Source organism: Panthera uncia, assembly GCF_023721935.1.
Source record: "Panthera uncia isolate 11264 chromosome A1 unlocalized genomic scaffold, Puncia_PCG_1.0 HiC_scaffold_16, whole genome shotgun sequence".
NCBI lineage: Eukaryota > Metazoa > Chordata > Mammalia > Carnivora > Felidae > Panthera > Panthera uncia.
The window spans coordinates 77543684-77613475 of NW_026057576.1; the positions used below are offsets into that span (position 1 = coordinate 77543684).

At 47.9% G+C, this 69792-nt stretch overlaps 1 protein-coding gene and 1 long non-coding RNA gene across 2 annotated transcripts; one reads left to right on the forward strand and one right to left on the reverse strand.

Moving 5' to 3' along the window:
• Positions 1-25570: 25570 nt before the first annotated feature.
• On the reverse strand, positions 25571-58353 carry ANKRD10 (ankyrin repeat domain 10). The gene is made up of 6 exons (XM_049647228.1): positions 58144-58353; positions 55143-55295; positions 50878-50969; positions 39810-40045; positions 30454-30549; positions 25571-27145 (listed from the first exon to the last, which is right to left on the reverse strand). The coding sequence occupies exons 1-6, from the start codon at positions 58351-58353 to the stop codon at positions 26670-26672; spliced, it is 1263 nt and encodes a 420-aa protein (XP_049503185.1). The 3' UTR covers positions 25571-26669.
• Positions 45390-48261, forward strand: LOC125933966 (uncharacterized). Its single transcript, XR_007461172.1, has 2 exons — positions 45390-46341; positions 48175-48261. It is a non-coding gene; the product is annotated as an uncharacterized LOC125933966 (long non-coding RNA).
• Positions 58354-69792: the final 11439 nt, after the last annotated feature.

Here is a 69792-nt window from a genome sequence, read left to right on the forward strand (position 1 = left end):
GTTCAGGGGAGAGAAGACAGGGTCTGAACGGACAAGCGTCTGCCGAGATGGCCAAAGAGCTCCCCTCGGGCGTGCTCAGGAGAGTCCCTCCCAGCGGTGCGGTGGCTGAGAGGACCTGGGTCCTCCGGGAACCATGGCAGCACTGGGTTTAGGGGGTCACACGTGCCACCTGCAAAGGCTGAGTTGGTTACGGGTGAACTGTGTCCCCCAAAGGGTATGTCAAAGCCCTACCCCCGGGACCCCATGGGCGTGACCTTTTGCGGAGACAGGCTCTTTGCACGTGTGATGACGGAAACATGGGGTCTGCAGGATGGGCCTCGTGCGGTGCTGGTGTCCTTGGAAGAGGGGACACCATGTGAAGACAGACCACGGGGAGAACGCCCGGGGAAGACCGAGGAAGATGATGGGGTGATGCATCTACGAGCCAGGGAACAAGGCCCACTGGCCACCCCAGAAGGCGGAGGAAGGACTCTGCGAGTCTCAGGGAGCGAGCCCCAAGACCATGGGTCACCCCGAAACCAGGGGTGTGCACCAGATGCCCTGGGCAGACGCCAGGCCTCAAGGCTTCCGGGGGCCTGCAGCTCCTGCCGCCCCCTCCCCCACCCGTCCTTTAGCTGAGCCCTTGGGCCCGAGGGGGGCTGGGGCGGGTCCCCGCCCGGAGGACGCTCTCTGTCCCTCCAGGATTCTTCCAGTCACTCCCATCTAGTGTCTGTTTCAGGACGAGGCTCGAGGGCCAGGATTTTGCCACTTTTGTCTCCGGTTTAGGAGCGACCCCCCCCCCCCACCGCTGCTCACATGTGGGACAATGGCATGAGGGATGGACAGCGGAAGGCACCAGTCCATGCCGGGTGCCACCGTCCTCCAACCTCCACACCATCTGGTGTCACTCAGGCAACTCAGAGCACTAGGTGCAGCTGGTGGGGGAGCTGGGGTGCTCCGAAACCCCACTCACACTCCGGCACCTTCCACGGGAGTCCGGGGCCAGTTTCAGAGACGCCACCAACCCCTACTCCTCAGGTGTAAGCATAGCCCTGTGGCAGCCAAGCACCTGTCCTGCTGGGAGTCTAACCACACGGTGGGGGAGGGGCCCCAGCCCAGAACAGCCGGGTGGTGGGTCAGCTGAGGGCAGTGTGCCCGCAGCCTAGGGAAGGCACCCACACCCGCGGACGGGGGCTCACGCTGCTCAGGGTGTCCGTCACCAGGCCGGGGTTGGAGGGTGGGGTGACAGCATTCAACGTGGTGACATTCCCTCCCATGGTTGTCAGGCCCATCCCCACGGATGGCACCAGAGCCCCAGGGAGTGACGAAGACCTGGGCTCCCCCGCACAGGTCCCACCAGAGGGCATTTTATTAGCACAGATCCTACAAGCTGTCAATAGTATTCCCCCTGGTAGTGTGACATGTGACAGATACGAAATAATTGTACGATGGCGTCTGGAAGCAGTCTTGCACAAAGTGGGCCATTTGGCTAAAATGACATATAATAGGAACAGAGACACCATTATTTATCTACACGCTTTTGTCTACACCTACATAAGCTTCTTCAATTGTTTGATGAAGGATCTGAGAACCAAAATGATGGGGAAAAGGTAAAACATTTATTTAAGCACAGATTTTCATCTCTGATCCAAGTGCAAATAAAATCGCTCCAGGGGCGCCTGGGGGGCTCAGTCAGTTAAGCATCCGACTTCGCCTCAGGTCATGGCCTCGAGGTTCATGGGTTCGAGCCCCATGTAGGGCTCTGTGCTGACAGCTTGGAGCCTGGAGCCTGCTTCGGATTCTGTGTCTCCCTCTCTCTCTGCCCCTCCCCCTCTCACGCTCTGTGTGTGTGTGTGTGTGTGTGTGTGTGTCTCTCTCTCTCTCCAAAATAAATAAATGTTAAAAAATTAAAAGAAAATCACTCCAGCGACATCGTGTTTCAGGGCCAAGCACTGCACAGTTCACCTTCTCTGTCACACCGAGTGCGAAGCATTTTGCCAGAAACGTCTGTAACCTAAGATCCAACAATGACAGCTCAATTACATTATTAGCCTTGCAGTGAAAAACAGAAATAATGGTTCGGAGAAAGTGTTCCAAATTACAGACCCTCCGTGGTGGACCAAAGCTTATTAGGACATTTTCTTCTAAAGACAAGGTAGTTCGTGCGCCTGGGTGGCTCAGTCAGTTGAGCATCCGACTTCAGCTCAGGTCATGATCTCACGGTTGGTGGGTTTGAGCCCCACATCAGGCTGTGTGCTGACAGCTCTGAGCCTGGAACCTGCTTCAGATTCTGTGTCTCCCTCTCTCTCTGCCCCTTACCCGCTCATGCTCTGTCTCTGTCTCTCAAAAATGAATAAACGTTAAAAAAACTAAAAAAAAAAAAAAAAAAAGACAAGGTAGTTCAAGACCGGAGCTGTTTCAACCAATCAGGCTGGGGGTGCTCGGAAGCCTCCGGGCTGGCGGAGAGGAGGTGTCCAGCTGCTGGAAAACACTGCTTCTCTGGTGTGTGTGTGTGTTGTGCGGCTCTGTGTGTCTTATGTGTTGTGGGTCTTGTGTTCTACGTGTGTTGTGTATATGTGTGTTGTGCATATAGTATGTTGTATGTGTGTGTGCGTGTTTGGGTGGCTCCTGCGTGTCCGGGTGTGTGCTGTGTGTGTGTACATGTGTGTGCACGCATCTAAGCAAGGTGGGGACAGGCACACACGTGTCTTAGAAAGTTCGATCAAGAATCGTTTCCAGAACCCAGGTCAGCTCCCCGCCCACTCTTTCAGCTTATGGACGTGTTGCCTAATTTACTCATCGCTGGGCAGAAAGGCAGAAATTTGAGAGTTTTTAAAAATGTTTACTTATTTTAGAGAGAGAGCAAGAGAGTGGGGGAAGGGGCAGAGAGAGAGGGAGAGAGAGAATCCTAATCCATGCTATCAGCTTGGAGCCCGACATGGAGCTCGACCCCACAGACCCTGAGATCGTAACCTGAGCTGAAATCAAGTTTGACACTTAACCGACTGAGCCACCCGGGTGCCCCAGAAACCTGAGATTTTTTAAATCCTCATAAAAGCGGTGCAGTCGTGGCTAACGAGGCAGTCAGTGTGCCCCGAGGGCAGAACGCTGCAGATGTGCCCACACGACCCCAAACATGGCCACCTTGGAGCTGTGGCCCTCCACCCCCAGCCTCCTGAAGGGCCCCCTCCTGGTGGAGGAGGGGTGGGGCAAGGAGGCTGAGCAGAGTGTGCTGACACCTACTTCCCCGGCACCGAGATTCAACCTTTGAGGAAAAGTCGCACATGATAAGACAGTTCCAAGGACAAAGAGCGCTGGAGCCCCGAGACTCGTCTTTGAACTGCGACTTTGGATTCTACAACCACAAGAGGCCCGATGTTGGTCCCAATCCCCCGCCCTCCTGCCGTCCCTGCTTCATGGACCTCTAGAGCAAGATGGGGTTTTAGTTATGAAATATACAGCAAGTCCTATTTGGGGTCACATCTGTAAATGTGGCCTGCTGCAGTCACATGGAGCGAGCGTTTTCGAAGGATCAGTGAGGAGCTGGTGTCTGTTTCCCGGCCACTGGTCCCGGCACCAAGAATGTGTTCCCATCCTCTGCCCCGACACAAGACCTTTGGCTACCCCAGTGACCTGCTTCAAACTGATGACGACCAAAGTGACAGCTGAGCTGGGCTGTGGTCCGGCGTGGGGTGATGGGCGGGGCCGCTGGCCGGTGCGGGTCCCGAATCTGGTCGCTCTGTGTATATCAACTTAGCTCCCTCCCTGGAAACTGGCCACCACACTTCCATTTAGGTTTGATTTCCCTAGTCTCGAAGGCATTCGGTCTGCATGGTGTCTCTCGCGTCCCCTGTGGGTTGGAGTCCTTCCCCAGCTAATCTCTTTCCCCTCCAGATGTAAGCACGCCCTGCATCTCGAACCCCCCATGCACACACGCAGTACACATACGCAAGCATGCAGTGCACACAGACTCACAGGCACACACACACAGCACACCCACGTACACCCTCACATATGCACGCTGTGCACACACGGACACACGCACACACACGTACACACACACGTGCATACAGTGCACACACACATCCATGCAGTGTACACACTTACACACTCAGCAAAACATGCACACACCCACACATGCATGCAGTGAACACACGTACACACGCACACACGCAGTGCACACACACGCACATCTATGCAGTGCACACACTTACACACTCGGTGCAACACGCACACACCCACACATGCAGCACACACACATGCATGCAGTGCACACACACATGCACACACACAGTGCACACACATACACATTCGTGCACACACACACACATGCACACACACGCAGTGCACACACACGTGTACACTCTCACACTCACGCACACACGCAGTGCACACACGTACACACTCACGCATGCACATGCACACAGGCACCCCTCCCCATGTGATCTTTCTGGCCACCGTCCTACCCAGGTCGTGAGAGCTGACCGTGACACCAGCAGCCTGAACTCACCCTTTTCCCTTCAGCTTGTGTTGTCAGCCTCAGCCTGCTGCCCCCCCCCCCGCTCCGCTAACCCACTGCTGTGAGCGTCCCCTTCGCTCCCAGACACTTTTCCACTTCTTACCCTCTTTCCTGGAACCCCTCTCGCGGGTCCCATGTGCTCCCGCTCCCGGTTTCCATGGGACACGTCTGCTCGTGTGTCTTCCCACCAGACTCCCACCCGCTGCCCTTCCTCTGGCCGTCCTTCAGGGGACGCTTCTCTTCTCTTCTCTGTGTGCCCCACCCCGGGGGAGCGCGCCCACGCCTCTACACCTGGCGCCAACAACACCTAAACCTAGTGCCTTCTCAGGTCTTCTCGGGTCCCAGACTAACGTTCTCACTCATTCACTCATCACCTGGACGTTTCCACGTGGATGTCCTGCTGTGGGTTCAACTGTGTCCCCCAGAGCTCCGGTTCCCACCATAGAGAGGGAGCAGGCTGCCTCAGCTTGGAGGGGACCCCACCAGCAGCTGGGGCCCTGGGTGCCCTACTGTCTCCACCAGAAGGAGCTGGAGAGGTGCCATGGGAGGCACCGTGGACCGAGTGGGAGGCCCAGGGGAAGAGGCTTCTTGCGTGCGGGGTGATCAGCCTCGGGAGGCAGAACCAGGCAAGCTCCCCCCACACCCAGCCGGCTCCTGTGCCCTGGCGTTCATGCCCTGCTCCACGGGGGCCCCCACCGGCCTCCTGGCAACTCCATCCCTCCCTGGGGGGAAGTGCAGGGGCGGTGGCACCCTCCTCGGACCCTCCCTGTGACCTGGCATTTCCTGAGGCCACAGGCTTCCACTGGACAGGACCTGTGGTCCAGGAAGGGTTCCCTGAGCACCAAGCATGGGGCGGAGGGTGGGGAGGCCGGGGGGGGGGCTGGGCCACCGCAGGAGCCCAGAGGACACAGGCTACTCCAGTCTACACCCCGACAAACCGCGAGGGCCTACGGCTCCTCCAAGGAGTGACTCTGCACGTACTTGTCAAACACGGTCTGTACCTTTACGGCAGAAGGAACGGTCCTCCCGGGAGCCACGGCCGGTCCTCCGCTGAGTAAACACCGGGACCCTCTCGTAACACTGAGAAGGATCCAGCTCCGTGTGCCCGGCTTGGGGGAACTGTCACACCACAGAGGCACTGCGCCAGCTTTGTGCAGCCTTTACGTTTTCACGGGGTGGTGACCGGTCACCGGAAAATGCGCAAATCACCGGCGGTGGCTTGGGGAACGATCACAGAGTGAATACCTGTGAAACTACCGTCCTCGTCAGGAAACTGCATCACCCCAGAACACCCCGTCCTCCCTCTCAGTCACTTGGCTTAGATCAAAAAGGAAACAAAACGACAAAGAACTATTTTATGAGACAGTCCAAAATATATGAAAGAAATAAGATAAAAATAAAACCAAACCAAAACAAAAGAACAGGCAGGTGCAAACACCAGAGAAGCCGGCAAGGTGGAACTTAAGGCCCGAAGCAGAGGCAGCAGGGGATACACGCGCCCTCACAGCCCGAGGCTTGAGGGGGGCTCAGGAATAGGACTGCTCGCGAAGGTGGGGGGGTGTCTCAGCCGCGGGCATGACAGTCGGGGGCTGGCGACCACAGGGCTGTTCCTTCCCCGAGTTTGGAAGGTGTCAGGGAGGGAGTGGCTCCTGACGCAGGAGGGAATCAGCGGAAGGGCCGCCACAAGAGGCAAAGCCACGGAAATGAGCAAGGGCATGAAGGTGGGGCCTCCACCCTCCAATGTGCCCGGCCCACCGCTGGCCGAGACTGACCCGAGGCCGTCCAGGGGAGCCGGCAGGGGCGGGGTCTGGGGGGAACCAAGGTAGCATCCGGGCATCGGCCGCGCAAAGGGGCGTGTGGCAAAGTTAAAAAGAACAGTCCACTTAAAAGGGCAAAACAGTCGATGTGCCAGAACACACGGAAGGCAAATGCATCAAAAATACAAGGCGAAAAGGGGCGCCTGGGGGGCTCAGTCCATTGAGTGTCCAATTTCTGCTCAGGTCATGATCTCATGGCTCGTGAGTTCGAGCCCCGCGTTGGGCTCTGTGCTGACAGCTCAGAGCCTGGAGCCTGCTTTGGATTCCGTCTCCCTCTCTCGCTGCCCCTGCCCCGCTCGTGCTCTCTTTTTCTCTCAAAAATAAAAACATTTAAAAAAATTTAAAAATAAATAAAAAATACAAGAAGAATTTGTTAGAATCGTAATCCCAGCAGGAAGCTTTGATACCCCTCTCTCAGAATCAGACCCTTCAAGGAGGGAATGAATAAACAGACATTCAGGATTCAAATAAGAATTAACTGTTGTGTGTGTGTATGTGCGTGCGTGGATTACACATTCTTTTCTTAGGACAGTACAAATTTCCCCAAACTTCTTCCTGTTCTTGGTACTCCCGGGGGCCAGGAGTTTTTTCATAAATTATGAAAAGTAGAGTTCTTACAGATAGTCCTACCTGATCTGGAAATTAATAATATGAAACGAAGACACTCATCCCCTTGGAAATTTGAAAACATTTTTAAAGATGATTCTCAGATCAAAAGACATGTGACTGGTAAGTGATTAGTTACATAGAAATCAATAAAATAAGCACATTTCATCTAAAGATGAAGTTAAAGTCATAGCCAGAAGAAAATTTATAGTTTTACCCATAATTAGTCTTACTGTTGAACAAGAAAGTGTGAAATGAACAAGTTAAGCATTCAACAGAAGAAACCAGAACAGAAGAGAATAAGGATAAAATTAAAAGTGATAAAATTGAAATTAATGAAGTAGAATACAAAACAAATTAACTAATAAATAATACCAAAAGCTGGTTGTTTAAAAAATATATTTGGGGGGTCATCTGGGTGGCTTAGTTGGTTAAGCGTCCGATTTCGGCTCAGGTCCTGATCTCACAGATTATGGGTTCAAGCCCTGCATCGGGCTCTGTGCTGACAGCTCGGAGCCTGGAGCCCGCTTGGGATTCTGTGTCTCCCTCTCTCTCTGCCCTTCCCCTGCTCGTGCTCTCTGTCTCAAAAATAAATAAATATTATAAAACACACACACACACACACACACACACACACACACACACACACACAAGAAAGCCAGGCTCCTGGTGAGCCTTTAGGAAAAGTGATGGGCAACACAGACACCCGGATTTTGGAGGCAGGCAGCAGACAAAGGAGACGGAAATGACCGTAAAAATTGTTTGCACAACTTCTGTTAATCAACTCTAAAGTATGGATGAAATCTGTGACTTTGTAGAAACATTCACCCACAAGGTGCGAGTGGCCTGAATAGGCCAATGGCCTCTGAGTCCTACAGCGAGAACAGCCAAGACTCGCCCCTAAAAAAAGATGCAAAGTTGCCAGAGCCAGACAGCTTTTCAAGTGATTTTACCAAATATCCAGGGAACACGTAATCCCTATTTACACAAACTGTTCTAGAACAGAGACAAATAGAGACAAACGACCCGTTGTTTCATAAAACCTTCACGAAGGCCCTCATAATGATGCTCCCCCCCATCCCCCCATGCTCCCAGTTACAGACATTCCTTCTGGATGAGCGCAGATGTGAACACACCAAGCAAAAATACTGGCAACTGAGCTCGGCAGCATACTAGAAACATAAGCTGTGGTCAAGCTGGGCTTATCCCAAGAATATGGGGATGCTTCGTCATTAAGAGATCTGTGGACACGAGTCATTACACCCCGCATACCAAAGGAGAAAAATCACGTGATTTTATCATTATGGGACCAAAAGGCGCTTGATAAAATCCAGCCCATTTCCTAACCAGAAACTCGATGCAAACAGAAATTGAAGAGAGCTTTAAAAAATAGAACGATGGCTATTTTCCAGAAACCAACAACAGATATGATCTTAAGCGATGAAATACTGAAGGCATTAAGGACAGAAACAATTTAGAAATGCCATTGTGTAACACTGCCTCAGACATTTCAATCAAAGCAATAAAGCAAGCAAACCGAGTACGTAGATTCTGCCCAAGAAAAGCCAAACTAGCATTAGTTTTACTTTTTTTTTTAAGTGGCTAAAATTTAACTCTGTTTTTTCCAGCTTTGTTGAGGTATAACTAGTACATAAAAATGCACACAATTAACGTGTCTACAATCTGGTGAGTCTGGACATATGTATACACTCATGTTATCCTCACCACAAAGTGACAAACATATTCATTCTCTCAAAAAATTTCCTTGTGTATCTTTTTTGCTTCTTGTTTTGGTCATAACACTTAACCTGAAAGCTACCTTCATAACCAATTTCTAGGATCACAGTATCTTCTCCCTAGCTATAGGTACCGTAAAACAGCAGGTCTCTACTCTGTACTCTTGGAACCACTACCCCCCACCTTGCCCTTCCCCTGCCCCCTGCTAACCAGCCTTCTGGTGTCTACACCTGTACATCCGACTGTTCTAGATGCCTCACGTAAGAGGAACAAGCAGTATTTGTTCTAGATGCCTTCTGTGTCTGGGTTATTTCCCTTAGGTAGCACCTTCCAGGTCCAGCCACATTGTTGCCAGTGGTAGGACCCTCCCCCCCCGCCCCGCCCACCGCCTCTTTTGCCAGGCTGAATAATATTCCAGTGCACATACATTCCACATTTTCTTTATCCGCTCATTTGTCGATGGACACTGGGGCTGCTTCCATATCCTGGCTATTGCAAACAGCACTGGGTCGAGCATGAGAGTGAAGTATGTCTTTGAGAGATCCTTATCTCATTTCCTTTGCATATATACCCACAAGTGGGATAGCTGGATCGTGAGGCAGGTCCACTTTTAATTTTCTGAGGAGCCTCCATCCACGCTGTTTTCCGTGGTGGCTGCACCAGTTTACAAGGGTTTCAATTTCTCCACATCTTTGCCAATGCTTTTTTTTTTTTTTTTTTTTGGAAACATTAGTCATCCTAACAGTGTGAGGTGATATCTCATTGGAGTTTTGATCCGCATTTCTTGACGATTAATGGAAAACGTTAGGCATCTTTTCACCCACCTGTTGGAGACTTGTATGTCTTCTCTGGAGAAACGTCTATTCAGGTCCTTTGCCCATTTTTTAATTGGGTTATTTGGCTTTTTGTTATTAAGTTGTAGCAGTTCCTTATGTATTTTGGAAATTAACCTCTCATCAGATATATGGTTTGCAAATATTTTCCTCCCATTCTGTATGTTGCCTTCTCCCTTGGAGTCTCCTCTGTGGTGCAGCTTTTTATTTATTTATTTATTTATTTATTTATTTTTTAACATTTATTTATTTTTGAGACAGAGAGAGACAGAGCATGAACGGGGGAGGGTCAGAGAGAGGGAGACACAGAATCTGAAACAGGCTCCAGGCTCCGAGCCATCAGCACAGAGCCCGACGCGGGGCTTGAACTCACTGACCGCGAGATCATGACTTGCGCCGAAGTCGGCCGCCCAACCGACTGAGCCACCCAGGCGCCCCTGGTGCAGCTTTTTAGATGTGCCTTCACTTGTCCATTTTCGCTTTGGGTGTCAGATCTCAGAAACCATCGCTGAAACATCAGGGAGCTTTTCCCCTTTTTTTCTTCTAGGAGTTTTATAGTTTCGGATCTTACATTCAAGCCTTTAATCCATTTTGAGTGCAAATTTTTGTGCCCGGTGTAAGATAAGGTATGAGTAGAAAACTGAAAAGTCTCACCAAAAAAGTGTTAGGAGAACTCAGCAAGCTGACTGGATAGGAGTCAAATTTATACAATAAAAAATGCTTTTATATGGACATTGTTAGAAAATGAAATGGAGGGGAAGAAAATCACATCATAATGGTAGAACAAATTGAGAAACATCCAGGAATGAGTATCACACACATCTATGTCATGTGTGTATACAAAAAAACAGCATTACTTGGGGCGCCTGGGTGGCTTAGTCAGTTGTGTCCGACTTCGGCTTAGGGCATGATCTCACGGTCCGTGAGTTCGAGCCCCGCATCGGGCTCTGTGCTGACAGCTCGGAGCCTGGAGCCTACTTCATATTCCGTGTCTCCCTCTCTCTCTGCCCCCACCCCTCACACTTTTTCCCTCTCTCAAAAGTAAATATTTTAAAAAATAGCATTACCAAAGACCCAAATAAAACAGAACACAATACCATAAAAATGCCAGTCCTTTTTAAATTAACACAAAAATGCATTAATTCTAATGTTCAGCAGGAAGAATTAATGTACAGGGGTAGTAAGGACATCACAGAAAACAGTGGGGAACATAGTGGAACAAACAGAGAGAGGAACAGAACAGAGCCTAGAGGCTTCTCCAAGCACACGCGGGAATTCACTAGATGAGCAGGTGGCTTCAAAACTGAAAAGAAGCCATTCATACAAACTGGGGGGAGTAGTACCTACACATTCAGGTATATTTAGAAGAAAATACAAGTTGGGGTGCCCGGGTGGTTCAGCTGGTTGAGCGTCCAACTCTTGCTTTTGGCTCAGGTCATGATCTCAGGGTTCATGAGTTCAAGCCCCGTGTCGGGCTCTGTGCTGACAGTGTGGAGTCTGCTTGGGATTCTCTCTCTCTCTCTGCCCTTCATCTCTTCATGCTGTCTCTCTCTCTCTCTCTCTCTCTCTCAAACTAACTAAACTTAAAAAAAAAGAAAGGATCATAAAAGAATTAAAAGGCTAACAGAACATTTTTGAAATTTTGTGGTTGGGAAAGCAATTTTACAGAAGAGATTAAATTCAGAAACCATCAAGGAGGAGAACAGATTTGACAAAAATGTTCTGTGGGTTAACAACACTAGAACAAAATTGAAAAACAAGGGACAGAAAGGCAAAACGATGGGGCATGCATTGACAAGGTCTGACCGTATACAAAAGGTTGTATCAATCGATAAAAACAGCAATCCAGCAGAAAAATGGACAGAGCATACAAAGAAGTCACAGGAAAATAATTTAGATGACAAATAAGCATATAAAAGATCATAACTGAGGGCTACCTGGGTGGCCCAGTCGGTTAAGCGTCTGACTTCGGCTCAGGTCGTGATCTCACAGTTTGTGAGTTCGAGCCCCACGTCGGGCTCTGTGCTGACAGCTCGGAGCCTGGGGCTGCTTCTAATTCTGTGTCTCCCTCTCTCTCTGCCCCTCCCCTGCTCATGCTCTGTCTCTCTCTGTCTCTCAAAAATAAATAAATGTTAAAATTTTTTTTTAAAAAATAAAAGACTGTAACTGAAACGTCTCTGTATTGAGATTGGCTTAAAATTATCATCAAACCCTTGTTTAAATTATGTTGAGAATGTTTTGTCCCATAAAAAGATATTGAAACTTTAGGAAATTGATTCTGAAAACTCGGTTGGAGGCACTTCAGGCCGTGGGGCAGCCGCAGTCACTCACCCCTGATCCATGTTATCTCACTTTTCCTTTTTGGTCCAAGTCTGACAGGCACTAACCACCATTCTTATTTTTTAAAGTTTGCATATCTTTCTTCAATATGCAGATGGGTCAGCCGAGTTGTCCTATCTCTTTAAGGGTACACTTTTTTTTTATATGTTTATTTATTTATTTTGAGAGACAGAGGGATAGAGGCACGAACGGAGGAGGGGCAGAAAGAGAGAGAGTCCCAAGCAGGCTCCTTGCTGACGTGGCGCAGAGTCACAAACTGCGAGACCGTGACCTGAGCCGAAATCAAGAGTCGGACTGAGCCACCCAGGCCCCAGGGTACACTCTCGATTTGGGGGGAAACACATTCTGTCATCTTTCACAAATAAAATAAGTTTCAGAGAAAACGTTCTGTTCTTTACGCACAGAAATTAGAAGCAGGGTTGGAGGAGTGGGCTGGAGACTTCCTGGGTGTCCCTGCACCAGATTGAATGGTCTGACCTACACTGCATTTTAAATTCTTTTTAAGTGTGTTTCTAGCTGTGCGCCCCATGGGCTGCCTCTCTCAAGGTGAGATGAATTATTCCCTTTCCAGTTTCAAAAATAGCCACTAGTATTTTAAACATCATCGTTGTTGCTCTAAAGAGCCACACACAGTCAGGGGGCCACCTTAATTAAAACTGGTTTCCAGGACTGATATCTGCAGTAATTTGAACAGAATGATGAAATCAAAGGCAGGCCAGGCTGTGGTGGGCACGGGATGGGGGTTGTCAGAGAAGCCTCAGCTTCCCCGAGGCCTTCTGGGCAGAGCCGTGGCCAGAGGGACACTCCCCACTGGCGGGTCTTGTCCTTGACTCTACTCCTGGAAGCAAAGTCTCCTGGCTCCATCCGGCCCCAGACTTCCTATGAAATGCTAATTCTTCTGTCATCCTGTTCCGCTCTCTGTGTGCAGTTTTCAGTGTCTCTTTAAAAGAGATTGTTATAACTTGGCTGTGTACACGTTTTTCATTAGACAGATGAGCCAACTGTGTCTGGGGAGGAATGAGGAATTCACAGCCTCTTTTTCAGCCGTAAATATCTGCGTTATGCCCATCAGCCCGTGTCACTCGGTTTCAACAACAAACGCCAAGCAGGTGTGGGGCAGGACGTGCCACGTTCCCGGTATCTGAGAAAGGGAGAATCTGCTGTCACCCTCTCTGGGAACCCCACAAGCATAAACCTAAGCCTTCACTTAAAACCGCCTTCTGCAGTCTGCACCAAAATTACCTCCCCCACGCCTCTGTGCCCAACCCCTCCCCTGCACAAACACTTAAGTAAAAAATCCTGTCTCCTTTTGGAGACTGAGTTGGCCAGGCGTGTCCAGAGCCCTGCAGATATTCATAAACCATGACCCAATTACTTTACTTCCAGGATTCTATCTTAAGGAGGTGATACTGAATCTGGAGAAAGCCACACACTCGAAGATATAAATGCGTCATCGTTTAGGCAGCAAGATGGGATTATCCGCCCTCTCTCCCTACTGAGGCAGGGCACACACCCACCCGTCTACTACGGATATGGGTCACACCAAACAAGGAAGACGGTCGGTCCCCAACTAATGACGGTTCTACTGTGTGATGATGGACACCGATCCCCGTCCAGGACAGGCCGCGCCGGGTGTGGGATTTGGGTCTTGTGCTGGGCTGGTGAGCTGCGGTTCTGTCCTTCCTGCTGATGCTGGGCACAGAGTCTCGAGGACAAGCAGCCCCCGTCTCCCCGTACGAGCAGGCTGTGTGCCACTCCTGGTACAGACTTCAGTACCTTCCACCAGACGCCCCACCAGACATGTGACTTCCACCAGACTGTCACATAGGCTCTGGGCTGGATGATCTGCCCGACTGCCGGCTGACGGCAGCATGCTGAGCACGCACAGGCCGGGCCACACTCCGCTGTTCCGCAGGGCAGGCGTGTGGAATGCATTTGTGACTTCCCGTTTTTCCCCACCAGGACGTAATGTCCACGACAGACGGAACTGTCCCCAGTGCACTGACTCCATTTCACCACACGGGTCTTCCTCGGCTTAGGATGGGGTGACTTCCAGTGTTTTGTGACAACAAACAATATTGCCGTGGTCACTGCTGTTCGTACGTTTTGTGTGCGCCGGGGACTGTTTCTGCCCAAAACTCCTCCCGCGAGGGGCCTGCGGTTGAAGGTTCCGAACACTTTAATTGGTAATAGATGCTGACACACTGTTCTCAAAGCAACAGTCTGCAGCCCTCACCTGCCGGACAGCAGCCCCTTGTCACACCTTCAGTGCCGTGCTCCCAAACGTCTCAGCATGGATCTAACGGTTACACGCAACTCGTAACCAGGTAAAGAGCACAGAACCCTCCACACTTAGTTACGCTTTCCAGACACAATCATTCCTGCGTCTTACTTCCATAAACGATTTCTTTGTCTTTTATGATTTTTTTAAGCGTTTATTTTTGAGAGAGAGAGAGAGAGAGAGAGAGAGAGAGAGACAGAGCATGAGGAGAGGAGGGGCAGAGGGAGAGGGAGACACGGAATCCGAAGCAGGCTCCAGGCTCCGAGCTGTCGGCACAGAGCCCGACGTGGGGCTCAAACTCACAAACTGTGAGATCATGACCTGAGTCGAAGTCAGACACTCAACCGGCTGAGCCACCCAGGCGCCCCGAAACACACATCTATTTTAAGTCACTCTGATTTGGTGGTTTTGGGTTATACACACCCCAATCTAATCCCACGTGATATACTTCCATTATAACCTCAAACAGTGTGCTTGAGTTTCTGTTGTTCTCTGCTCCGCTCCTCCTTCCCAAGCGGATACTGTTGGCTTCCCGTCAAGCACCCGCACCCCTCCCCATCACGCCCACGTGCCATTCTCTTTACAGCTTCAGCTGGGCAGTCGATGCCTTGCCCACAAGCTGAGTCCAAAGACACATGGACACCAACGCATCACTATGAACTTTGTTTTTCGAGTAGTCTGGAGAGCAAGCATCCTTAGCCCCACACCAGGTAAGAAAGTCAGCGCTTCTTTCCACTGTACCCCACACCCATCACCCGTTACGAGATAACCTGAGACTCTGGTCCCACAGTCAGATACTGATGTGTTGATACAAACAACAGCTATACGGACCACGTTAAACATTCCTTGTTTCCTCACTCACACTGTTGCGACCATGGATTCTTTGGGGGGTAAGGGATCTGGCTGAAGTTAGGGTGACCGACTCACCCTGCTTTGGGATTGTCTTTGCTTTAGCATTAGAAGTCCTGTTAGCTTGGTTGGTAACAGGGTTCTAGGTTCAACACCACTTTCCTTTCAAACCTTTGGAGTAATTTTTCATTAGTGGGAACGTCCATTACCCTACTGACAGGCGTGCCTGGCTGCCCCCCATGTGACAGGGTCCCCAGGGCAGGTTCCTACATCTCACTCTCCTCGACCGGAGGGCCAGGTCCATGGCCACCTGGGGCACGTCCTGCAAATGTTAGCAGTTTTTACAGAACCCACCTGATTTTTTGGAATAGTCTTACATTACAGGAAACTTGCAAAGATACTACAGACCCCCTATGACACCTCTATTATTAACATCTTGTATTAGCGTGGTACGTCTGTTAGAATGAAGAAACCGACACTGACACAGAGTATAATGAAGTTCTCTACTTTATTCAAGATTTCCTTAGTTTTTTTTAAAGTTTATTTACTTGAGAGAGAGGGAGCGCACATGAGCAGGGGAGGGGCAGAGAGAGAGAGAGAGAGAGAGAGAGAGAGAGAGGATCCCAAGCAGGCTCTGTGCCACCAGCACAGAGTTCCAGCTGGGGCTCGAACTCACAGACCATGAGATCATAACCTGAGTCGTAATCCAGAGTGAGATGCTTAACCGACTGAGCCACTGAGGCGCCCCCAGATTTCCTTAACTTTTAGTGAATGCCCTTTTTCTGTTCCTGGGTCCCGCGTTACGTTACTTGTGTCCCCTTATGCTCCTGGCTGAGTTTCCCAGACTTTGCTCTGACCACGTCGACAACCCTATGCCCACTGTGCACCTGCTGGCATGCCTTCCCATTCGGCCAGTGAGGTCACGACTCTTGTGTCAACGAAACCGCAGAGGTGAGTGAACACCGGGAGGTCTCTGAGCAAGCAGGACTCACTGAGGTAAATTCTAGGTAAACAAACAAACAAACCTGTTTTGCCTGGTCAGGACAAAATACCCCCCCCCCCCCTCCGCTCCGTGCTTGTCTACATCTGGCCCCTCTGCCTGTCGCGTGGAGTACCGGCTGTCAGCCGCTGGGGCTGAACCCTTCGAACTTTAAAACCATCGTCTGGTGCCGCTCGTACGGTTCTGTCTTCTCCCTCTTCCCGCTGCTCTTGTCTGGAGCGTCAGGTGTGATGGCGTGACCTCCCCATCCCTGTGGGCCCCAGAGAGCAGCGCCCAGGAGACGTCAGGTTCAGGGTCCCGTCCGCAGCCACGGAAGTCGTCACGCATCAGAGAGGCGTCGGGGCTCTCATTGAATGCGACCGCGCGTGGCAGATGTCACCTCGACAAATCCGCGTCTTGCTTCAAAGCCGCGATTCCGTCTGGAACTAAGAGTGGCTTGTTGTAGCCTGACAGGCTGGGAGGCTGGAGGGATTTCACGTTTCTGGAAGGCGGGCCTCCAGCGCAGGTGGGAGCGACCCCGCAGGGTCTGTCGGAAGAAATCACTGGACAGGACGGTCGCCAGGTGGGAGCTGGCAGCTAGATTAGTAGTCAGCACCCGTCCCCAAGGCTCCGCTCAGGTGTCCCCCTGCCAGCCTGGCCCCGGGCCTGTCTCCCCTCCATGAGCCAGGAGCCACCTCGGCCCCCTTAGTCACAGGATCTCGCCACCGCTACTCCCCGGGAGGCCCACGGGTGGTGGAGAGGGCAGTGGGCCCCGTGAGTGGCCTGCACACGGTCTGCTCTCCCCGTGAAGCCCCTCGAGAGCACATCGAACGCTGCATTTTAATCCTGCTTCCCTGCCTGCTGGCACAGGCCCCTGCCGCCGGGACGGGACTGGTCTCTCCCACACTTCCCTCCTCCTTCCCTTCCGGAGACAATTTCAAATCTACTCAAACGAGGCAAGGGTCACTGCTGGGCACTGAAACTTAACGTGCTATTTGGTGTCACGGCCCGTGTTGTTTCGCCCACAAAACTGGCTTAGATTATTGTGAACGGTAGGAACTGTCGGAAGAGCCTCGGCGGCAAGCGGCGGAAACGAGGGATCTTGCAGCAGAGGGAGCAGGACTGGCTGCTGGTGCATCCCAGCTGCCCCTCTGGTGGCGTTGCTGTGGCGGTCAAAGGTGGTAGGGAGCGAGACCCGTCATTTTCCGAGTTGCGGGGACCCTGCCGCTCAGGGAGCGGGGAGAGGCCGAGCTGTTCCGACCCCACCTTCCTTACCTTGTCCTGAAAACGGGTTTCACCTGAATGTATTTGTTTCAGCTGTGCCCCCCAAACAGCAGGGGCAGGGGAGAAGTCCACGTCTCGGTGGCCCCCTCCCCTGTCCCTGACTCCCACGAAGGTGGTGTCCCACTCCTGTCCCCGCGGCTCCGTGCTCCTGCCACACCCACACTCGTGCCCACAGACAACACATGATCGTCGTGTTCTGAGGCTGGGATACCCGGACTCGTAGCGTGCACGCCACTCTGCGGCACGGGCCCCTCACAAGGCTTCACGTTAGACGCCCCCCCTGCCGCTCGGGGAAGACCCTCAGGGGCTCCCAGCTGCGCTCTGGCGCAGCCTTTCAGGCCCGCACACTCGTTCGTGCAGCCCGCCCCGACGGCTGGGAGTTCATCTCGTGTCTGCTGGTACGCAGCGTCCGAGATGCCCGGGACCCGAGTCCTTCCGTTCACACCCTTCCCCTTCGGGGTGGGCTCCACGTACCGACTTGCTTCCGAGTCTGGCGAACAGTCTCCCACACCCTCCTTTACCCACCTGGGGGGAAGGCGGCTGCTGTGACATGAGAGGCCCACGTGGCGGGGACACAGTTAGGCCACAGCGCACGGCCCCCGGGGGGGGGGGGGGCGGAGCACCCTGCCCGTGAGGGAGCCAGGAGGCGGAGCCCAGATGCTCCGTGTGGTTCCCACGTGGCCGCACCGCCCTGGTGCCTGTTGCTCCAAGGCTCGGAGCTTCGGGACCGCGTGTTACACAGCAGCAGGCAACTGACACCACGCACGGTGAGAACCCAGGGACGTCCCAGAGCACCGCCAGATCTGGGTTTCCATGTCGTCTTTACCGCAACTGTCAAGGAGCGGCGTGCGAACATCCTGCGTTAGAAACACGGCCGGCCAGGCATTAAGACCCCGCCGTGACTCTCATACCAGGAATTTTTCATCTGTGCACAGATAACCGTAACCCTCCCTGCATTCTCAGTGCCCCTCGCTGTTTCATTTCGTGAGCGCCTGCCAGTCCTGAGCGCTGCACTCTGGTTAGATGGTGACTCCTGCTCTCTGCAGTGGCTGGGCTCCAGAGCTGCAAACCCTGCGTCAGCACGTGCTGACCCGCTGCTCTAGGGGGGTTGGGGGGGGGGGGGGGCACGGGGGATGGAATCAGGCCCCTGCGAGCGTCTGGTCCCAACATCTTCCCCAACCATCAACTCGTAACTTGTTTCATGTGTGTCTCTGTTTAAAGACACCCCGCTTGCCACACGTTGTTGGCGCGTTACCGCTGACCCCGCAGACACCAGCAGGGCACCTCACGCCTGAAGGAAGCATTTTCTCTGCAAGGCGCAGCTCAGCCTCCCTGCACAAGGGGCGCTCGGCCCGACCCCTGTGGCCACTTCACAGTGAAGCCACCAGCCAAAAGCACAGACACGTGAAAACTGTGGCACAAAGCACACTGGGAAGAGGACCCCCCCCCCCCCCCCCCCCCCCGCAGAGCCTGAGCGCTGGGACACGGGGTGCAGAACACGGTCTCTGCTGGCGCCGTGGGCGCTACGATGGGACTGGACGAAAGATCTGCACGGAGCCCCGAGGGCTGATTTGGGGTCTGGACACATTTCAGCAAGTAGGTGATTTCCCAAGTTGGGAGTCTGCAAACATGAGGGCTGGCTGCGCAGACACCTGCCTGAGTCTGGGTCCCACGATAAGGCGGTGCCTCGATCGGCCGCTTCCCGGCTTGCCCCAACGGCACGTGTCCTCTTTCTGGCTCGTGGTCCAGACAGGGCACTGCACCTTCTACACCATGGGGATAACCAACCGGACCCCAAGCATCTCCCCTGCACAGCGGGCACGGCCTGAGCTTTGCCTGTGCAGGCACTGGGGGAACATGGTGGGGAGGGTGGGGAGGGGGTCTCTCCCTGGCTGGGTGTGCATTTTTGCACATTCCAGCACCTGCCACACACCCCCGGTAGCGTGTGTGCAGAGGCTGTGGGCGCGTGCAGGGGTGTCGTGCCCCACGTCAGTCCTCAGTGACACTGCTGCCTCGGCCAGGGCCTGGTGACCACCTCGCCACGACCCTCCTGGGGGCTGTGACCCCCTGGGGACCCCGCCAGCCTTGGCTGGCCCTCGTCGGGCCCGGACCCGTCGTCACCCGGGGGGCTGTGACCACAGCTCCCGCCCACGAGGCCCGAACTGCAAAGCACCCCTTTGCGAATGCCTGTGGCCTGGGTCTCCTCCCTCAGCCCCGCGGGGCCCTGTCACAGCTCCCTTCCCGTCCCTGTAATTACCCTCCTGTCCTAGTTCAGGGGTTTTCAGAGCAAGCGTTGTTCTGAGTCTCTGTCCCTCCTGATCACCTGGGCGGCCTCTTTACCCCTTTCGACTCGGGGTGCTTCCCGATTTCCCATCTCAGTCTCCCTTCTGAATCATCCCCAGAATCTTGAATCCCTAACTTCAGAATTACCTGACAGAGAGGTTATACAAAGTCTGTTTCAGGACGGTTTCTAAGACCTAACCAAATCTTAGTTTCCCACCCTACGAAACCTCTGAACAAGGCCGCAGAGGCCTGCGTCACCGGTGACAGAGAAAAATAAGACACTGTAAACATCCCACTGACCTGGGTCAGGTTCACTGGTCTGAGTTGTTTCTCAGCAGTGACCTCGGGGCCTCGTAGAGAGGAGGTCCGGCCAACATACCCCAGTAAGTCTTCATGTCTGTTCCCAACGTCTCCTGACTCATCCCAGCTCCCTCACTGCACGCCCCCTGCCCTCACCCCCCTGGGCCCCGCCGGCTGTCCTCCTGAAGGCAGAGCTGCCAGTGAAGACCGTGGCCTCTGGACCCTTCTGTCCCCTCAGCGCCCACACCGCAGCCTCCCTCCCACCACACGCCCTGTCCGTCTGACCCTTCGTGACTCGGTCACAGCTCGGACGGTGTCACCGTCTGCCCAGGTTCTCGTCGCAGACCAAGTCTAATGCGAGCTCTCCCCCTGCCCGGTGTCACTCGGGCTCGTGGTCACCGAGTGGGGGAAACCAGGCCCGTGGAGCCGCACCACGTGTCTGGACACCCCCTGGCCCTCCTGCTCCCCCACACAGCCCCCCAGGGTGAAGGTCCCCACCCGCCTCCCGTCCTCACTCACAGAGCCCATCTGGAAGCATCCCCTCCTTCCTGTCTTCCCAACTGCAGACTCTCCAGGAGACACAGCCCTTTCTTCCTATTGACTCCTTCTTGGTTCCCCATTGCAGGAGGACTCTTCAGAAATTTCCTAGTTTCCATCTAATTAATCTACTCCCATTCTCTGCCTCCTCATTATGAAAACATTCGATCTACAGACAAGCTAAAGAATGCCCAGGCACACCTGTCTAGATTCCCAGTATCTATCATTTAGTCCCTGAGATCTCACTGCCCCAAACATCAGGGCATCGTACACCCAACACAGGGCTCGAACTCATGACCCCGAGATCCAGTCGGATGCTCTACCGACCGAGCCAGCCAGGTGCCCCTCTTCCAGCAGTTCTTAAACTGTGACCTACAGGCCCTTGGGGACCCTGGGGCATTTCCGGGCACCCCAGATGTCATAACCGTACAACCAAGGAGGCAGGACTTCTTCCTGTGTTGACAAGTATGTTGATGGTTCACAAGAAATGGTACCAGTCTCAGCAACAATTTCCCAGCTACTATTCTATTTTTCAGCACTGCAGTTTTTAAAAAGCCAATTCCACTTAAGAATGTCCTTGACACAGTGAAAATAATTTTATTAAGATCTCGACCGCCGAGTACGTATTCTGCGTGATGGAACAGAAGGCACACATACAGGATTTCTGCCGCACGGTGGGGGTGGGGCGGTCTCTAGGAAAAGCACGTGTCTGCATCACAGTGTAACTAGTTGCTTTTTTCTGGAAACATCGTTTTGACTTGAAAGCATGATTGAGAAACTACAGTTACGAAGACCTGGGTGTCTGACAGAAAACGTTCTGTGGAATTTCACCAGGTGACCCTAGCCACTTCAAGAGAAACGACTGAGTCTGAAGACGAAGTTTGAGCTTTCGAGCAAAAATTAGAATTTCCAAACTTGTATCCACCACCATGCACTTGACAGTTTCCAGCTGTGAACTTTTATGAGACTGTTATTGATATTAAGGTGATTTTTTATAATAAATACAATGTTTCAGCATTTGGAAGATCTGCAAAACTCAGTTAAAGAATATTTTCCAGCCCCCTGGGTGGCTCAGTCGGTTGAGCGTCTGACTTTGGCTCAGGTCGTGATCTCACGGTTCGTGGGTTTGAGCCACGCATCGGGCTCTGTGCTGACAGCTCAGAGCCTGGAGCCTGCTTTGGATTCTGTGTCTCCCTCTCCCTCTCTGCGCCTCCCTGATTCACACTCTGACTCTCTTGAAAATAAATAAATGTAAAAAAAAAAAAAAAAAAAAGAAAGAAAAATTCACTGATATGGTCTGATTCAACACTGCAACTAACCTTGAAGAAACTACCACTGTAGAGTTCTGGTGTATCAATTACCTGTTTGAGGCCATATTTTCTTTACATACTTCAACCAAAACATTTATTTAAACCTTTCTCTTTCAAATGTTTTATAGTTTTCAGTGTAGGGTTTTGAGTATCTTTTTCTTAAATACAATTACAGTGTTACATTAGTTTCAGGTATACAATGGGATTCAACAATTCTATACATTTCTCAGTGCTCATCAAGGTAAGTGCGCTCTTCATTCCCTTTATCCGTCTCATCCATACCGATCCACCTCCCCTGTTAACCACCACTTTGTTCTCTGTACTTAAGTCTGGTTTTGGTTGGTCTCTTTTGTTTGTTTTGCTTCTTAAATTCTACATACGAATGAGATCATACGGTATCTGTCTTTCTCTAACTTATTTCACCCAGCATTATACCCTCTAGGTCCATCCATGTTGTCGCAAATAGCAAGACTTCATTCTATTTTATGACTGAACAATATTCCACTGTATATATATACATATACACACCACCTCTTCTCTATCCTTCATGCATCGATGGGCACTTGGGCTGCTTCCATATCTTGGCTGTTGCAAATAATGCTGCAGTAAACACGGGGGCATGTATCCTTTCGAATTAGTGTTTTCATTTTTTAGGGGGGTTAATAGTAGTGGAATTACTGGGTCGTATGGTAATTGTTTTTAATTTTTGAAGAAACATCATATTTTCATAGTGGCTGTGCCGATTTGCATTCCCACCAAGAAGTTCATTTTTTTCCACCTCCTCGCCAACGCTTGTTTCTTGTGTTTATTTTAGACATTCCGACAGGTGTGAGGTGATATCTGTGTGATTTGGATGTGTATTTCCCTGACGAGGAGGGATGTTGAACATCTTTTCATGTGTCTGTTGGCCACCTATAGGCCTACTCTGATGCTCTATCCATTTTTTTTAAACTTGAAGTTTATTTATTTGAGAGCGAGCGAGCACAGGAGTAGGGAAAGGACAGAGAGAGGAGAGAGAGAATTCCAAGCAGGCTCTGCACTGTCAGTGTGGAGCCCAATGCGAGATGCAAACTCATGAACCATGAGATCATGACCTGAGTGGAAATCAAGAGTCAGACGCTTACCTGACTGAGCCACCCAGGTGCCCCTCCTCTGTCCATTTTTAACTGGACTGTTTTGTGTAGAGTTATGTAAGTTCTTTATATATTTTGGATACTAATCCCTTGCCAAATATATCAGTTGCAAATATCTTCTCCCAGCCAGCTGATTGCCTTGTTTTATGGTGGCTTCCTTTGCTGTGGTAAAGCTCTTTTTTTTTTTTTTTTTTTTTTTTTTTTGTGTAGTCCTAATAGTTTAACTTTGCTTTTATTTCCCTTGCCAGAGGAGACATATATAGAAAAATGTTTCCATGGCTGATGTCAAAGAAATGACTGCCTTTGTTTTCTTCTAAGATTTTTATGGCTTCAGGTCTTACATTTAGCTCATTTTGAATTTATTTTTGTGTGTGGTGTGATAAAGTGGTCCATTTTCATTCTTTTGCACATAACTATGCAGTTTTCCCAACACCAGTATCTGAAGAGACTTTCCCCATCATATAGTCTTGCCTCTTTTGCTGTACATAACTGACTATATAAGCATAGGTTTACTTTTGGGCTCTCTGTTCCGTTGATCTGTGTCTATTTTTGGGCCACTACCATACTGTTTTGATTACTATAGTTCTATGATACAACTTTAAGTCCAGAATTTTGATGCCTCATTTTGTTCTTTTTTTCAAGATTGCTTTGGCTATTTGAAGTCCTTTGGGGTTCCAAACAAATTTTTAGTATTATTTGTTCTAGCCCTGTGAAAAATGCTGGTGGTATGTTGATAGGGTTGCATTAAATCTGTAGATTGCTTTGGGTAGTGTAGACATTTTAACAAGATTTGTTCTTCCAATCCATGAGCATGGGATGTCGTCCCATCTGTTTGTGTCTCCTTCAATTACTTTCACCCTGTTTTATAGTTTTCAGAGTATAGAGCTTTCAAGTCCTCGGTTAAATGTTATTCCTAGGTATTTTATCATATTGGGTGCAATTGTAAGTGGGATTTTCTTAATGTCTCTTTTTTGCTATTTCATTAATGTATTTCATTATGTATAGATTTCTGCTTATTAATTTTGTATTCTGCAACCTTACTGAATTCATTCATCAGTGCTAGTAGTTTTCTGGTGGAGTCTTTAGGGCTTTCTGTATATATATCATGTCATTTGCAAATAGATTTTCTTCCCATAGTTCAACCAAAACATTCATTTGAACCTTTTTTTTTTTCTCTGAAATGTTTTACAGTTTTCAGTGTGGAGGTCTTGAATATCTTTTAAGATATATCCCTAGGTATTTTATGGTTTTTGGTGTTACTGTAAATGGACTTTTTAAAGTCTAATTTTCCAATTGTTTGCCACTAGTATTTAAGTATACAAGCACCTAACAGGGTCTTCAGACCAAAAAAAGTTAAGAACCAGTTAACTATTATAATAGTTTAGGATGCACTTAATTTTGGTGAGACATGCAGAGCAAAATTTAAGCTTATTCTTGGTCAGTGTTAAAATGACGTCCATATGTTTTCAAAGTACTAGATCATTCTTTGTCTTCTTAAAGTCTTAATTTAAAAAAATTTCCTGGAAATGCAAGCTGGTGCAGCCACTTAGGAAAACAGTGTGGAGGTTCCTCAAAAAACTAAAAATAGAACTACCCTATGACCCAGCAATTGCACTACTAGGCATTTATCCACGGGATACAGGTGTGCTGTTTCGAAGGGGCACATGCACCCCAATGTTTATAGCAGCACTATCGACAATAGCCAAAGTATGGAAAGAGCCCAAATGTCCATCGATGGATGAATGGATAAAGAAGATGTGGTCTATATATACAATGGGGTATTACTCAGCAATCAAAAAGAATGAAATCTTGCCATTTGCAACTACGTGGATAGAACTGGAGGGTACTATGCTAAGTGAAATTAGTCAGTGAAAGACAAAAATCATATATGACTTCACTCATATGAGGACTTCAAGATCCAAACAGATGAACATAAGGGAAGGGAAGCAAAAATAATATAAAAACAGGGAGGGGGATAAAACACAAGAGACTCATAAATATAGAGAACAAACTGAGGGTTGCTGGAGGGGTTGTGGGAGAGGGGAGGGCCTAAATGGGGGAGGGGCACTAAGGAATCTACTCTTGAAATCATTGTTGCACTATATGCTCACTTGGATGTAAATTATAAAAAATAATAATAAAATTAAAAATTAAAAAAAAATTCCCCCAAATATATACAAAGTACACAGAACAATGAACATTTACATACCCAGTGTCAATATCAGCTCGCATCCAGACTTGTTTGAGCTTTGTCTCCACTCACTTTACCACTCCTGTTTCAGTTTTTTTAATGTTTTATTTTATTTTTGAGACAGAGAGAGACAGATATGAATGAGGGAGGGTCAGAGAGAGAGGGAGACACAGAATCGGAAGCAGGCTCCAGGCTCTGTCAGCACAGAGCCCGACAGATGGCTCGAACTCGTGAACTGAGAGATCATGACCTGAGCTGAAGTCGGACACTTAACCGACTGAGCCGCCCAGGAGCCTCTTGGGTTGCTGTCTTTTATGAAAATAAGCACGCAGGGACATTACTGTTAGCTGACAGCAATTTAGACCCCTAAGAGCCAACTAGTGAGATCAAGTATCCATACAACCAAAGCACACATGTTAACAAATCAAACAGTGGTAAGAAATAACTACATGGGCAGGATCAGGGGAGTAAAGTAAAATCTTACAAGCAAAATAAAAGGCAATACTGAACTTGAACCTCCCTTCCTGTTTCCTGCACAGATGCGCCCTACAGGCCCTCACACCTTGGAAAGAAAGAACACCGTAGGAACAACTCGAGTGTGAGAGTTTTTTATTCAATTTGTAAAGAACAGTTTAAAAACAACATGTTAGTTACACTCTTAGAACATTGGTTTGTTCATCTGACATTTTCTCGATCTTCACCAATTTTTATTACAAAAATCAGAAAAGTAAAAATTCATTACAATATTTGCACAGTGTGACCACTAGTTGCCTAAACAAAAGCTAATTTCTATAAAACCATAAACTTAGTGCAGTTTTATTAAGAGAGATCCGAAATTCTCTCAGTTGACTGGATATACATAGTGGTATACATTTTAAAGCAGAAAACCCCAAAAAACAAAAACGAGGAAAAAAGAAAATGTAAGTCAAAAAGTCAGTTAAACATTCTGACCTGGCAGTTCCTACAAAGAGTAATTTCCACTACCTATAAAGGAAACCGTTATCTGTGGTAAAAGGTGTAGAGACAAAGCAAGAAATGTGGAATAATATCATAGGTCAGTCCCGGGCTGCACGTATTTTCAATGAAATCCAGGGCAGGGAGCCACGGCTTTAAAGAAGGGGCCGCTCACACCCCCGAACCACTACGTGTGGCTCTAAGCAAGACCTCACCACATGGCAAGTCGCAAAGTTTCCATGAAAAGACTGAAAAATCAAACATTCTCTTCAAGAAATCTTTGTAAGGCTATACTTTGCATAGGGAAAGAGCTGTCTTCTGTCACAAATTCTACAGGAAAGAGTAAAAGCAAGCTCTTCAAAATCACTATGTGCAAGGAGTTGAATCACCAGGCACCTCATTTTCTGGCCCCAATTTATGCTGATCAGATATAATTTAATTTGACTGAAGGAATAATGGCAATTAAGGTGACGGTATTCAAAAGAAAACACTGCGGCTGGCGGGAGAAAAATTAAACTCCAGAAGAGGCTCACCATCCTGTGAAAGAAACAGCTATGCACTTAATAAGCCCCACGCGTGCATACAATAGGGACTCGGGAGGAACTTTTCCAATAAAAGCTTATTTTTTCCAGAAAGCTAAAGTATAAAAAAATAGTACAAGTTGCAGCATTCCCTCAAATCGATGCCACTTCAGTACTGAGCTGGCTGCTGCAGGGGGGTGGGGGCGAGTGCGTCTCTTAAGAGCCGTGGTACAGGTGCATGGCCCCCAGGGCGCCACTGCCGTGTCTGTCTCCCCCCTTCGCGGAGCCAGGGTGCTCTGCCACGCTGTGGAGCTCGGGGATGCTTTCGGCAGTGTCCCCAAAGCCATGGTAGTGCCCATAGTGCAGACTCTCATCGATGTCCTCCACCCACGAAGGTCTATTAGCTACGCAGCTACTCGGACTCCCGTTCAGGTGCAGAGAGCCACACATCTCTGAGTTAACGCTCACGGTCTTTTCCGGTTCCTCGGTCCCATTAATACAAACAGAACCCTGACTACTCGGAAAAGGCCGTCCTGGCACTAATCCGTTGCTAATTCCATTAGATCCTGTCAAGCACTGGTCATTCCTGCTTTCCATCCCACTGAGCTGTGTCGTGGAGGGGAAGTCCAAGTGTCCATTGATGGCACATCCGTTTGTCAATGTATTCGACACGGAGCTACTGTTTTTCACATCTGCATTAAGAAATACACCTGTCACCAAAATTCAGAACCAGGGGGGGAAGGAGAAAGTGCAAAAAATGTTTCACTGCTGCTACAATTGTAAAGGGTTTATTTAGCTTTTGTTTTTTCTCTCAAACAGACCGGTTCCTTCGCCGAAGTAGAAAACTGTGCACTGGCAGATTTAAAAACAGAACACAACAGTGCCACTTGCCTGGTAAGATAGGAAACATTTATGAATTTCAGTAGCATCGAGTAGCTGAGTTTAAAAACCTAAGCTGACAAATAACACGGCACGAAAAATACCAGCAGTACTGAAAAGCTGTCAAAAAAAAAAAAAACCTGTTCTCATTTTAAGACTACTTTCAGAAAGAAGTTTTAAAAATCACCCGAGAAAAAAGTCCAGCAGAACTAAATGGAAGGATTTCCACGGAGCTAAAATAAAACCCCACACCTCTGCAGCTCTTAAGGGAAAAAGAGAAGGGTCCGTGAAGCCGGGCCTGGGGCAGCTCCTGGGACGCAGAGCTCCGTAGAGGCCGCCCGCCTCTCAAGCCGGGGAGGCGGACGCAAGAGGTCACATCTTAGCGCCACTCGCATCCACCTGGCACTTCTGCGAGATGCCACACGGCGGCGCAGGCACAGCGCAGAGCGGCGACGAGAGAACGAGTCGCTAAGTGTTTTCCCGCGTCCGCCCTGGGGCCAGCGGCACATTGGCACCGACTGGCGGGCTCCTCCAAGTTCAGCATTTACAGGGACAACGGGGTCCAAGGCTTCGCCTAATTGGACTGCTGTAAAAAATCACTTACGGTGGAAAAACGTTGATTGTTTAGACATCCATTAAGAGGAGGATGCCTTATGGGGGGAGGGGGGAAGAGTCAGTCACAACACGTGCGGACCCACGGGAAGAGCCAGTACGAGGTATTTTTCGGTACGAGGAGACTCAAGACTACCATTTGTGTTCGTGGGGATTCGCTCAACAGCACAGAGGATCATCTACGATCAGGTCTTGCTTGTGACACTGAATTTAATCTCAGTGGTCTGGGCTATTAAAGAAAGGTATTAAATACAGAGGAGAGGAGTCCCACTGCCTTCCCAGCGAGGACGCGTCTCTGCCCCCCAGCAGGGCTTGCTGTCCGCTGCGCCACCTGCCATCTGTGCGCCTCTGACTGGCGTCTGGACACCAGGCTTCTGTGTGATCCACAAATCTTCCCGCCAACAAAAAGATCACGGCTTGTTCAGTGAACAAAAACACCTTCCAAACATTCCATTAACCATCCATTTTTCTGGCAATTTAAGTGATAATCATAGTTTGGAAACTGCTATAAATTCTTCAGAGGATAAGGGATTATTTTTTTTTTCAAATTAAATGGCAGCTTTTCCATTTAGTAAACACTCAAGGCCAGAGAACAAGTGTCTCAAGAACCTAATAAAAAGAAATGAAACAAGATATTCCCAGAGAAACATTTATATCAGTTATTTTTCAAAAATATAGACAACGTTTCCTGGGTGGTCAAACTCCCGACTATGATGGCAACCTTGACAGTGATTAGGACAAATAACGATGCACTTTTCACAAAGATGGATAGTACATTTCCAGGTGACTGGACCTGAAAAGGTAAACGAGCATGACCTTGGAAATCCAAGTTACCCAGACGCACTGTTCCCATGTAGTGTTCCCCGTGTGTGTGTGTGTGTGTGTGTGTGTGTGTGTGCGTGCATGCGTGTGTGTTGTTTCTCTTCGGTGCCCAGTTAGTGTAAATTAGCTCCATTATGCAATCTCAAAATCGAGGCCAGCTGATAACCTCACGTCGTCATGGAGTATCTAATAAAACTGAGCCTGAAAATAGCAGGTATCCCAGAGACTGGCTGAGCTGTGACCCCCGCATGGCCGGGACCGTGTCCTGCTGGCCATCCTCACTTGGCTCCAGGCGCCCCTTGGGGCCCGCGCTCCTGCTCCCCGTCTGCCCACCCACCGTGGGGGATCCCTGGCAGCCCAGTACCCTGTGTGTGTGCCGGCACACAATGCCGTAAGCTGAGGGGAAATGTGGCATCTGCTCCGCTGGATGAGCTGGGCTTGAAACGAAGCGTGGCCTTTTCAATCTACACCTAAGCCCGGCATTAAGTTCAGCCCGAAAACCCAGGGAATTAGTGCGTGAAGAGTAAAGAGTGATTACTCCTGCCTTTTTAAAAGCATGTAGCAATGCCATTTATTTATTTATTTTTGAAGAGCTTTGAGTTTTGTTATTCGTCTTTGGCCAAAGTCTTTAAATGTGTTATCCAATCAAAATTTCCCTTAGAAAATCTACCCACTGAATTCTTTGGCAAAAAGGCGAATCCACCCGTAACAACCCTGTACGTTTCTAGAAAGATGTGCACATTTCCCTCTCATTTTAGTAAACAAATGATTTCTTCACGTACGTCTGGGAAACCGTACATATAATCTCCTACCCCGCTGAAGAATTTAGCACAGAGATACACTAACAAAGCCTTAAAAACCAACCAAGCAACCAACCAGTATCTCCTTCTAAACGTATCAACACAGGAGGAAACAGCTAACGTGTTTTCAGGGTCACCTGAAGAATGGCAGAGCAAAGTGTTAACTGAAAGGATAAATCTCGAGAGATTCTAAATGCTAAAAAGAAATGCAGGCTTTGACTTTTAAAAACTGAAAATGACTATCAACCGTTTGAACATGTTAACACTCTGGGCACGCAAAACGTGCTTCGTGAGGCGCGGTGTTCAGCGACGCCCCAGAAGCCAGAGCGACCGGGAGCGGCGAGCAGGAGAGTCCACAGCGGCGTGACCGGTCACGAGTGAGAACCACGTGTCGGCTGGAGCTCCTTGTCTACAGCGGGTCACGCTCCCCGCCCTTTATCCTGCTGAGATTACCGGCAACGGACAGCCGTCCGGTGCGTTCACCCAAAGGTCACATGTCAGAAAGGGACGCATGCAAAACCCAGGAGAATTAAACAAGGCACGTTAAGCAAAAGTTTCAAATCAAAGTAGGAAGATTGCACTTAACAGCTTTCACAGCTATACAACGTGCACCCAAAACACTCGTATCCTTGTTGTCTACAAACTCGCCCAAGATATGCACACGGCAGAACATTCTTTAAAATGCTGGACAACAGAGTGCAAACGTTGTGAGAGAAACTCATGTTAGAAATAATATGCATACTGGTTCTTGCAACGACAAGGGGTCTGCATTGCGGACACAGTATATATTTCTATTTCTTTTGGTCCGACAGAACCACCCTCCTGCTGTGTGGTGTCTTCGACCATGGGGCTGTTGCCGCAGCTAACAGGAAACTGTCCACCCCCACCTGTTACAGCAGCATACTCTCTGTCGACGAGCATTCTGTCCGCATCGTCTTCCGTCTCGCCATTCTCCAGCGGCACGCAGTAGTCCGAGCTCTGAGCTGCACAGAACACAAAGGCGATTTTAGATCCCCAGACCTAAGAGCCTTCAAGATAATCCTGTTGCCTCAAGAGCACTAGCTGCTGTGAAACTGCCAACAACTTGGTGATCCACAGACGGCTGATAAATCAAGTACACTCCCGGGAAAGCCCCTTTTCCATAATAAAGAACATCTCCTCAAGTGTGTGGTTTCAATGAAAAGTCACGGGATTCCAGGTACTCATCCTACGTACGCGCGATGGTACAAATTCTCCTTTAAGACTGTCACCTGGACAAAATACAACAGGTGTACAACCCAGAGATGTTTCTAAATAGGTTTTTAAGGTCAGCATATTCTATTATGCCCCCAAATGTTCTTTCAGTTGTGTTTCATAAATACTAAGATAATTCTTGAATAGCATCAACCATTAAAACTATCTTCAAATTTCAAAACGAAAATCACTAATTTCAGTAGCAGAAAATGAGGTTAAAGTCAAGACTCAATAGTGTCCTGGTGAGGCACAGGCCTGTGCACCAACACACGATAAAACTGGAAACAAACCTTAAGAGTCTTAGTTCCAAGACATTTGGAGCGGAAGTTACAAATGCACATTCCTCAGAAAATGATCATTCCCTGTGTCTTGGAGAAAAACTAGCGTGCACGTTCAATCATGTCTCCTCCAAGTATCGCCTTTGCGCACACTTCCCCTAGGAACACCGTCAACAGGAACAGTCACGGTCACTGGACATTTGGCTTTCTAGTCTTCATAAGTATGTGCTGTTATAAAAATGGACCCCAAAGTCACTTTTATGCCTTGCCTTTTTATTCATTTACCATGGCATGAACGCATCTCATCACCTAAGTTCAAAAGAATTCATTAACGTCGAATAGTCATCCACTGCATGGCTGTGTTATAATTCACCCACCACCAAATCCCCACCGCTGTCTGGCTTTGCTTCAGCTTTCTTTCCTGTCATGAACACCATAATCAACATCCTTATAGACACAGCTCTGTGTCCATTTCTGGTTCTTTAGTCAGAGAAATACTGAGAATTATTGAGTCCAAGGATATATAACAAACAGTAACTTTCAGAACTAAATATTTCTTTCAAATAAACATTTAAAAACTGACATGAACTCTGCAGCTCTAATTACTAATTCTAGAGGCACATGAGTCATTTTCAATATACATAACAGGAATGAGCATCAGGGCGCCTGGGGGGCTCAGCTGGTCAAGCATGTGACTTCGGCTCAGGTCATGATCTCGTGGTTCGTGGGTTTGAGCCCCGCGTTGGGCTCTGTACTGTCAGCTCGGAGCCTGGAACCTGCTTTGGAATCTGTGTCTCCCTCTCTCTCTGGCCCTCCCCTGCTCACACTCTCTCAAAAATGAACATTAAAAAAAAAAAAAAAGAAAGAAATGAGCATCAAGGCCCCTGGGTGGCTCAGTCAGTTAAGTGTCTGACCTTGGCTCCATCATGATCTTGCCTTCTGTGGGTTGGAGCCCCGTGTCAGACTCTGCTGACAGCTCAGAGCCTAGAGCCTGCTTGGGGTTCTCTCTCTCCCTCTGTTCTCTGCCTCTTCCCTGCTCACACTCTGTCTCTCAAAAATGAATAAACATTAAAAAAAAAAACAAAACAGGAATGAGCATGCCACGTCTAGATTCTTACTAACCCTAACCCAAACTGTGGAGACCAAAGATAATAATGTATGGTCTTCATGAAAGAGGCACACATTCTGAGTGGTGAGTATGTGGGGAAAACAGAAAGTGCACAGTGTGGTTTGTGTAGCTGGGCAAAAACCTGAGGCGTTAAACGGTGGGTTTCAGTCTTTCCCACTGAGAGCTTTCCTTCCTCCTCTAAGGGCCTACGTCAGCGACAGGCAAGGCTCTACCTTCACTGTGAAACAAGGTACTTTCAGGAAATCAGCGGTAAACAGGCCACCTTCAAAAGCCGGGTGGGTGGCCCGGGCATCCGGGGTGCAAGTTGACCAAGTAAGTCCTCATGACCTTCAGGGAAACCTCAGCTAGTTACTTGGGGGATGAGGAGTGTGCAGTCGGCGGGCTCTGCCCCTTCCTCTCCTACGCCTGAGAAGTCAGGCAGGTGCTCAGGTGGCTGGAGGAGAACTGTGCGGGCCAGCACGGCAAAGCCACAAGTGTCCTTGCAAACAGGAAGGAAGATTCCACTGGGATACAACACAGCTTTTGGTATGCATACTTGTAATGTCCGCTCTTCATAATTCAGGGGCCAGAGTCCCTCCGGAAAAGTGACAGCTAGGCTATCTGTACAACTTCAGATTTCTGAAAAGCAGGTTTAAAAGAAAAAAACAAAACTGACAGAGGACAAAACAAAACAAAACAAAAAAAAGAAAAAAAACCCCAACCAACCAAACAACAGTGCTTCATAAAAGCAGGGAAATTTGTCTCCTCATCCCCTAAGCCCAGGGCCTGGAAGAGCGCCCGTCTCAGTGCATGAAGCCCACGGGCTAGCCTGGAATGGCTCCGACACAGCAATCCAACAAAAAGTCTCCATAGTAAGTAGAGTAGTCAGTAATGAAGCCGGGAGAATTCCCTCCGATGAGACCGGCTGTAAAGTGGAGTGGGACACGAGGGCACACCTGCCACTAGGGGGCCAGAAGGGCCGCTGGCAAAGGAGTCTGGGGACATCCGAGGGAAAACTGCGTCCAAGGGGAGGGGCCAGGGCCCGATGCCACTTCACAGCAGAAACGACTCCCTGAACCTGAGACCCAGGCTCCGCACTAGGGACTACTCAGCAAAGGTCCCAAATCACAGGCGTCACTTTGTGAATGCTGATAGTACCTCATTAACACGGCAGGAGAAAAATGAAACAGACCAAGGGCTTGCATATTTTAGTAGTCAAGGAACTCTTTAATGTGGGCAGCAGGTGCCGATGCAGCCAGCCTAGAATTTTCATTCTCTACAGACAGGCAATCTTTGTAGTGCATTGTTCCCGTAGAATGTCTGCAAGGATTTTTAACTCCTTGGCTGATAATCCGGCTGGCCTAGAACCCTGGGTAGTACTATTTTATACTTCATTTATTTCTAGCACCTCTAAGTAGGAAGTGATTAATCACTCAGAGGAAGGCATTAAACTTGCAATTTACTTTTTAAAACTGTATTTTAGAAACCATGATATTAATATTGGCCTCTCAGAATTTTAAGAGCACTGGATCTGACTTCACTCTTTTCTCCCACATGTACCCACTTTGTCTTTGCCAGAGGAACCGATGAGATATTCCACATTGTATCTGAGAAAGGTGGATTTACAGAAATTTCAGAAAAAACAAAACGTCTTCTTTCCAAGTTACCCATTTTGATCTTATTTACACTTTGGAAAAGAAGAGACTCCCTTCCATTTTCCTACTGACCTCCACAGTTAAAAGGAAAAAACTTACTGAACATTTTATTAAAAAATGTCCTTACCTTTTACTTGGTCAAAGCAGGCATTTGAGAAGATTCTAGAACATGTTAGATGTTGAACAGTTGTGACAGAAAACTGGCTAGGCTTCACTCAAAATAAACCCTCCCTGCTTCCTTCCTGCAGAAGCAAGTCCTAACCAAGTGTGACCACTGAACACAGAAACCTGCCTTTGTACTTCCATCTAAAATCCCTAAAGCCAGTTCTTAGCAAGGCTCTAAAACTACAGATTTATTTTATGACCAAGCCATTTGAAAACATGGGAAAGATACTATACTTTGCTTTTGGAAACCAGGCAACACCTATCTGCTGCATTACAGAAACCGTGCCATCGAGGAAGCTGGCTGCTGTGCTGGCTGTCAAGTCAGGAAGGTGCACACTTACTGTGCAACCAGCATGCCACCTGTACAGACATGTAGGACATGTACACAAAAACTAGATTTATTTTTTATTATTTTTAAAAGCTCTATGCCCAACATGGGGCTCGAACCCAACAAGCCTGAGATCAAGCGTCCACGCTCCACTGACTGAGCCAGCTGGACGCCACCAAAAACAAGATTTCAATTGCCAAGGGCACTGGAGGACTTACCCAGGGCTCACAAAAATAAGCCTAACCTGGCTTAACTTTAAAAGCAGAGAAATCTCTTAAAAGGCAAAAACCAATCTGTACAGTCACATGCTTCTAAGATGTGAGGGCTTCCGGGGGGGGGGGGGGGCTCAGTCGGTTAAGCGTCTGACTTCAGCTGAGGTCATGATCAGGTCATGAGTTCGAGCCCCGCGTTGGGCTCTGTGCTGACAGCTCGGAGCCTGGAGCCTGCTTCGGATCCTGTGTCTCCCTCTCTCTCTGCCCCTCCCCTCCCCACTCTCTCTCTCAAAAAAAAAAAAAAAAATTGTTATGTAAGTGCCCCAGCTGACTAGTGGGGTGCTAACCCTGACACCTTCCACACAGGTGAGACCACCTGATGTGCAAATACTGCCAAGCTGTTCACACAACGGACTTCAGTGAGGTTGGGGGCAGGGCATGGACTAGTGATCTCCTTCCTCTGTGCATCTTTCAGGTGCCAGTGCTGGGGGGGTCCCAGGTCCACCTCACCCCGCTGCGGTCTTCCCCTTGGAACCAGGAGCTCTGACCACCAGGGAAGCCATCAGTGCCCCTTTAACAAAGCCAGGAAGGAAATGTCCCCTTGGTAGTTTCCCACCAGCCCTAATTAATCAGAACTATTCTTGATTCCACTACAGAGCACATTTTACTCAAAGAAAGGTGCTATTAACATCAGAGCAGTACTAACGCCAAAGTGAGGGTGGTTCTACTGTGAGGTGACCCTTCATAGGACTTTAGCTCCTGCCGTGGCCCCAAGTCAGGCCCTGGGGGAAAGTCAGGAGGGCAGGGGAGCGGAGATGTCAAGGGCATGGAGCAGCAGTGATGGTTCTGGAAACACTGAGGTGGGACTTGGGATTTTGTTAAAAGGACAGGGAAGGGAAGGTGCATGAGAAGAGACAGTTCTGAAGGTGCGCCAGGACGGAGTCCCGCTGGTTCCTGCCACAGCTGCGGCTCGGGAGGCCTGAATTCGGGACAGTGCGCATCACAGAAACCTCCTGGTGTCGAAGTGGGACTCATTCACATTGCAGGTACATGACACGAAGTCTTTAGGGACTAAGATGAAACAATCACCTGTTATTCAAACCAGTGTTCTCCTCTGGTCAAACAACGGAAGACAAGTAGTCCTTCTCTGCAAACATGAGGACGCTTAGCACACCTGATGTCATGTGTATGTACAGGACACACAGAATCAAACGAGGAAGCAAATTAGATTTACTCCTGGGGAGGCATTTGATTTCCTGAATCTCAGGCTTGAATCACTTAGATGTATCATGTAACATGTAACAAATCACACCCTCTCCTTTCCCTGCTGCCCCTCTTTAAGTGTGGTCCAGACAGACAATTAAGAAAAGGTGGAGATTCTTCAATGTCAAATACACCCTGGGCATGAGTGTACTGAGAAACCTCTCATTGCTGATTTTTTTTAAACTAGGCTCCACACCCAGTGCAGGCCTTGAACTCACGACCCTGAGATCAAGAGTCACATGCTGACTGACCCAGCGAAGGGACCCCCTCATTGCTAATTTTAAACTGAGTCATAGTACTGTAGACACTCTCCCTAAAAGGTATTTTTATAAACTACTTAATACATTATGAGATTCTAAAATCAGTAATATATCTTTGATTAAAAAACAAAACCCTGAAGAGATCTGGTATCACCACGGCCTACTTCCTATGGCAACGGTTTCCAATTATAGAATCCTGGGCTACTGGGCCAGTGTATAACTCACACCGCCTTGCCCAACTCAGACTCCGGGATTGCACCCAAAACACTTCCTGATTAAAACAAGGTGGAAGCTTCTCTCCCGGATGGGACTGGCGTTCTTTTCCAACCAGTCTCCCTGGTGAGTTTGGCCGAGTTTCCGAGGACTACACACATCTGAGAAACTGTACTGAATGTTATTCCTGAAGATTAACAGAAATGCTAACAAACCTGAACCGTTAGAGCAGCTGTAACTGAAGGCCATCTGTCACTCCATCTTGGGCGAATGGCTGATAAATGGGGCAGGGGGAACACCTCAAAACCCACTTACATACTGATGCTTCCTTAATACAACCCCAAATGAATAAAATCCCTTCTAAGGCCAAATACTTTTAATCGAAATCAGCTGTTTAAATGACTTTGGATTTTACTTCGCCCTCCATAGTTCACGGCCGCGTCCACCAGGTCTGTGCCCTGAGCAGTAGACACTGGCGTCAACGGTGGAAGCTGGGCACCTCCCCTGGGACCACCTTTGTGCACTTGTTCCCACAGGGCAGTTTATGTGGCCACATGGAAAGGCTGAGGCATTCTTAACCCTTCAAGTCCTTTTCCATCGGTAATTTCCAAGGGAAAACCACACCAATAACCTTAAAATACTTGAAAATTGTTTATTGAAAGCAGAGACAGAGGCTACTTTCTGTGGAGAAGAGTAGAGAACTTTCAGACTCAGGATTCCAAAGTTAAAAAAAAAAGTTAAAAAATAAAATTTACAAGGCACATCTTTAAAAGCTGGCTAAGCCAGAAAAATTTCTGGAAGTACCTGCTTTTATGAACATAGATTGCACACCAAAACACAAGTATGTGAAATTCTTAAGCTGTAGAAAGACGGAATGGACTGAGTTTTATTAATAAGGTCCAAGCTATGCATTTATACAGAAAAGATATTCCTGGCACCTATTTAAAAAAAAAAAAGAAAAAAGAAAAATAAAAAAAGCAGCAGCCAAACTTATACTGGGGGGGGGGGGGGGAGAGGGAGAGAGACAATTTTAAACTCTTTTAAATACTTTTACATGTGAAGTTATTCAAAAAGGCATTTTATATCATGTATTGCATATGGAAAAAAATACTTATTTTTACTCTGGCATGAAAATCAAAAACTTGTCTACAAAATGAATAATTCAGAGTGAGCAAAAATTTAAGCTCACACATTTAAAGAGCAAATCAAAACAAGACGCCAGAAATTAAATGAAAAGTAACTTGAACATATCTTGAATTGCATACTAAAACCCGATCAAAGAATGGAAATGGCGATATAGCTACCGAAGGCAAAAAGAACCTCACTTAGAAAATCCAGGCGGCTGGGGAAACATCTTTAGTAGTGGAGACACCCCCGCTCACAGTGAGTATGTAACGATAAAATGAAAAAAACCTCATCTCTTCCCTCAGAGGAAAGACGGGCAGGGGATGGCATGGGATGGAGGCACCTGCCTGTGCTCCGGACAGAAATCCATGCACACACATGCTCAAGTGACACGTGGGCCCTCCTCAGGACCACCAGCGCTTGCAGGGCTGCGGTGTCCCAAGCACCAGGTGCACGGAACTGCGATACGGCTCAGCACACAGCTGAGCACACTCGAGAGGAGCGGCGAAGTCAGGGCATCTGGAGTCGAGCTGAGATTTCTCCTGTGGTGGTGACAGAACAGGACCACTTCGGGTGTGTGCAGCAGAGCCCGACTGTGGGGCCGTATCCCCGAAGCACCAGGCTCCGGCCGCGTCTGCCTCCGAGCTGGCACCCGGCTGAGCAGGAACGGGCAGTTCGGGAAAGCCGCACGGGGAGTTTGGTGGGCAAAATGTGAGCCCCTAACCCTGGTCAAGCAAAACAAGTCCGTGTCTGGAAGAGGGAAATAAAAGCTCCTGAACATCGCATGATTCTTCAAACCCAATCCGTGTTTGGAAACAAGGTTTAGGAAACTTAAATTCAAGTTCCAGGAACCCTGGAAAGTCTTTTCAGGATACTTCAACAATGAGATACCGGCCAATTCAACTGACCCAAAAACCCTGACACTGGTTTTACGAACTCCTCAGGTACATTTCTGAGCCTTATTAGAATGTTAAGTGATGTCCTTAGGTACTAAACAGAATTTAAGATTTATCCTACATGACTCTCGCTTGAGGGCACAATGAAGCTAACACTTTATATCATTCCAAAATATTAAACCAGGCATTTAATAGAATGAAAAGGACTATATTTAAAAAGCGGTTGCTCTTAAAGGGCCTTTAAAATACATTAGAAAGAATATTGGGATGTGGCACAAATGAATGACAATACTGGACAACACTTCACCATTAAAACCACTTCTCAAGTTTAGACACACCTTCCTGTTGTGCTTAGGACTGTTCTAGCACCTTTCTAGAAAGCATGTATAATTATAAAAGTTACGAATTTGGTAAAACATTTAGGTTCATGCATTCATTCCTACAAAAAAAAAATCACAGAATTCACGATAAGCATTTAAAAGTAGATAATACAACTTTATCAGCTTTATAGTAAAAAAAACAAAAAAAAAACAAAAAAACCCCAAAACCAAACCTGTTTTCATCTGAACACAGTCCAGTTCAACTAAAAAGGTACAGGATCATATGCTGACCCACACCAAATTTAGTCAATGCAGACCTCCGGCCACTCAGGGTTCCTCATACTACCCTGGAGAGGTGATCTGTTCTCAGTCAAAGGGCACAACTTTGCATTTCTGCTCAGCAAATCTTATCTAAGTTCATAATTTCAAGGTGACTACTTTTCGTTGCCGTCTCTAAATCTCTAAGTTCATTAAATATTCTTACCAAGCTATGAATCTGTCTTGTGAGATATCTTATAGGCAGGAATCTACACACAATTTTGTTTTCTAGACCAAGGGGAGGGTTTTCATCTCCCAGAGACTGGGTGACTGCTTATTTGCAAATTCCACCAGAGTTATCTGAAGACAAAAAGGTGGGAGAATACTTACAACTAAAATAACTTACCTTAGAGACTTCTCCTCACCGTCCACCTGACACCCCAGGTCTTGCTGTGACACACACACCACCCTGTGGGGCGTGGGGACCGGCTGTGGCCAGGGCACAGCACGGGTGAGGCAGGGGGGCAAACCTCTACCTGCCCAGACGTCAAACTGTGTTTTGCACCCAGACCAACAATGTCAGTCACAAGCTCAGGAACATTCACAGGAAATAAAAAAAAAAATCAGGCACAGTGGCAGATTTTTTTAATAGTTATATTTCAAACAGGTACAAGAAACGAGAAAAATCTTTCTAACTCATGGCAGGTGGGCCTGGGTGTGCAGAAAGTTACACCGGCACATCCACACCTGGGCTGTCGACATTCCCTCTCATCCGCTCCTGGGAAAATCACCACCACTGCACCAGGACCCTCGGGGCACACTGCCCCTCAAGTGAAGGTCTCATCTGGAAGGCGCTTCCGGCCGTAAAAAAGAAAACGTGTTACAGAAAGCAGGAGCGTCTGCCCCCCTCGCCCACCAAGGGGTCTCACCTTCGGTCCTAGCCTTCTTTACTCCAAAGGGTTCCGGGTCTTCCAAGCATCTCTTGCGATGTGCTCCCACACTAGTATGATTAGGAAATATGTTCTGCTGGCCCCCATTTAAGGTGCCATTATTATAGAAACGGTTCAGATGACAATTCTGCAGGTTCGAGAGAAACTGGGTGCACTCTTGGAAACCCTGGGTGTGGGCAATGTCTGCTGCGGTCAGGCCACTGGCGTTCCTCAGGCTGTGTGACACAAAACACTGAGTTACACCCCGTCGGCGTCCTCGCCTGCTCTCTGCCCCTGCCGACCTGACTACCTCACAGGGCAGCGAGAAAATACACTTACGGCGAGGCTCCCTTACAGGGAGCTCCTCGCCCCGGCTGCGTAACTAACTTCTCTCTTAAGCACGTCTGATTATGAAGCACGATTTGGGAGATAGGCATTTCAAAATCAATACGCTAAACTTTAAAAAGGCATCTTCCTATTCAACTTCTCAAAATCATTTTTTATGTCAGTCTGAAGAACCTAAATTTATGCCAACTTCAGACTTACCCTGAAGCAGAATTCTATATTATCTGCACTTAAGTTTAATAATCCATTCCTTTAGCTTCAGTAAAATCATAACAAACAAACATGTACTGAAATTGTCCATGGCATTCGTAACAATCGGCTCTCTCAAAACAGTGCACTGACAAGCCAGATTTTATGCTAACGTGTGACACTGTAAGTGGAAGTTTAGAAGGCTGTCCTGACGTTAAAATCACTTCTCCGCGCGGCCGGAGACGTGAAGTGCTAAGTTCCCGTGTGTTTCAGGTCGGTTTCTGGCCCTGCCTGGAGCACCCCACAACACGTGCACGGGCCTCCCGGTGGAAGGCCCTCCGAAGCGCCCGCGGCATCTCTCACGGCGGAGGGGGGATTTTCCACAGCAGCTCCCATCAGACTCAAGTACGAAGTGGTGGCAGAGCGTCATGTGAACAATCTCAATGACACAAACAGGAAGGAACCACCTGTGAAGCTCAATTAGGAAAGAATAAATATGAGAGGAACAAAAGCAACTCCCTGTTGAGGTTCCCCCGAAAGACCAGAAAAACACGCGCTCTGTGAAGTCAACCTGTGAACGAGTGAAACAGGCCGACGAACACAACAGAGGCCCCACACCGCCTACTCCTCCACAGAGCGAGGCCACGGGCCCGGTACAGGCAGACCAGATGCGTGAGGCTTGCTTCCCGGGCTAACATCCGTGCAGAGACACCAGAGTGAAAACCACAGATCCGGGACGCACAGGGGTTCCCACCGAGCCTTGTACCCATACTTCCAGCCATCATACTCCCAGAGCTCCAACCTCAGGAATGAAAAAAATCTGTCTATTTTGGAATCATTAACCTGTCTCCACTCTAAAGCATAAGATAAAGAAACGTGTTACAGTTTGAAGAAAGGAGAAAGCCCAAACTTGGGTTGAACAGAAATAAAAGACACAAGACTCGAGAATCCCAGAACCAGCAATGTTTTCTGAAAAGTGTGTAAGGCAGTTGTGTGCAGGACTAACGGGGACTAAAACTGACTTCCTGATTTCACGGCTGTAAATTCTGATGAGTGCTATTCTACAATTTGGTATTATCTTTAATATATGAATTCAATAGAAAAGAAACGCCGAAGAATGGACAGTGTGGTTACGTTAATCTCACACACATAAAATGATCAGACGCTTGGTTTTTGACATCATGTTATTGATGTTAAAATGAGTGTGTGGTTGGATGGTTTTCTGCAACGGTGTATTTCATCTCTAGGAGCTATCCCAAGTGCAGAGAGTCCGAAAAGGTCTACTCCTTCAAAAATGGGAACAGAATAGGTAGCTACATGGAAGGAAACATCTAACTCCTCAAAATGTGAAAAAACGTAGGCCTAGAGAACATACGCCGAAGTTTATAAAATGATCACTCCTGTAAAGAAACACAGACTTGCTCTCCAAAATCATAAACGGAAATGAGAAGCTGCTGCCTGAAATCAGGACAGAGGACGTCGGCAGGAAAGATCCGAGTGAGGAAGAAAAGCACACGAGTTTCTGGATGGTTCATTCGCCACCCGGGACTTCACCGAGGAAAGTGGAGACGCTTAAGGAGACGACTCCAGTTGCTGAAGAGAACAACTTCCCAGACACACTCAAGGGCTTCACTTTCCTCTCAGAAACACAACACCAGGCTGGACTGGGGTTAGAACAGAGAGCTTACTGCTTTCCCAGGAAACAACCTTAACACAAGTAAGCGACAAATCAGCACCAACATCCAGAGAGGAGACCACGGAGCCTGCAGACGCCTGAGAGCAGGAGCGCACGGAGACCTGAGCAGGAAGGCACGATCTCCTCCACCGCAAACACAGTCACTCGCTCGCACACCACGTTTCCAGATGGCAGGAGGGATCACCTTCAAAACTCAAAAGGACCGTAGCCAACTCACGCCATGTGCTCCCCACGTGCGGACCAAGCAGGGAAGAACGAGCAGCCACGGGTCTGGACTGATGCTGGTTCCGCACACGCTTCTGTGGGGCCAGGAGTCAGAGTGATGTGAAAGGGAGAGAAGACGTGCTAGAAGATGTAAGGACAGAACCTGGGACACACGGTGACTGTGGAAGAACTAACCGGGAGAGAACAACTTTGGCAAGATCCCTATGGTATTACCAGAAATGGGGACGTTCACCATCTTTACTTTGTTCCCACTGAGCTACAGAAGATTCCAACTACAGCAGACCCTTGGACAATGAGGGAATGGGGTGCCTCCCGCCCACCACCCCCCCCGCCCCGGTGCAGTGGAAAACTCACACTAACTCTGACTCGCCCAGAATTTAACTACTGATAGCCTACTGTTGTCCAGAAGCCTTACTGAAAACACCAAGAGTTGATGAACTCTTATTCTGTATGTTATACGTATGATGTATTGTATTCCTACCATAAAGCCAGAAAAAAACACAATGTTATTAAGGAAATCGTAAGGAAAATACATGTACAGTATGTACTGTATTTATCAAAAACAAATCCACATATGAACGAACGTGCACAGTTTGAGGGTCAACTGTATATTCCTTCTGTTACCAAGGACTGAATGTATACAACACATGATTTAACAGCATTTATACTCCTCTTGGGCAAAAGGGTCCGTTTATACCTGAGTCTGGTACACAACAGAATCCCGTTTATCTGCCTTCACTCTTCCATTCTGTACTCTGTCAAATGTTCAAGTCCCTGATCCTGCTCTGCTTACATTTAAGAGCGTGGCTTCTCCACGGCAGAGCGCACATTACACAAACTGCCTGGGAAGGAACTCGGGCTCCCTGATCCTGGGCAGGCGCTTTCTCTAGAAATGGCTGGACGGTAAATACTGCAGGCTCCACAGGCCACACCCTTGCTCACAACCACTCAGGCCTGTCCTCGTGGCCTGAAAGCAGCCTCGAACGATACGTACACAGTAGAGCACGTCTACGTTCCAGTGAAATTTCGCTGGTCGACATTAAAATGAGAATTTCATATAAATTTAACTTGTCACAGAAAAATGGTTCTTCTCCTGATTTTTGTTCAACCATTTAAGAATGTAAAAATCATTCTTAGTTTACGGGCCATACAAAAACCAGCAGCACGGTAGACCCGCTGAGTTAACATCTGACCAGTGGACGGTACTACTAACTAGTCCCCTATTTTTATAAAACACGTCTGACCATGTGTTCGTTCCTCAAAGCTGTCTTTCCAGTAATTTTATGTACTATCCAAACAAACAAAAAAACTTTTTTTAAAAAAGTTGCCAAATTGATTACACCACAAAATGTTAAAGGGAAACTTTAAAAGCATGTGAAAGCCCAAGAGAGCATGTGGAAAGAAGTAAGACCATCATTCCTACTCCATCTGAGTGTTTTGTTAGATGTTCTGGTGTCTTGCGATCAGGCAATATGCTTACTATGAAGGAGACGAAAACTGTCTCTGTAAGTCTGAATTCCGCAACCATTTTTCATAGTTTCATAAACAGAGGGAACTTTCACATGTCCTACAGAGGCTGGAACCCACATGGGGTTTCCATCGAAGACTAGAATAAATGAACACTAAATGGAAGAGTTCTCACGGCCTGAAATTTTAACGAAAGAGGCTCATGTCTTCAAATCCTTTCTTCATATATGCTTTCCCACTTGTTCAAGCATGTTTTAAGTTTGATGTTTTAAGAGTTGAAACAGTAATCCTGGTTCAAATGTACCACCAATTCACCGAGCCTTTAAACCTCTGTGTTGCAAGGTCATGTAGGTACTCCACCTAAGCTCTCTCTGCTATGTTCCTGACTGTCAGTGCAAGCCAGGCATGGACCGGGACTGCAAGCTGGCAGGTGGCTACTCTCACCTCCCAGTGCAGCACTGGGTCTGATCCCATGCTCTCTTGAAAGCCAAGCCTTCCCCCTCTGGTCCACAGGTGTTCAGGCCACGTGGGGCTATATAGCCATGTGCACTGCTGACCCCCTAACAAGCTCAAGTGAGGCACTGATACAGATGTTAATCAGAACTGCTGTCTACACACGCTAGTCCAGAGGGAAAGTACCAGTATCTGGAAAATTATTTAAATATACTCTCAAAAGCTGTATTCTGCATGAAAACTGGGGTGGTCCTGAAAGCACACGTTACTGTTAGCCTCATCTTGAAAACAACACACACTCTTGGCATCTCCACGTTGATGCACTTGGGTGAACGTAGATGACGTGTGACCTAAAATTCACCTCTGTCCATTTCTGCAGACAAGAACCCCTGTGGACATGCTGTAATGTCATTCTAAAAGCTCTCCATTCACCCTCTGATTCCAGTTGAAAAATCTCCGAAAATGGGCAGAGATTTGAAAAATGAGACATCAATCAACTTGATGCTCAAACTGGGTCAGTTTGTTGAACTTTCAAAGTTAATTTCCTTTTAAAAAGAGTGGACAGAACCGGATTTTTAGGCTGGTGAGACCAGTCTGCTACAATTTCTTACGGCAGCCATGCCAACAGTGCCTGAACCTGCAGATTCTGGTTCCTGTGACGCTCACCGCGACCGTGAAAAGCGATCTTTGAGCAGGCCACCGGTTTCCTCCCGGGGTGGGGGTGGGGGGTAGGGGGGTCCTGGTACTCGTTTAAAATCGCAACACAGAAATACGAAAGACATCAAATAATCTTCACTGTGAATTATTTGTTCTGCTGAGTAACTGGCAAAATAAAGTGCTATTTTTTTAAACTCTACTGAACTTAAGAGGTAAATGCTTGGAGACCGTATTTCCTGCAGTAAAGTTCTGAACGGAATATTAACACTTACTGTACTGAAGGATGTCTCCCCAAAGCATTTAAAAAAAAAACTCCACCCTGCTGCCAGCTGGTCCTCCGTCTATTTTCCACTTACAGTGTCACACCATGGGAATGTACGAGAAGCCGTTCTAGCAACAACAGTTTTCGCTTTAATTTGAAAAACCACGGATCAGGAAATCACTGAAATAGAATTTTTAGAATCTGAGCTGTCACATCACCTTCAGGATGTTTTCTTTTTGTTAATGCCATGTGACAATACAAAAATAACCACAATTTTTATATAAATAGTATTTCTGTTAAAATTCTGATCTCAACTTAACTATTGTTAGTTACAAATAAAAGGTAGGTATCATAAATTAGGGTAAGCAGAGCATGCAAATCTACAGAGTCTATGTCTGAGTTCCTAGATTAGCATGAAAACCAATCACCGCAACAAATACCTCAACATATGCCTCGTGTGGAGAGAGGAGGCCACACTGAGCGCTCACTGCCACAACCGTAAGGTTTTCGGAGAGGCCCCTGTGGCAGTTTCAGTGGTTTCTATATGGAGTGCTCCCCCTTTCTAGGGTTACTTGAAAAATCAAGTCAATTCGAATTACGTAGCTGGAAAACATTGACACGCGTAGTTTTTACAGATTCAGAACCTTCTTTGTGATTTAAAACGGGCAATGGTTCATAACACAGGAAACTTAAAATATTTGCAGGCAACATTTGGATTAAAAATACATATACATACATGAGGTGCAGAAGCACATGTACTGAGCGTAAGCCACTGGCGTGTGACCACCTTGATTGACCAAGAGCTGCCGCTCCCCAGCACTGCCTCCTGAATTACCGCTAGTAAGTACACTGTGTAGCATGGAGCCAATTTAAATATGCCAACAGTTCAGCAAAAGTTTAACAGTACGGACTAAAACCGTTAACTCACGATTCTGGTTACTTTAAAATTTGGTATGCTGTATCTCAAATACATTAGTAACTATTCCTAGATGGAAATAAGCAAATACATGGAATCGTTAAAAAAAAAAAAAAAAAAAAAAGATAAAAAAAAGCATCACTAAATGTCCATTTGTACAGACAACATTAGCAAACATCTAAAATTTCTTCAGCAAAAGAAAAACATGTGTATTTTTAACCCTTTGGTATCCAAACTCTTAAATTTTGAAGACTTTCTTAAATATAGTCTTCAAGTAACAATAGGAAGAAACTTTTTTAAAGTATTTACCTGAATAAATTTGGTGCCAAGTTTTCATTTCAAGGTCAATATTACTGAGGATAGTTTTATACTGCAACTGAATCCCAATTGTTTCCATACATTAAAGGATGAGAGCATCATTCAAAGAGTCAGATAAAATTAACTTAATATGCTCCCACTATAATTTAGCAAAGGAAAAAGATCTTTGGCTATAGACATCATCGGTTATTTGAAGGCACTATTTATAAAGGCAGTAATTACACAATTATCAAAATCTAGGTGCTAGTCAAGGTATTATGAGATTAATCAAACTTCTAAACTAAGTCTGTCGACAACTCTACAATACTGTCAGTCCACCTCTGCTCCCGTCTGGCAGGAGCCATCTCAGGAAGGATTTCCTCCACGGTGTCTGTAGCACCTCAGCAAAAGGGGAAAGAGCCAGCAGAGAGCAAGATCAGACCAGTTGACCGCAGGGACAATGAGCTAGGGGAGGCAAGAGCAGGAGGGGAGCAGGACTGGAATGCAGAGGATACAAAATCAGAAACTAATTCAGAGTTCCAATTCCGGTAAATTTCATAGACTGTTATTCTTAAGGGCAAGTAAGTGAACAAATGAAAAGAAACCACAAATTTCAAACATGAATGAATGGCTAATAAAATAATTCTGGGCAAGAGTTGCAAACAAACTTGCCACAAGGAACATCCAATCTGCTCATCACACGCAAATGCCCTAAGGGGAATTCTGCTTCCAGACAGGGCTCTACGGGCAAGGACGCAGGCTGGGTCATAGATATGACCACCACTTTGGAGCCAAACTAAACCAACTGAATTTCAGTTAAGGACGTCTGGAAGTTCGGTAGTATGTATACAGTTTTTGTAACATTAAACAAAAACCTATCAAGACCACAGTGCAGACTTTTGTTCCTACAGCCGACTGTGCCTGTTTTCTAAATTAGGCAAGAGAGATTTTTTTACAGTGAGTCACTGAACTTGCTTACATAAGGCTATTGGTGCTTCTCCAGTTATCTGATGACCACAGTTAAGTTCCTCTTGGGATCAAAACAATTAAGTTAAAATATATGTAGCCCATTAGAAGGTCTGGTCACCATGGAATCAGTGGCCTCCCCGGAAACGCTCTCTTATCCAAAGCCACGGAGACCCTGCCATGACCTAATTACACACTAGTGCCCGTATGTCGTGGCATGGAAAGGACCAGCAAACGTGCCTGAGACCCAAGCACATCTAGATGCACTCGAAGTCCCGCGGAGTCCCTTCAGGTCTACTCAGAGGCAGGAAAAAAGCTATCTCAATATGTGGTTGACGCAGAAAGGTTTTCCACTTTACCTCTCAAGAAAACACTGGTGCCAAAATACTGAAAGTAAAGATAATCCAAGGCTTGAAATGTCAGTTTACAACGTCAGCAGTAAGAAGGTATCCTTAATTATCCGCAGGCAGTCAGCAAGTTTTCAAGTCTGTCTCCAAAATCACATGAAGACTTAATCTTACACTATTACTTATTTGAGTGTCGAAAAGGAAAATGGGGCAGTGACTGTTCACATGCCCTCCGTGTGGGCAGCGTTCAGGTTTGGCCTGCAAGACAAAGTCAACTGTCAGGTAAGCAAGGCTGGGGACAGGGACAAGTAACTGACATATGGACACCCCACACCTGACGTACTGGAGGAGGATGGGGCTGAGGACAATCTGCAGAGATGCTGGTAATTTAAAGTCCACACACACGTAGTGTGCTCACAGAACTGCCACTTACTCCCACGTTATTTTTCTTTTTGGACGTAAACAGTGGCAAATAACAATGACCATCATCTAAGCCAGATAACAAAACCTCACGAGAAAAAGAAAACTTGGCACCAAAACTCAAGATGTAAAATAAGAGAAGGAAAAAAAACAAAACTCCATCAACATACTCACGTGTGGTGCTAGAAAATGTAACACACGATGCACAGCAGCTGACATGCGTTATCTTACAGATGCGGCCTATATTGACAAGTAAGTTATAGAACAAACCATTCTAGCCACAGACGCCTGGTACGCTTGCCCTCACCATTATCTACCCAATGACCAAAAAAGCAGCAACTTAAGACTTTGGCCCCTTTATGCAGCTGATACATAAAAAAAAAAAAAAAAAAAAAAAAGTAGGAATTAATAACAAAATTAATAATTACCACCAAGTGTGACAAAATACTGACATGAGACAGCTTTTAATCTATTCGCAGGAAAAGGAAAAGTTTATATCATCTCCTAAATATCATAGCATGTAGTATGAAGAATTAAGAACCTGGCCCATTCTGAACTGGAAAAAACATAAGTAACTTTAGGTAAGTAAATTAATACTGTCCCCCTGATTGTCTTTTAAAAAACCAAACAAACAAAAGGCATTTTATTTGCCACGACTACTCTTTACCATGAGGAGCATTATAGGAAACAAGTAAAATAGATCTAAGTACCATAATTTGGGGGACACAAACTGTTATTTGTTGGTAGGCTAACAGTGTTAAACTTTATAGTTTAATGTGCAAAACAGATATCAAAAAGCAATTTACAAATTAGCTTACTAGCAAAACTGGCAATTTATCCAGATGTTAAACTAAATAACCACATAAATAACAGCAATAAATAATGATTACTTGTGTGCTCTGTCTCCAGGCCAAAGACTTAGAATTTTAAGAATCGCTTTTGGCTAGGTGGCTCAGGCTAAATATTTCTTCTAAAAACCATCTGAAGGTTCAGGCAAGGGAGATCACCATAATGCAGGGTCTCGAGGGAGAGGCTCTTATACTGAGAAGGAAAAACAGACTGGCACTCGAGGCTGTGCTCAGTCACACTTGGTGGAAAAGAGACACTCGAGGGTCCTGTAACCAAGGACAGAATTATAAATAAAAGGTTCTCATTTTAAAAAGACACCTATTAAAAAAAAGATATTATTTACGATAAATATTTATTGGCTCAAAGGATTAAGCTATTCACTGAAATGAAGAAAACTAACATCTTAGTAATAAAATGTTCAGGATCGATTAGACTATAGTTTAAAAAATAAGTCGTTAAAGAGGTCAACTTCTAATTATTCATTATTTCAATAAATGACAAGTGATTTAATCATTTATTTTATGACTCTGTATTTCATAATCAAAGCTTCTGTTATTAAAGATTTTAGTTTTTAATCTAAACACAGCTAAGAAAACTATGAATATAACTTCACTTTGAAGCAATCCACTGAGCATCGTCTCAAATTGTATAATATATATTCATATTATCAATTGTTTCTACATTACCTTAAATCATAATTACATATGAAGTCACGAGGTTCCCTGCAACGTAACAGTTAACACAGGGCATATTTATCATACTAAATTTCTATGTAAGTAAAAATTCCAAGCCCAAACTAATGACTTGGCTTAACAATATAATACTTAATGAAACAGAAGCTCAGACACTAGGAGTCTAATGACAGCCCCTGAGATTACAGCCTGTAATAGGCTTCACATTAATCTATATGGTTTTGCTGTCCAGGATCTAATTTCAATAAATGTATTATAACACAGAGTCAAAACAATGAAGTGGAAACCAAAGGGTTAAACTAAGTTAGTTTTGTGGGTTTATTTCTCCCAAAGTCTAAATTTTCACATTTCCAATTAGAATAAAGTGGTTTGTAATTAATCCTTATGAGATATTCTAGACAGGGTAAAACAAAAAAGCTGATATTATAGTTATTTTGGTTATTACAGCTCTATAGCTTACACTCAACATTTAAGGGTGAAAACCGCATCCATTTTGTTAATGCTGTGAACTGCAGAAGAAAAATTTTTACAATATAAATCTTTAAGAGAAAGTTAATACAAATGAATTTAATATCTAAGCTAAATGCCCACTGCCATGACTAGCTAATGATGTTTGCATATAAGATCACATCTTCAAATTAATACACTCAAATATTAACACTGTTCTATCAAACCGTAAATAAACTAGCTGATGTAAACTGGGAGAAAACACGATTGCAATGTCATCAGTGTGAAGAACTCAGAATGAGTCTCAAGTCTTTAATGTATATGGTTCCATTTTATGAGAAGTTATAAATCATTAAAAGTCAAAATAGGCTTTAAAACATCTCACATCTGCTAAAAGATGAGAAAATCACAACTTAGAAAAGCAAACTGTCTGCAAGAATTTTGGGACCGGAGAGGCTGGAAAAGATTCTCTAACCCAATCCAAGGCCCCCATTTTGAAATTAACACTGGCAAAAAGAAGTCTGAAGACTTGCCCATGGTGACACAACTAGTTGGTGGCCAAGTCAACAATGCCAGGTTCCAAATTTAAGGAGTTAACTGCCATTTCCACCCTGGCATCCTGTCGTGGCAACAGTTCTGCGGCTGCTGTGATGAAGCTCCCTCCGCTAGTCGTCAACCCACAGCAAAACCTCGCTCACTAACACCAACTGGTCTACAAAGCACAGTTCCATTGCTAATATAAACACAAACTTGAGGACTGCTGCTTGCCCTCAGTGGTGCTTTCTGGAAGCACAGCGCCCTGACTACATCTTCGGGGGAGGAATGTGCGGAGGCACTTACTCGACGTGAGCCCCGTTAGCCACCAGGGCGCTGACGCAGTCCAGGCTCCCAGAGCGGGCCGCCTTGTGAATGGGGGTCTCGCCCTCACAGTCCTGAAACAAGAAAGAGCACACGCAAAATATCAGCTCCAACAAGACTCTGACGTTTGGAATAAAATACGTGCCTCATTCACCTCTGAAACCAAGCAACATGGTGAGTCAAAGTGCAAGCAGGGCACAAAGAAATGTGGCTAGAGATGCGGGAGGGAAAACACAGTCCGCCAGGGAAGGGGCAGGTTCGCCTCGATTCCTCGGTCAGCAGGGACGGCACGTACGTGCAGGACAGAAGTTTAGAAATGATCTTATGCTAGATCTTAGCACGAATGTGTCATATGTAAAACCCCAAACAACCATCCTCTAACAGGTTAAAGAGAAAAGAGTAACCAAGGCCAAGAACACAGGACATAATGTCAAACGTCTGGTCTGGTCCACGTCTACCACAGGGCTGGCCTGAGCTGGGGCATCACCAGTGGCTCCTTTGCATTTTCTGCCTTGAACTTGAATTCAGACCGTGATGGTGGAGGCTAAAGGGTCAGGAATGAGGAGAGAGAGAGAGAACACAGGGCCGCACACAGCCAGCTTCACATCCAAACTCAGGATGCGTGTGATGGGCAACTTTGTCCAAGGACTGGGAGAAAGTCTGTGTCAGAGAGATTCACGCTGGAGACGGCAGAGAGAGACCAGACCCTGGGGAAGGACTCTGAAGAGGAGTTAGTTCATAGTTCACACTGTATGAATGGGAAGAAATCCGAAACACAATTTCATTCATAGGTTCTCGGGTACAGAGGAGGTAGAGAAAGATACAGCAGACAGAGAAGGAAGTCGTTTCTGTTGTAGGACTTCCTGCCGGGGAAATGCTGACCGAGTCCTCACACTTCACCGTCCCTGGAAGCTGAACTTGGCAGCAGACGACCGCACGTAACAAAGGGGGGGCCGCTGTGCACCTGGCGCGGCGCTCAGAGAGCAGCTCATTCACCAGCGAGACACAGCAGGGGGCCACTTCTTCCGGTGCACACGGGCTCGCACATGGGCTCGCAGGGGACACTCCAGGGTGAGGGGTGGTAGCTTATTTTCCAGAAAGATGTGCTCTGAAAGACTCTGGTGTGCAGTGGGGAGAAAAAGTGTGCACATTACTTTAAAAAAAAAAAAAAAAAGCTCAAAGGGGGTGTAGAGTTCTAAACAGAACAAGCCCATTTTTGAAGCAAGAAACACAGAATCCCATGTGGCTACACAGGAAACCATCTAGTGAATGGAGACCCTTAATAAAGGAGAAACCCATCTCTATCCTCCCAGAAAGGTGGGGAGGGGGGATGGGAGGCACATGACAAGGACAAATAAAGATGACACAGAGGTATGGCCAGGAAGAGTGGAATGGAGATGTGGGAGGGGGCGGGGGGGTCGTGCCACCCCTGACTCCCTCCCCCAAGAAAACAGGAAAGGGTTTTTTCAGCTCTCTTTGCAGCAAGGAGAAAAGGCAAAGGTTTGCTCTATTACGTCAAGACAGCAGGACAGCAACAGACAGGACAGAGCAAACCAGCTCCTGCTCTGTGCCCTGTGAGGACAGCACCGACCAGCCAGGCAGGAAGAGCAGACACCACAGAAAAGTGCAGCCAGAGAGGAAGACTGAAGAGCCATTTTAAGGTTACTCAAGGCTCAGGTTCAGGCCAGTCACATTCCAAAAATATCAAATATGGTGTCGTCTGATTCCGGAACTATTGTGGGCAAACTAAGAGAGGAAAGTGGGAGAGGTGCCAGGAGTGCAAAGACAGATGAGTCACCTTGCATTTTAAAGAAAGAAAAGTCTAGTTCTAATCCAGTTACAAGAAACTAAAAGCGCTATCAAATTCCACCAAAGTTCTAGGAAGATATTAAAGGCATGGCCTGTAAATAATACGAAAAGTGATGCCCGTGGGTAGTCCGCGCAAAGTGACCAAGAACAAATCCCCTGAAAACTAGCCTCACTCCCTCTCTGGGTAAATGCACGACTCTGAGCCTTCAGACAGGACATCTGAGTCCAGTAACCCCATGTGCCAAGTTCACAGATAGCAAAGGAAGTCTCTGTGAAACTCGAGAAAAATGAATTTAGAACAGGTAGGAATTAATATGCCACAAGATTAGGTTAGAAGATGGGTCAAAACGGGGGCATCCAATTTTGGCCTAGGTCATGATCTCGAGGTTTGTGGGTTTGAGCCCGACGTCAGGCTCTGTGCAGACAGCTCAGAACCTGGAGCCTGTTCCACACTGTCTGTCTGTCTGTCTGTCTCTCTCTCTCTCTCTGCCCCTCCCCTGCTCATGCTCTAAGATAAACATTAAAAAAGAAAAAAAAAAAAAAGATGGGTCAAAACTAATAAAACAGTTGTAAGAAGAAATGCTAGGGGAGGTTCAAAACCACTACACACACAAACAGAAAACTTTAGAGAACCCTGGACCTGGTTTTCTGACCGTCTGTGTGGGAGATGAGAAAGTGTCTACCTTAGGGTGAGTCAACACTTGCTGGGGGTGGCTAACGAAAGGGCTGTGTGACCTCAGAGGTCGCTGGGTGCCTGTCCCAGCAGGCCAGCCGCTAATCCAGAGCAAGCCGGCATCTGAGACTCAGCCTGCAGCCTAACACATGCGTAACACGGGAGACCACAACTGAGACCCTTTCAAGAACAAGGGCAGGACGCTGGTAACCCCAGGTGACCACCTTGGAAGGGAGAGGACTTGAGGGGAGCGACAGGGAGTGAGGTCTGGGGACTCCTGTCCTGGGAGCAGGACGCTGGAGGGTGTCCACACAGGACTATCTAGAGCAGTCCTGTCGTCCAGGGTAAGGACTGCGCTGCTGTAACACGTTACCTGAAAACGGACTCTTCTAGATTTAAAAAGATCTGAAAGGCAGCGCCAATTTCTTTAGATTTTCTTCAGATGTCTGTAAATTAGATGCTACGTAACAACTGAATGAAAATTAACCCAATGTTCTAAATTCCACATTAACGTTAGTTATTAATCACTACCATTTGTGGATGATCCACATTCTGTCGACAAGGAGACTGAGCCACAGAACAAGGAGCTGCCCCAGGCCAGAGAGTGGGGGAGGTGGCCACCCCCAGGGTTCTGTCAGGAGGTTGGGGAGGAGAGAAACAGCACCGGGACAGGCAGGTTGGGACAGGTGACTCCTGGCGCCATAACCGTGTGGAGCAGACAGCCAGAGCCTCTGGTAAGAGCAGCGGCATGTGCGGTCACTCCCTGTCCCCCGATCCCTGCTCTACAGCACTGATACAAAAGCCTTTCCTCAATCATGAGCTTGGAGGTGTGCAGCTGAGTTACTGGGAAGAGAGGGCTCACAAGCTGTTACATCTGCTTCCCATCAAGGGATGAATCTTCAGACAGAAACGTGGAGAATAAAAATGGTTTTGCACACAGTAGGCCCCTGATGATGATTAGTAGAAAAAACATAAAACCAGGGTAAAGAGAAAACTAGGAAGGCATAAAGGCATCCCCACAGAGCCTGAGGCACAAGCCCCTTAGATGAACTGACCCTCAGGGCAGGGTCTCCCCCTGGGGACCACTTTGGTCAGACTAGCCTGAGTCGTCTACACCTGTTCACGCACGAGTCCCCAGTAAGCACAACTCTCTCCTTGAGGTTTTTTCAAGGAAGTGAAAAGAGTAGTGAGAACACACCATGAAGCACATGCACGTGCACACTCATGCTTGCACACTTCAACACACAATCCCTGCACGCCTGCTGTCCGGGTGACCACACGACACCTGCTACTTAACTGCGTCCGATCTCCACCCCCGACTGCTCCCTGAAGCAGTCCTGACTCAACACTGGTCGGCTCGCTCACCATAACTTAACCACGCACAAGATTTAATAGCCACTTCTTCGCCAGCACGGGTGTGTTTCACAAGGATCTGTGCACATGAAGCGAAGGCAGCTGTGAGCAGGGGAGCCAGGAAACCCGGGCTCCAGGCCAGACTCCTTCAGTCACCAGCTGTAACTGGGGGCAAATCACCTGGGGTCACCAAGGCTCTAAGTCCCCGAGCAGGTGAAAGCACTCTGTAAACAGAAAGCCCTGCTCTGTGAAGGGCCTATTATCCACAAGTAACTCAATAAACAGAAATTCCAGTTAGCCCAAAGGTTAAGATATCAAACTCTAATTAAGGCCTCACTTTAAAACTCAACACCATGTAATTACAAGTAGAAAAAGAAAATAAAAACCAAGTTAATCATCAGCACTCCCTTACCGGTTTGTTAATGCTGGCTCCAGCTTGGATCAACCAGATGAGGCACTGAGGGTGTCCCCCGAAAGCGGCGATGTGGGCTGGGGTCTGTGCGTAGCGCGTTGTGGACACGTCCAGAGTGGCCCCAGCTCTCACCAACTGGATCAGGCAGTCCAACTTTGAAAACAGCAGGAGGGGGGATGACACGCGTAAGTGTCGTACACTATTAAACACCACACACGCCATTTCAATTCTGTGATGCAGATAAGTGGCATTTTTTTGTTACCATTTTTTTTTCCGTTTAAGGGAACACAAGTCGTTCCTTTGCAATACAAATTGTAAAAAAGCATTTAAAAGTTATTTTTCCTTGTCCTGGTAAAAAAAAAAGTTCATACGCAGGAAGAAAAGTAAAAACTGTTGATGTCACACAAACTTAAATAAAGACCTCTCTGCAGTCTGCACATGTCCATACGACGCAGCTTCGGGGACTCCGGTGAGAGGCCTATCCTCCAGACAAGTCAGGAACAAGATGTGCAGAGTGAGAGGTGGCACTCAGTCCCCCACCCCCGCCTGAGGGAGTAAAGGGCCTCACCAGTGACTAGGAGACCACACTCCACAGCCAGGCACCCATATCATCCTAGCTCGTCACACTCAACAGATGTGCAACACATGCCTACCGCGAGCCGGGCCTGCGGTCCCAGATGGCCTGTGGTCCGCAGACTCACACTGACAACCCCCACCCCCACCCCCGTATGTCCTCAGACCACGGGGCCGGCCCCCTTTACCCTCTTGAGGCACAGGGCAGAGCTCACAAAAGAGCTCTCCCTGCCAACGGCTGTATTCCGGGAGACAGCCCTCAGAGAAGGACAAACGGCCACACCCCAACCTCACCCCACAGCTCTTATCGTCTTTCCGCGACTTAAGCTCAGGTCACCGTGATCACCTGTGCAGGAGATGAGCCCTCATACTTGGGAGCACCCAGATTTAAAACACGCTCTCTCGGTCTTCTAGGAACTGGAAATCTGGGAGTGACGGCTCATAAAGAGACACACCGTTGGTATACTTTCACACACCAGCTTTATTGATGGACCCAGTGAAAAGTGACAGTGCCAACAGAGACAAACAGGTGTCAAACCCCAAAAACGGCGGAAACAAGGATGAAAATCTGCTGGTGTGCCAAAACTGGTTAATCTCATAACATCAAGAGCTCCTTAGACTTAACTCTGTCACCTATGTGTTCACTTTGGCAAACTGGGTTTGGAATGCTGGAAAGATACTGTTCCATGTGACAACTTACAAAAGCAAAGTGTAATTAGGGATTTTAAATAATGCCTAGTTCTCGAGGAAAAAATAAGCCTCACAAAAGGTCAGGCAGCGCGCATAACTGGCATATTGATAGGAACACCAGCTTGAAAGTTGGGAATAGTTCATAACGTGCAGGCCTAAGGACAGCAGAGGCTTAAATGTACAGAAAAGCAGGGAAGCTGCAGGCGATGGGGCAGGAGGTACTGGACTGAGAACCCGGAGCCCTGACTCCTGGCCTCATTTCTGCCCCAACAGCTTTCTCACACTGAAGTAACTAACTGCCTCCAGCTATATTTGGTATCCAAGGTTAACCGACAGGAGGTGGAGACTTTCAAAAAGTGAATTCAGTGGGTTTTACTTCTTACTGCTCATAAAATATACATAACACACAACTTACGATTTTTAAAGCATGTTCAAGCCCTTATAGCTACTTGTATTCCCTAGAGATACCTAGGGGCACCCGTGGGTTGGTAAATAAATACTCTGAATGAATGTCTGTAAGGCTGTTTTAAACACCGTCCGGAATGTACCAGATTGTCATGCAATACTGTGTCACTCTCAACTGGAGAATAAATCAACAGGGGAGCCTTTTCGAAAAACGCTGTCCTTGCCTGTTACGGGGTGGTCTTCCCCCAAAACACCGAGGGACAAAAGACGTGGAGATCCAACGCTCCGAGTTACCCACCATGTAAACATAAAGCAGAGCAAGACGCACTACAGGGGGCAGAGCCTCAGATGGGGACACACAGGGCTGGGGGGGTTGGGGGAGAAGGGCCAGAGGGGCTCCTGTACTCGCGCCTGCTAGCAGGTATGGACGGGGGCTGGCGCGGGGACCCCCAGCGGGCACGCCCTTCCAGACCCGGGCTGGGGTCCTAACCCCCTCTCGTTTCCTCCACCAAAACCACTCTGACTCTCCCATTTCGTGAATCACAAGCGCTGTCCCAGAAGATACACCTGTACTGTGAATGTAGCCGCAAGGAAAGCAGCCTCACCGGCTAGTGACAAAAACACGTCCCTGAAAGGAAATAACTCACTTCACGTCACTGCACGCTTCTCCACAAAACCCTTTCTCCATTTCGGCCCCGGCTCCTCGCTTCACGGGAAAAGCCATTTTTCTTACACGTCCGGAATTCTGGTACATCAATCTCTACCATTAAAGCGCTGAAATGCAGCGTGGATCTCAGTCGCTGACTCGCCCTGAGCCGGTGATTACGAAGCGACGGAGAAGGGGACGCAGAGGACCCCCCCGCCCGGAGGACTCCCAGCAGCCCGGTGCAGCCCCACACCAGCCCCGGGTCCAGACAGCTCGGGCCCCGCGGGTGTCCGCCCCCATGGCGCCGGCAGCACGGCTCGCAGCTGACCGCGGAGGCGCGAGCTGCCCAGCCCGCCGCAGCCACCAACTGCCTCCGCCAGGCGCGGCGCCCCCGTGAAGCCGGCGCCGTTTGAAACTTGCGCCGCCGCACATGCGCCCGGGGCCCCTCGGGGCGCCGTAGCCGCGGGGCCTGCTTCCGCCTCGCACTCCCGGCACGCCCTGCGCCCCCCTTGGGGCCCCGACCGTCCGCGCCGCCGCACATGCGCCCGGGACCCCTCGGGGCGCGGGCGCCGCCGAGACCCCGCTTCCGCCCCGCGCTCCCGGCACGCCCCGCGCCTCAGCCCCCACCTTCCCCGACCCACCACGGGAAAGCTGCGGAAAATGGCGCCTTAAAGCGCCCGCGCCCACCTTGCCGAAGTGCGCGGCCCAGTGCACGGGCGTCCAGCCGTAGAAGGAGTCTTCGGCGGCCAGGTGGGCGCGCGGCGTCTGCTGCAACAGAGAGCAGAGCGCGGCCAGGTCCCCGTCGCGGCAGGCGCGGTGCAGCGGGAAGCGGAGCGACAACAGCTCCTCGCTGGAGAAGCCCGCCTCCACGCCTGCGCCCGCTCCTGCCGTCGACATGGTCCGTCACCGGAGAGCGCGGGCTAGCTGGCCGAGAGGACCGAGAGGACGCGCGGGTGAGGACCGAGAGGCCGTCGCCTGAGCACAAAGGAGCTAGAGTGCCGCCGCCGCCGCGTCCCGCCGGCTGCCGAGCCGAGCCCAGCCGAGCGCGTACAGGGGGCGGGGCGGGGGCGGGGCCTACCGCGGGCAGGTCTGAGGCCCGTGCCCGCGGACGCCGGGTCTGAAGGTGGGGCCTGCAGTGCCAGGGGGCGGGGCCTGGTGGGGCCGAGGCTGACTCGTGGAGCAAGAGCGGGCCAGGGAGCAGTGGGCGTGGCCTAAGCGGAGGCGGCGCCTGGAGAGCAGGCGAAGTGGCCTGGAGCAGGGGGCCGTGCCCAGCTGGTCCGGGGTTGTGGGCCTGGACCAGGAGGCGGGCCGGGAGTGGGGCGGAGCCTGGGGAGTCTGTGATGAGGCCGGGGACAGAGGGCGGGGCCTAGTGGGGTCCCGGATGCGGCAGACGCCTGGAGCGGGAGGTTGGTCGGGAGAGGGCGGGGCCTGGGAGCGGGCGAAGAGCCCGGGGGTAGGGGGCGGGGCCTAGCGCGGTCGGAAAGGGGCTGATGCTCCGAGCCCGAGGCTGGCCGGAACCTGGAGCAGGGGGCTGGGAATGGGGAACCTGGAGCCGGGAACGGAGGGAGGGGACTCGGGCACCCGGAACGGGGACTTGGGATCCGGGAACGGGGAGTGCGGGGGCGGAGATCCCGGGGGCCCGGACTGGGAGGCGGGGAGCGGGGAGCTGCGCCGAGGCGGATCCCCGGCCGCGCGGGTGGGGTCGGCCGGCTCCGTCCTCTCCAGGCGCCTGCCTGTCGGGCGAGCTTCGAGAGCAGCCAGCAAAACCCTGGAAAATCCTGTCAGTGACAATCACAATGAGAATCACAGTTTTCTTAACAGATTTTTTCCTCTGATTATGAGTAATACGTGAATATCAATAATTTCACTATCGAGGAATAACTACTATCAACGTTTATGGGTAGTTCCTTACAGTACCTTTACCACATAGTTTCGTTATATATATTATTTTTCCTTGTATATATTGCCTTTTTTCCTTTTTTTTTTTTTTTTTTTTTACAGAATTCTGAATCACAGTAATTCAACTTTAAGTAGGTAACCAGATGTCTGGGAAAATAATGGTGCATGAGATAGCACCTGGCAGCATTAGTTAATAAGAAATTAGGCACCTCGTGCCTAACAAAGGAAATTGTTAATTTATGGTATAAACGTACAACACATTCCTCTATTCGTTAGACAAACATGTTGATTACAATGCGAATGGAGCACTTTGGGAGGTGCCCCAGATGCAGTGAGGGAAAGCAGCAGTATTTCAATTCAGGGGGTGATTAGTAATGCATGGGAAATATGAATGAGGCAGGTTCTGTTTCCTTTCCAGGAATTTATAATCTAGTAGATGAGGCAGGGAAGAATATTTCAGTAGGCGAAGCAGTACCTTTTTTGTTTGGACCAGAAAGGTAGAAATATGCTGTAAACTCATTGCAAGCTTGAATTCTGGAGCAGACAGAATTCAACCATTTTTCTTTTCATACACCAGGTTGATTTTAATCTCATTATGTCTGTAAGATGTGCACCATAATGACTTCCATCCTTCCTGGGAAAGCAGCACCCCATTTTGTAAGATGCCTTGTCATCTGTAATAACTAGAGGGAGGGATTACTTATGCCTCTTTATAGTGCCTGCTGCAGTGGACAGAACTGAGACACAGATAAGCTGAGAACTTGCACAAGGACAAACGGTGTGCCTGGGGCAGAGCTGAGAATAATTGCCAGACCTAGTTTCCAATCCAGTTAGATTTTTTTAACTTTGGAATATATTTTGCATAAAGAGCCTTAAGGCCTAGGAAAATAAAGTAGGTTATAGTGGCACCATACTTAGAATGCCATCTTTCCTCAGTTAAGGTTACTTTCTGGTTTTCAGAGTTGCTAGGAGTATGTAGATATTTATTTATTTATTTTTATGTACATATTTAAGCTGAAATAGATCGTCAACCTAGATATGATGATGGGTCCCTAAGATAGCCTGCATGATAATTGTGGATGGAACAGTTATAAAGGTGTCCAATGAGTACTCCAAATTCCAGTGTTCTGGTTGGTTGGTCCCAAGTTTTGCCCAGCTCATTATTACCAATTATGGATTTTCTTTGGGATTCTTGTTTTTAAAAAGCTCTGGGGGAAAGGGAGGAAACCAGATTCATCACTCATGTGCTTTGATTTATTTGACAAAGCAACCATAAATAAGTGACAGAACATTCTCTTCTTGACCAAACTACTCTGTCTCCCCCCAAATTTTGACTAGGCTTAAATGTTTGGATTTGTGTATTTGTCTCTGCATTGTCCAGTTTTAGCAAGACTCCTGCTAAGTTGGTTGAGCTAGAATTCCCATCCCCCATATCAGATCGTCTTTGATATCTAATCAGTTTCTTCACCCCCTAGCCACCCCCAAGTGGTGTTGGCTCAACCCAGCCTGCCTTCAGCAAGAATCCTGCTGGGTCAGTTTAGCCAGAACCTGATGGTTAGCTGACCCTGCTGTTTTGTCGTAGTAATTTTCCACCCTCCATCGCCCACCCAGGGTAAAGAAGTTGCCCATGCTGTTCTCAGAGCCAAGTCCGATCTCTCACCCCAGAGTCGGATCTCTCTCCCCACTGCAAGCAAAAGTGGGGTCCTGGTTCCCACTTGCCGTAGCCTCCTCTGAGTACAGTCCACCTTACTATGCTTTAACACGTCTCAATAAACGATGTTTTTGACTAATAATCTTTTTCTTTAACATAAGCAAACTTGTGTATTTGAAGAGGTGATTCGGAAACATGAAAGAAAAGAGGAAGACCCAAAATCCCAAAGTATCAAAATAAGATAACACAACCCCCCCCCCCCCCCCCCCCCCCCCCCCTTAGGATTGCATTGTGTGAGAATTGCTTAAATGGGTTCAGGTGAAGGCTCGACCCCTCAGGTGAAGGGCTCGGGTGAAGGCACGTCCCAGTCAGAGGTGCGCAGAACTGCCCACACGCTGTGGAGACATCAGTGGGGCTGTTTTCACACTTGGAACAGGACACGGTCAACGCCGTGTCATGGGAGGGGAGACTGCAGAAGAAAGCAGGACCCAGGCTATGCACCACGCTAAGACACTGTCCTTCATTACTGCAAGTGAGAGGCTTTGCTGTGATGCCAGGTGATGGGTGAGGGCTCAGAGGAAGACCCACATCCGATTTGCAGCTGGCTGTGTGTGGGTAGCCCACTGGGACGGTGCCCTCAGCCTGGGCTGCAAAGTGGGAGCACAGCCTTACTGTTCTCTCTCGTCCATGACCCCCCCATCTACCTCCCTCCATGTGGCCAGATCCATCTTTTAAGAAGGCAAATACACTTAAAATTGGACACCGAGCAGTGTCTCGGTCTGTTCCAGCCTGCATAACAAAGTACCACAGACTGGGGGGTTTAAACAACCAACTGGAAGACTGCGAGTCTGAGATCAGGATGCTAGCAGGGACCCTCTTCCTGGATCACAGATGACATCTTCTTTCTGTGAACCCACTCAGTGCAGAGGGAACCACCTCTCTGGTGTCTCTTCTCTGCGGGGCACTGACCCCATCATAGACGTTATCCCACCCTAATCACCTCCCAAAGGCCCCACCTCCAGATAGCATCACGTTGGCGTGAATTTCAGGGACACAGGCATTCAGTCCGTAGCAAACGACTTCCCAGACTCCTGTCATTCAGATACCACTCCCACGTGGATTTTTACCACTTCTGCGTGGACTTTTGTATCCACAGAGGATCTGTGCTATTAATAATTTTCTTGAAATAACTTCATTTTTTGGAATTACTGACTTTACGTTCTCTTTATTAAGAAAACACCAATGAGTTTATGGTGCCAACTACATTTTCCTCATTTAAACAAATCCACAATAAAATAACACATGTTCACGTGCTTCCCAAATCAGTTCCCACAGTTGGTGGTGCTACACCACACTTTGGAAATTGCTCCTTGGGAGCAAAATCCCAGATCTGTTCCTTGGCCTGTTGACATGCCTACAGCCAGGGACTGCCTGCCTCTCTGGACTTGTCTGTCCTCCTCACAGGCTGTCCAGGGAGCCCTTGAAACCAAGGGTGCTTCTGCTGAAGGCTTCCACCCCATCCCCAGCGTTTCTTTCCCCTGTTGTGACCAAATCATGCCTCCCTGAGTGCTTTAGAATGTGACCTGATTTGGAAATGGAGTCATTGTAGATGTAACTAGTTAAGATGAAGTCATAATGGGGCAGGCCATCCCCAAACCCAATGTGACTGGTGTCCTTATAAAAAGGGGCATCTGGACACAGATGCACACATGGGAAAAACACCATGAGGCAGAGATGGAGGGGTGCAGCAAAAGTCAAAGAACCCCAAGGATGGCCAGCAACACCAGAGGCAGGGGGACACCTGGGGCAGGTCCCCCATCACGACCTCCTTGGGAGGTCCAGCCCTGCCCACACCTGGCCTCCAGAGCGAGAGGGCTTAGATTCAGGTTGCCCAAGCCTGGTTTGCTGGGCTTGATTGTGGCAGCCTCAGGACACTTGCCCAGGACACAGGCTCTGCTGGGGAGGCTCCCCCACTGCCCCCTGTCCCCTGCCCACAATCCAATCCAAGTGCCTCTCCTTCCAGAAGCCTCCACCAGGCAACAGCTGGAGCCTCCTTCCCCTCTACTCCAGGGTTCCCAGGTGTCTGGCATTTTAGTTTCCTCCCACCCTTGGATGAAAACATTTAAAAACCCAGCAAGTAAATGTTACTCATTTTTAGTCATAAAAACTTGATTGTTAACAGGCCTTTTCTGAGATGGCCTCTCCACTTCCAACAGGCCTCTTGACGAGTAGAAACATGCTCCAAGCTTGCTTCTGGTGGCTCCAGGTGGGAAGGCAGAGAGAGGTGGCCTCTCTCTGCTCTGAAAGGGAGCCCCCAGGCAGGGCCAAGAGCTTGCTCTGCAAACCAATGTCCTGTTGAATAAAGTACTGGACGGATGCCTTTCTCTCTCGCTCCCTCCACCTCTGTCTCTATGTCTGTCTGTCTCTCCATATTTCCATCATTGTCTCTCTGTCTCTGTCTCTTATTCTCCATCATCACTGTATCTTTCCTGTGAGGACAGAGCCCCACCCATGCTGAGCCTACAATACGAATTTGTTGAGTGACAGGAGGCTAAAGGCTGAAACTCAGATCAGTTGGCAGCTCCTTGTCAGGAAGGGGAGACCTGCTGTGGACCAAGGATGTCAGTTATTGAGCATCAAGATTCTGGAATCTTACTGATTGTCCTGCATCTTACTCCTGTCTTGTGAAAAAAGTGATTAGTTGCTGTAATGGGAAAAATTCATTTTTTTTCCTTCTGATGTAGAAAAAAACCCAGTTCTTCCTCACTGTGTTTCTTCCCCATGTGTCTCCTTTGCCTTCACAGAGAACACTTCGCTTCTGATGCTTGTGGTCACCAAATGCGTGGAGGTTTTTCCCCCACACAATTCTCTCTAACACCAGCTCAAGTCTGACACCATCGACCCGGAGATGGGACCAGACCCTACAGGTTAAGGGCTCAGCCCCACAAGACTGCCCCGACCTCCACTTCAGCTGCCACTGTCCCCTGTGCTTCTGACTGACTCACTACAGACAGGAGGCTCCCACAAGCCCCTTCTAAGGTTAGTTTGCTAAAGCAGCTCACATAACTCAAGGGAACACTTAGAAGTTTATTAAAGGACACGAAAAAAAACCCCACAAATCAACATCCAGGTGAAGGGATGACAGGAAAAGGTCAGGAAGGGGCTCAAATCCACAAACCATGAGATCATGACCTGAGCCAAAACCAAGAGTCGGATGCTTAACCAACTGAGCCACCCAGGTGCTCCAATGACTTCAACTGAACAAAAAGGACCAGAAATGAAGTAAAAGATAAGCTATAGGTCCACGGAAATAGACTGCAAGTCATTTAACAAAGGACTTATATTCAGCATATACAAAGAACTTCTACAAATCAAGAAGAAAGACATGAACAACAAAAATGGGCAAAGATATGAATAGGCAATTCACTGGAAACACAAATATCCAATAACCAAGACATTCAGTAACCAGTGATTTCTCCTGTCCTACTGAATGGATTAATCCTGTCCACAGGCAAAAATTTGCATGGATGCTCTACCTTAGGACAACAGCACTCTTTCCCATATGTATCTTTCCAGCAACTGTGAGTATTTCTATTTCCCTTCATCCCTAATGTCAAAGAATTTATGTATAGTTGACACTTGAGCAATGCAGGGATCTTGGGCACTGACCACCACCACACACAAAATCCACATATGACACTGACTGCCCCCCTCTGCAACTTTACTACTAATAGCCTACTGCTGATCAGAAGCTTAACCAGTAACATAAACAGTCAATTAACACAGATTTTGTGTCCTATGTACTATAAACTTTATTCTTACGATAAAGTAAGCCAGAGAAAAGAAAACCTTCTTAAGAAAATCACAAGGAAGAGGAAATACATTTACAGTGCTGTGCTGCAAAAGACCTGTATGTAAGTGCACCAGTGCAGTTCAAGCCTGTGGTGTTCAAGGGTCAGCTGTAGTTTTTGCCTTGCACTCCAGCAGGGCATCAGTCCCCAGCAGTCCTGTGGAATAGCTCCTGGCAAACTCATCACAGCCTCCGGGTTTGCCAACCCACAGTCTCTGCTAATCTTGTCTTTCAGGGTGTGGAGTGGCTGGGCAGCTGGCTCCTCTTGGGAACATGATGTCCTGGCTTCTGTGACTCTGCAGCTTTCCTGTGCAACCTCCAAATGCTCAACGGCCCCAGGCCTCGGTCCTAGACCCTTTACTCTCTTTACTTTCTTCCTGGGTAATCACATCGAATCCCATACCTTCAAGTACTGTTTACATACTGATGATTCCTAAATTCATGTCTCCGGCCTGGACCTTTCCTGCAGCCCAGACTCCTAAACCCAGCAGCTTAGTCCTTATCTCCATTAGGATCTCTCCTAGACAACTCCACTGATGCCCCAAATGGAATTCCTGAGTCACCCCTACACCTGTTACTCCCACTCACCGCCCCACCCCCACTCTCTGTCTCTGTGAAAGACCCAGACATGTCTACCCAGGGGCCAACGCTATGCTCACTGTAGATCTCGGTGGCTCTACCTCAAATATGTCTTCAGTGCACACGCTTCTTTCCATCCCTACCACCCCAAGCCATGCTTTCCTGCTTAAACCAGTGTGACTGCCTCTTGGCGTTTCTTGTTCAGGATATAAATCCAACAATAGCTCTGGCTTAAAACCTGCCAATAGCTTTCCACTAACAGTAAAAGAAATCCACATGGCACAGACTTGAATGTGGTTAGTAAGATTGTGGAACTGAATTTAACACTTTATTTATATTTTAAAAATGTTTTAATGTTTATTTATTTTGAGAGAGAGAGAGAGAGAAAGAGAGAGAGAGTGCTTGCACAAGTGGGGGAAGGGCAGAGAGAGAGAGAGAGAGAGAGAGAGAGAGAATCCCAAGCAGACTCCATGCTGTCAGTGCACAGCCCAACGTGGGGCTCAATCTCATGAACCATGAAATGATAACCTGAGCTGAAATCAAGAGTCAGACACTTAACCAACTGAGCCACCCAATCCCCTCAATTTGACATTTTATTTAATTTTAACTTATTTAGATTTGGATTTAAAAGCAATTATTGGCAAAAATTTAAGAGTCTAAACAACTTAAAATCAACTTGGATATGAGTACCTGCTCTTTCTACTGTAACCATCGTGAAATGTAAACGCAGATCAAATATTCCCAGGGAAAATGTAGCGCTCCCATTGAGATATGCCGTACCTGTAAAATGGACCCCGGATTGGTAAGAGTAAAAGAATACAAAATTCTTCATGAATAATTTTTAATATGGAGTGCATATTCAATTTGTAACATTTTGGATATGTTGGGTTAAATAAATTATATCGGTCAAATGATTTTCACCTGTTTATTTTTACTTTTTTTTTTAGCATGGCTCATGGAAAAAATCTTCCTTATATACGTAATTCTCACATTTTGTTTCTATTGGTCAGCTTGGCATGTATTATCTATCCATAAATCAATGTAAGTAGTTAGGTTTTTTGTTTGTTTGTTTTCTCTTCTGGGGGAATACCAGCAGTTTCTTTGTCTGAGTGCTGGGCTTGACCTAAGGCCCATTTTGAAGAAAGGCATGAGTATCTTTGAAGAGTAGGATCACCGGCAGATGGTAAATGCTCCTGAGGACTCGGGAGGAATGAGAGCATGAGCCCAGGCCAACCAACTGCTCTGCCCCACGGTGGGCACCTTCTCCCCTCCCCCAGGCGGCACGGGCAGCATCCTGGACTGTTCACACGGTGTTTCTCTTTCTCTTCCTCCCTCTCTTTTTGCTAAGTATGTGTGGTTGAAATTATATAAGCTAAATGCAAGTAAGTTAAATATGCATGGGATATGAGGCAACTTTCAGTTTAAAATAACTATAATGTAATCTTGCAACTGTTTATACTTCTAAACAGAAGTATAAATAGACATACCTATTTTCACCCTATAAATCGATGTGAGAAATGGTTTTTCACCTGTGAGTTTCTGGGGGGTGAGATGTTAGGGACATATATATTTTTTAATATGTCTATAGTACTTGACTTTTTAATGTTTATTTTTGAGAGCGAGAGAGACGGAGAACGAGTGGGGGAGGGGCAGAGAGAGGGGGAGACACAGAATCCAAAGCAGGCTCCAGGCTCTGAGCTGTCGGTACAGAGCCTGACGTGGGGCTTGAACTCACAAGCCACGAGATCATGACCTGAGCCGAAATCAGATGCTCAACCGACTGAACCACCCAGGCGCCCCAAGTACCTGACTTTTTAAATGAGCATTTTCCGGTGGGGTGATTAATGGTTCTTATAACAAAGTCTAGACATTACAGAAATACATAAAGTAGATAGTGAGATGAAGGTCCCTCATAATTCCACCCCAGTGATGGTCACACGTGTTGTATATGTTTACACACACAAATGTAAGTATTGTTACACATTAATCTACCCATGGTGTTTCTGGTAAAATAGACTCCTCTTACCCACAGTGTCTGCACCTAAAATTGGTAAATTTTAGGCAGCTTTCCATGCTGGCGGTAGGCATCCCTACCGCCCTTTCTAAAAGCCACGTGGTTTGCCAGTGTCTGTCTGAGCATGATTTATCTTCCTATCCTTTATAGATGAATGCATCTTTTTTTTTTCCTTTTTCCAATTATGAGAGATGTTGCAGTGAATACATTTATATACAGTTCTTGGCATACTTGCCCAGTTTTCTGAGATGGAATCCTGGTCGATTTTCTGCACAGTTTAATGGCTTTACATACATTTCCAAGTTACCATTCAGAAAATGTGGGCAAATTTACACTCCCGCCAACGATGTTTGAGCCTGCCTGTTTCCTCACACCTTGGCCAATACTAGGTATTAATCGTATTTTTAACTTTAGGAAATCTGATATGCAGAAACGATTCATCCAGCAAGTATGTACATCATTAACTTACAATTCTAAAAATATGAATGAGACTGCTACGGAGGGTCTATGTGTTTTAGGTTCCTGTGTGTTACGTATTCCTGCCGAGTTGCCAATTGGTTCGCTTGGGTTATTTGTAAATGTTCTGTTAATTTATTATTTAAAAACATTTTTTTTAACATTTATTTATTTTTGAGAGAGGGAGGGGGAGAGAGAGAGAGAGCGCTAAGAAGGGGCAGAGAGAGAGGGAGACACAGAATCTGAAGCAGGTTCCAGGCACCAAGATGTCAGCACAGAGCCCGATGTGGGGCTTGAACCCACAAACCGTGAGATTATGACCTGAGCTGAAGTCCAGCGCTCAACGAACAGAGCCACCCAGGCACCTCTGTTCTGCTAATTTATAAGAGCCTTTTATATTTAAGAATACTGATTCTGTCATGTTACAGGGTTGTCTTCGCTATTTTAATGTCTCCCTTTCCTTGGCCAGACTCGTCTGCTTTATGCAGTCAAGTCTGACCACGTATTTTTCTTCATAGTTGCTGTCCTTGGAGTTGTGCTAAGAAAAGAATGCTGAGATTATGACAATATCCCTGTGCTAACGATCGACTTATTGTGCTTCTGCTGTGGCGTCCACTCTGTCACAGTGGGTGGGACGTCCTGACGGGTTTTCGGTTGCCATAGACGCAGTGCCCAGCTTCAGGAGTCGGGGCTGCTGGAGGGCACGTGACAAGGGACACCGCCCGTCCTGGTCTGGCAGGGCCCTGTTTGTTCCTTCACCCTTGCTCTGTGGGGTCTGTGGCGGTAGGACGATGGGCACACGCAGAGGGACAGGCCGGCCTCGCAGCTCCTCCCAGCCCCCCGCGGACCATCTTTCCTGCCGCCCTGCACCTGGGGCCGACTGGTTGGGCACCTTCCCCACCGAGCCGGGACCCTGGTCTCAGGGACAGGCCCTTCTGAGTCTGAGGGCACCCTCCGTCAGCCCCGGGGTCCCCTTCACTGCTCTCTCTCCACCTTCACCCTTGCTCCCCGACCACATGGACTGTTGTAGTTCAAGTTCCTCTGTTTAAATGAGTGGCTGGACCCAGACTGGCACCGTTGCCTCCTGTGTTCTCCCAGGCTTTGTGGTGCTGATACCCTTGATATTTACATCTTGAACCCATCCTGGGCGGCGTGTGTTAAAGCTCTGACTTCGTGCTTTCCCAGGGGGCTCGTGCACTGTCCCCAAACCTCCCGTGTGGCTCTGCATTGACCGTCTGTCGTGTGCACCACACATCACGACTCTCAGGATTTCTGGACACCCCACTCCGTTCCGCTGAGGTTCTGTCTGTTCCTGAGCCACAAGTCTAGAGCCCGTAGCTTCATAACACACCGCTTGCCAGACCCCCTCTCATGTCTGTGTTCCGAGAGGACATCTCAACAACCACCACCCACTCCCTTTCTCCCCAACATAGATGATCTCGGTCCACAACAACGTTTAGAGATAGCAATACAACGACCGACGTCCTGGAAAACTAAAAATTCTAACTTCCCAGGAGCAGAAAGGAATAAATGAAGGCACACGACGGTTGGGGATTATCCCCAAGAGCCTGCTGTATAAAACCCGACGTGTTGTGCACCTTCCCAAGCCATGGCTCTTGCACCCAAAACACACATGACGACTACTTATTTTAATTTGCAGAATTAACATCCCAAATGCAGCTTCAAACCAGGAAATGATGCACCGAGACTGGTTTGGAACAACAGGAGCAGCCCCCTCCGCTCTGCAGAGAACGGGACGGGGCAAAGCGGCAGAAGCCCCATCGTGGAATCGCACGTGGGAGCCTCACTCTCACCCTCACCCTCCTCCAGAGGCCTGTATCGTCCTTCTCTCCTCCTTCACTGGTTACTCAGAAGACGTGGGGTCTT

Coding starts and splice junctions, on each gene's coding strand:
- ANKRD10 (XM_049647228.1), bottom strand. CDS start 58,353: ATGTCGACGGCAGGAGCGGGCGCAGGCGTGGAGGCGGGCTTCTCCAGC. Junction 30,550..39,809: donor AAAGAAGGCTAGGACCGAAG/GTGAGACCCCTT, acceptor TGTTCTGTGCAG/CTCAGAGCTCGGACTACTGC. Junction 27,146..30,453: donor AGAGTATGCTGCTGTAACAG/GTGGGGGTGGAC, acceptor TTCTTAATGCAG/ATGTGAAAAACAGTAGCTCC.